This window comes from Phlebotomus papatasi, chromosome 3, assembly GCF_024763615.1.
Source record: "Phlebotomus papatasi isolate M1 chromosome 3, Ppap_2.1, whole genome shotgun sequence".
NCBI lineage: Eukaryota > Metazoa > Arthropoda > Insecta > Diptera > Psychodidae > Phlebotomus > Phlebotomus papatasi.
This window is the reverse complement of record NC_077224.1, coordinates 70,218,616-70,290,704: the sequence shown is the minus strand read 5'-3', so window position 1 is coordinate 70,290,704 and position 72,089 is coordinate 70,218,616. Positions and strand designations below refer to the sequence as shown.

Sequence of the window (72,089 nt, the reverse complement as noted above, 5' to 3'; positions counted from 1 at the left end):
AGGGGGGGAATTATGTAACCCTGTGAAGTGATCACCTGTCAAAATTGATGAACGCTTCACTAAAGTGATCGCAAAAGAGATTCTGTAACTTGCGATAGCTTCACGTGAAGGGATCACTTTTAGGTTATGTGTTTCACTTGTCAATTTTTCGGTGAAGATGATGTTATCACTCGGTGAAGCCAATGAAACTTTTTTTCATACTCAGCTTGAAAAACAGCACTACATCAGTTCTAATACTCAATTCTATTGTTTTCCATCGTTATTTAGTTCAAGAATTGATGAAAATATTAAATTTAATAAAATTTTCAACACACTTCCCCTCTCTGCTTCACGCAAAGTTACAGAATAACTTTTCTAGCAGTCGTGAAGGGAAGCTCGTGAACCTTTCACTAGTGAATCGTTCACTAGTGAAGCGTTCATCGAGTTACAGAATTCCCTCCCAGAGCTCTCGACACTTATCGTGTTTTCCTTAGTGGCTCAACACTTCCTCAACACATGATCAACAAGTTCCGATGCTCACCGGACAGATTGTCCTGAAAAACCTAGCTCAGTTGCACCACCGCCGGCTATCCCTTTAGACAACTATTCGGATTTTGAGAATTCGGAATTTTCGAGTTCAGAATTTTGACTTTCGGGATTTTGGCTTTTAGATTGATACAAAATGAGTTAAAAAACCCATTCCGTATTTTGATCTATTCAGAATTTTGGTTTTCGGGTTTTCGATTTATTGGGGATTTTCTTTTTTCGGGAATTTACCTTTTTATGATTTTGGAGTTTGGAATTTTGGCTTCTCTGGATTTTGGATTTTCAGAAATTTGGCGTTCCGGATTATGGCTTTCAGGATTTTGTCCCCCACCGGTTATAAGACCCCACTGGAACATAAAATCTTTTGGCTGAATAAATTTACTTACTAATTATTATGACTGGTATTCCTTTTAAGTATAAAACTTTTCAATTAATAAAAAAATATAATAATAATAAAATAAATTAAAAAAATAGGCGGTTGAAAATGGTGATGATGATGATGATAATTAATAAATAATTTAGATTACTGATTAGTTTATTTTTAAATTTTTGAATGGTAAGTTTTATAAATATTTGCTGTTTTCTAACTTTTTGCATGAAATCTTTTCCAGTGTGTTTATTGGTGTGTTTACCGCTTAATTACTATTTTGGGTCACGAAAAATAAAAGATCCAATATAGGGACAGGTGGGGCAATTTCAGGTATGCATGACATTCGAAAACTTAAACTTTGGGAGAATTTTCTATCAACTGAAATATTTCAATGAATAGGGAAGGATATGTTTATTCTTTGATCGATACTCATTTTAATAATCCTGCGTCAGTTTCTTCTATATGAGAAATGTATTGTATAATATATTTTGAAATAGTCAATATCCAACAAAAAATAATCCAACACTACCTAAGTTTTATTTAGCAAATGAGAACTAAAAAATCTTTAGCTTTCTGAAATTGTCCCACTCTTTCCTATTCTTTTCCATGGGTTTGAATGGTCCATTTGTTCTTTTTCATCCAAATCCTCTGCTTGAAAGTCCCCAAAGTGTTGGAATTTTAGAAGAATTTTATCTCTTACCTTCTGCAATTCTCGCTATCACGTTGGTTTTAGACGAACATGGAACACAGAAGAACTTTAAAGAATACTCGAGAAAAAAAACAGCGACACAAGCATTTTGGCTGAACTGATAAATAATAAGAAAATAAGGAGAGATCCGAAAGGCTCTGGGAAACAGGAAAAAGACTGCACAGTGAGAGAAATAAAAGAACTGTGAGCGATAACATGTCAACAATAAGGCAACAAAACCAACCCGCTGCGACCTAAACCGCAGCTCAATATATTGTCCTCTTGCTCTCGAATAAATTTATTATAAAATCAAATAACACATTGAGTCTCTTGAATTAAGAAAAAAAAAGAAAGAAAGATATCGAAGGCGAAGTTTTTTGCTCAAATCGTGTACCTTTTTCTTGATATCGATACCATCACTCTTCATTCCTTACCATTCTGCCTCAGAATTTTTGGGTACCATTGGTGAATGCATCCGTGAATGAATGCTACTTGAGAGCTTCATTCTTTAAAAGGGAAATGTATCGAATTTCTACTTATTTTTTGTTCAATGACTCCATTCTCTTTAAATTGCAAAAATGGAAAACAAGACACAGGAGGTCCATTAAATCTGATAGGATTTAGTCTGTGATTCAGTGAGGGATTTGATGCTACAAGTGAAATAAATTCAGGGGATGGAGAATAATAATTTCACGCATCGTTGAAGCGTCACGACGTCGTGACACACCGAGAAGAACATTAATCGAATGAATTTTTGGTATATATTTGCAACATTTCCTTTCCCTCCTCTGATGGATCTATTTTGGGTAAAGAATTTATTAGAGATTTTCTTGATTCATTTCCAATGTTAAATGTACTTTTTCGGTAGTCAACTGAATTCCACGAAAGAAGACTGATCCTTAGAGGCTTGAAGTTTAAAAGAACATCCCAAGAAGCAAAATGGTTGACAACAATTTCTAAAACCAAAATTATTCATTGCCAGAACTTTAGGAAAAAAAAACATTAAATTATTTTCTACATTTTAATTTATATAGTAAGGTGGGCTAATTGGATCGTTTTCCGAAGAGTGCTACTTAAAAGCTTGTTTTTGGATTGATGAAATTATTTTTTACTTCTTCTAAATCCATAGAATTATTCACTGTTTTATTCAGAAACATAATATAAAAAAAATATCAAAAACAATAAAGAAAATTTATAAAATAATGATAATACTGAAATAAGTCAGCGTGCATTAACTGGGTCGCTGGGTCGATTTAAAATACTTTTTTCACAAGGAAAAAACAATAAATGTTGTTAATCAACCAGCTGTCAGCGAAAATATCACTGCTAGAAAATTTTTAGTGAAGAACCCTTCCGGCCAAGATTGAAATGAGTCGATTACAGTCACTTATTTAATGGATAAAAATATTATTTTTGCTTTTTCTCAAACTTGAATAGTTATATTATGTTACTGTAGTGACTATAATAATAATAATAATAATATATTTCTGATTCATGTCCCTGTACAAATATTAGTACAATAGTGGGGCTGTACACGGAAATACGTAAATAAAAATAAAAATATTATTTTAAATAGATTAGTCATAAACGATCCAGATAGCGAAGCGCCCGGATTAGCACGCTTGACTGTAGTACAATTTTATTATGTAAAAAACTAAATACTAAAGTCGCTAAACCTTAAAACCAAGTTCACAAAAGACGATAACTAAGCCGAAATGTTCAAAAACGAAAATGTATGGAGATCAGTAAGATTTGAATGGTTTAAACTTAAAGACTAAATATTCAAAAGCAAAAAATAAAAGGAAAAACACAAATTGTAGCCATCGGATTAAGACGCGGGAAAAATATTAAAATTGGCCAGCAGGTATAAATAGGGGGAGCTTGTGCAGCTTCGCACGGAAAATGATGTCTAGTGGCGATTTTCACACCGTTGCTCTGGTTTGCTCAGCTTCGTACAAAATTTTGACACTTATGTACGCATCATTTTCTCCTGGAACATAACACCGAACACAAAAATTTTCACATCATTGTTTAGATATAACTTTAATCTACTCGGTTTAACCATTTGTAGGAGGTATCAGGCGTTTTAAAGTTAATTTAATGCTATTTTTCTAACACGTGTCTTCGTGAATCTTGAAAAACCATTTTTCACTGAGTTCTGACAGTCAGTTAGGTGTGATTCATTCTGTTAATTAGAAAAAATCAAATTTTTCTCAGCTGCAACATTACGAAGGTGCAAAATTTTCCCATAAATTTGAGCAGCAAATAATTCGAATAGCCAGTAATAATTGGATCCTGAGATATTTATGATAAATATTTTTAATAAAAATCAAATATTCAAGTTTGTACTAAAAAAGCAGTGTTATTGCTCTGTAACTAGGAATAAGAGATATAATTTCATTGAGCATTGATTTAAACCATTTACATTATCTATGCAAACATATACTCAACAGTTCCCAATTTTCCTTTATTGTTTCCTTTCTTCTTTTTATCTTTAGATGTCTTCCAATATCGTCTTGGTTCTGCATTGACAAATGCAACAGTCAACTTTGCCGACATTTATCGTACATCACAGAATCCTCCATATACCATCTAGTATATTTTCCATTTATAGTTTTACACTGCTTACTATCTCTCGCTACAAATGACTAATTTTGACTAGAAAAGTTACTTTACGACCAAAATAGAGAATTGAAACAATTCAATAAGACAAGGGAATTTTATTAATGACCCAACGATCGTTGTCACGTGAAGTCAATTTAGAATCAATTTCTGGGGTTGTCTCTGAACATTAAGAAATTTCAACTATGAATTATGAAAGGTTGAATTAAAGATATAGAGAGACTAGGAAACCACTCTACGGGGTGTAGGCGCCAAATGCAACATATCTTTTCCTCATTTGAATCTTTATTCTCTTTTCATATTTGTAAATATTTTCTTATGTGTCTCTAGATGAATATTAACAGAAAGAATAAATAAACAAAATTCTCAATTAAGCGATGATTCGTTGTATATAAATTTTGAAAATCTAACTAGAAGCTCTAAGGGTGAAAGTTCATCTGAAGTAAGACAAAAAATTGATACAAATAGACTGTTTTATTTTATGTTTCCGTTTTGCAAGATGTGGTGGATTGCCTTTTCCGACCGCACACGCACCCTCCATAAATCTCATAATTCAGAGATGGCATTTTTTCTAGATAAAAGATAGGTAGAAAATCAGAATTATAATTTAATACAAAATTCTTGGACATTTTTTTTTAGAAAGAATGTTTTTTTCTAAAGATTTTTTTAGAAAATGGGTGTTTTATTTCTTCACGAGCTATCAGAGAACTTGAGATACTCGTAATTAGTGCATTCTTATATGATATAAACTTATCAATAATTTTGCAGAAGACCTTTTACCCCCATCTTGAAAGGGAACTTTTAGAGAAGCTTTAAAATTTTGGATATATAAGGAGTTTGATGAAGGCAATTCCTTATTTTATCATTTATTGTTATTCAGCTATAAAGTTTCTGTAAGCAGGGGATAAAAAGGTATAGGGTAAGGGCTCATAATTTTGCCCAGTCTGCTTTTAAGCATCGATGTTCCAAGTTTGAAGTGCGATACTTTCAATACTAATTGACTTTTTTTGTTACTCTCTTTTCAGAAGGGTTGTTTAGAAACTTAACAAGCTATTTATCGTCTTATTTTTACTAAAATTAGTTTAAATACGTTTAAAAATGCATTGATATGTAGAGGTGAATTTGGCTCTTATTTTGGACAACTTGGTTATTAATTTGGACAACTTGGCTGTAAATTTGGACAGATAATCCACCTCAAGAGGATGCCCATTGTTCTTCAATTCATGAACCAATCTTACCAAGTCCTCTTCCTGTTCATATAAGGGAAACGTAGAATGTCACAAGAAGCCCGGAAAATTTCCATATCATTCATTAAAGTGAGTTGACTTCGGTACTCCAAGTACGTGCGGATTCGCTCATTCCTTGGCCTTTCCGGGAGCCTTTCAAGGCATTTCTCGCTACATCTCTTTGGTAGAGATGATGCTCCTTTGCTTCTCCAGACATTTGTCCAACCTAGTCATCACAAAAGCTAAAACTTTACGAAATTTCGTGAGAAAAAAACCCTGTCCAAAATAAGGAGTATCACCTCACTCGTAAATATCTTAAAAAATTTCCCATTTTTCACACGAAAAATATAATTCACAAGGCAAATCTCACTTCAGGTCAAATGTACAAATCATCAGTAACGTGAATCAACACAATTTTCAATGAATATTCAATAATATCACTCAAAAAAAGCGAAGAAACATTGTTAGTCCTTCACCACAGCTAAATAAGACTGAAGTAAACACGAAGTTCTGTCATATTTCTCGTAAGCAATTGCTCACACTGAATTTTCAACAAAGCAATTTTAACTCAAATCATACTCAAAATTTAACGTATTTAGTGTTAAAATCTCCCAAAAAGAACAAATATTTAGATAGAATTCATTATTCATCAAATATTGGAATAAAAATCCATCATTTTAATCAATTTATTTTTAGTGTCCAATTTTATCCACAAAGTGTCCAAAATAAGAAACTGGACATAATTATGAGCCTTTCCCCTAATTAGCAATGAAGCCATGAGTGACAGATCGGCTAATCGGCGCCGATCAGTCTTCATGAGCGGATGATCGGCAGCAGTAGTGAGGTCTTAGTGACAGACATGTTCACCACCTTTTTCCGTCTTAATATTGGTAGTAAGGGGAAGACTTTCAGGCTTTGCACATACTATTTCATCAATAATGCTTATAAAGCTCAAAAAATGAAGTAACTTTTAGTTTTAATGTCCCCCACCGTCTTAGTGTTGGTTACCAAACTCTAAATTTTGAGTAATTTAAAACAATGATAACTTGAAGAATTGGAGACTTTTATCTTGGAAGATTTCGTATTTTGAAAATTTTATTTTTGCGACTCAAGATCCCATACTAGTTTTTAGAAATTCTTAATTTTATAATAAGGTTTAAATTAGAATTTCCACGAGTTTTTGTGCTAAATTATTCTCAAATGTTTACAAATTCCAATTTGAAAATGTACCTGTGTTCTTGTTCTTTGACTTTTAAATTTTTCCAACTCTGATACGATACTATCCCTTCATCCCGCCCTTGCAATTCGTGTGTACTAAATCCTGATGTCTTTTTAGCCGAGGTGATATTTTCCTACAAATACAGAGGGTGAACTCAATGGTCTGTTCCTGATCTCACAGCGAGAAAGAGTAATTTTGAAGATTACATGTAATTTTCTTGCAGAGAAAAGCACAGTTCACCCCCTAACATGTGATGAGTCTTGATGTGGTAATCAAATTTGGATTAAATGGATGCTCTCATCTCTTTCCATGCACCCTAGAATTTTGCCCTTTTTCGAGGGTGCCACTGCTGGTGTCTGTCCGTATAAATTCAGTGGATGGTGTGGGATTTGGAAAATCCAATACATAAATTTAATCCACAAGAGAATGGAGGGTGGCTGATGATGATGCAGTGAGAAGAGAGTTCACCGAGAGCCAAGATCAAAATGTAATTCGAATAAAAACACATAAATTGATGACTGCATCCCTGATTGAAATTGCAAAATGCGAGGGGTTCTCTTGAACTATTCCACATAGAGTCTGATACCATTCATTGTGGATTCAGTGCCATTTATCAGAGGATGTTTATAGTATTTTTTCCAAATCATGTCAGGAGCACATTTACAGTGTTGGAGCAAAAAAAAAATTAAACACAATATCCGTTTCATGTTTTCAAGGATGTTAAGTTCACTCTCTAATGGATGGGAAGTGAGTGTGGGTTGTGATACATGAAGGAAATGTGTTCATATTCCCTTTGGGAAATTACTCTGAGTGCATATTTAGTGAGGAGATAGACTAAGAAAGAGAGGTTCTCATAAAATTGATTCCTTTTTGAGAATTTATCACATTTTTCCTCCAACATTATTTCTTTTTCGATAAGAGGAGCAGCTGTTAATAGCCATCACAAGAATAGATTGAATTTCATTTGGTGGGATATTGTTTGTGAGATACTTTTCATCGAAAATTTATAAAAAAATCAAATACTTCAAATAAGTATTTTAGGCTTTCCATAAGAATGAAAGAATGGTTTGTAAACTGAGAAAAAAATCAATAAGGAATCTTTCTTTCTTCGATGTGCTTATTTATACTCAACGAATAATCCGACAGTTCCTATTCTTCTAGAACTAGGAGGAAGTGGACTAATGCGGTCTTCAGACTACAGGTTTAGCCCAGTTCCTGAATGACTCAAAATTCCAAATGACAACCAATGCTATTGCTTTTTCAGAATTTAATAAGTCATTTGTCCTTAATAATCCAATCCTAAGGTACATTTTTCTAAAAAATCTTGATTGTTGAAAAATTAGAGAGTAGAAAAATTGAAAAAAAGTCATATGACTAAGTCGCAAGTCTGAAGCTCGTATAAGGCTTTTTCTTCTATTTTTTTTTAATGGAATAGGTCCATAAAATGACATGATTTAGCTCTACAAAGAAATTGCAAAGTTTATTTACTTCGTGATAAAACTTAGTTCTATTTTAGAAGGAGTTGAAAAGCTTGATTTTAAGCTGTCCTAATTCAAAGGTGCCACAATTTCTCCAAACAAAGTAATCGAGTTTGACGAAATTAACTTAATCGGTTAAGCATTAAGTTCTTAAATTTTTATTTAAATGATATAATATTTTGAATATAAATTAATTAAAAAACTGATCATTGTAAACAGATAGGGGGAGGCTTGCAGGCTTAGAACACTTCATATTTCTTCCATATTCATTTAATGAATATGACCTATCTATGACATATTTTAGTAGCTAGTTCCAAATATTTACTGAAAGAAATATATCAGATTCATTAAAGGAATATGGGAAGAATATTAAGTATTCGAAGCCAGAGTCTGTGCAAAATCTGAAAGCCTTCCCCAATGCACATCTTTTGTGTATTTAACGTTTTTGAAAGCTTTGTAACGATTTTTTAATTTAAAGACACTTCAGTCTCTTAAGTGTTTTCGAAAATCAAATTCAAAAGAAAATAATTTTTCCTGACTACCTAAAGTTATTTTTTTCTTATGTCTGTGCATTGTTGTAAAATAGGAGATTGAAGGAATTTAGAATATTTTTTGCAAGTCTCTAGCTATTTGCTATGTAGTAAATATTTAAGCTCAAAAATGGCGAATTTTTAAATTTTGAAATTCATAATTGATTTTATTTATTTTTTACACTTACAATTTTTTTTAAGCAAAACCCTTTTGGCAATAACAAGTACAATACTCATACGTAATATTTTTCATTAAAGCGAAAAATATTACTCATTGGTATTGTTAGAAAAATTACTTAAATTTTTGGGCTATTTTTGTCCCTATCGTTCATAGAAGCACAAAATACACCGAATTAGACTCTGTTGGATTTTCCAAGGTTAGATGTAAGACTTATCATTGATTATGTTTCTCAGTTTAATTTTTATTGTTGATTTTCAGTCCGTAAAAAGTGTCTCGTCGTTAAAGGGTTAACGTATCAAAATTCACAAAGATAAGTTTAGTAATATAAAATTCTGGTAGGTCTTATTAAGTAATTTTCGTCTATTGCTTTTATAGTGCTTCAATTACAAAAGATTTTACAAAATCAATAATGAAAGATTACATGAACGTTTCAAAGATATGTTACTTAATTCAAACTTTTTTTTGAATAATTTTTGCGATTTTTTTTATTGATTTTATAATAAAATTTTAGTTAATTTATCCATATTGTGGAAAAAATTCTATTAGCATTGTGTGTTAGACTTACCAACGACTTAAGTCCCAACAAAGCGATTAAGCTTTTTCACACCCATGTCTGTTCCTGGCACATTATAAACGAGACTTCACATTTACTTGCACTCACAAAACATAACTTTTATGCGTTTTTATGTGGATATTTTTATTGCAATGTGCGTGTACTCCATTGAAAATAAAGTTACTTGTAATTTTTCACAACTCACGTGTAATTATACAGAAAATATTATTAATTATCACGAAAACTGACTTAAATCGTGAGATGGCTTCCATCTCAAAAATAATTGTAATTAACAAAAATATTTACATGAACTAAGATATAAATTTTCAAATTATTTCAATTGCAATGTAGTACACGCACAATGCAATAAAAATATCTGTGTAAAAACTCATAAATGCAATGTTTTATGAGTGCCATGAATGCTAAACCTCGCTTGTAGTCTGCCAGGAGCTGACTTTGCTATGAACTGGTTTAGTCATTTCTAGACTTCAGTCGTAAGTGTGGGCAGCATATTAGACTCTCTTTAAATCATTAGATTAGTAATAAGTTTATATTTGTGTAAAAAATGTCGACCGTAGTGGAATGATCAATGAGGACTTTGCATATTCTTCCCATTCACAGTTGGAGTTTTATTATACAATAGTGGCTTGAATAAAACGGCAATTAGAATTCTATTTGCACTGAAAGTCGAATGTTCGAAGAATTCAAACTTAATTTCAAATTGTAAAATTAAATTTTCGCAAAAAAAAATCTTTAAAAAGTATTTACTAAGTACTTATTAACGACTTGTTTTATGCACTAGGACTAAGGTACTATTTCAGAGCATGGACAATGCTTTCAAACAGAAAATTACAAAATATACTTGAAATTCAAACTTTTATTTAATTCTGATTCATTAAGCCGATCTTCGAAATTTAAAATTCTGGCTTAACCCTTTAAGGACGATTGGAACACCGGTGTCCCAATAATTTTTCCTGACTAAGGTAAAGTATCCTCGAGTCGACCGCCTCTCGACTCGACCACCCTGGGTTCCTCAAGTCGACCGGTGGAAATATTTATTCAATTTATTTACATTTACAATAATATTTAGCGAATGGTTTAACATCATAGGGTCAATTATTTCATAATTAATTCAAATCAGTGAAAATATAATAGAAATTGACCATAAAACTCTGAAAAAATCATAAATTGACGGAGTGTTTAAGTAAGTATTTCTTAAAAAAAATTCGCAATTTTACATCATATTATGGCATACTTTTTGATATTCTTGACTTTTTTCTTAAGGAATTATTTAATTTATTACCCTCACAGATTACTTGAGAAATTAAATTTTGAGTCTAATCGCAAGTTGAGGACTTTATCTTTATTACTGTGCAAAGATTTTAGTTCCAGTTAATAGTTAAAGATTAGTTTTATGCATCAAAATTGAAAGTGCATTTCAAATAAATTGTTCCTCAATTCGACCAGTCGACGAATCATAGCAAGTGAAGCTTTTTTCACTTGAATGTTGTTCTATACTTCTGAATGAATTCATAAAAGTGATTTTTCCTATTTATTTTAATGAATAACTAAATTTTAAGTGCTATTTATGATGTGTTGAACAAGTCAAAGTTAAATCCGTGACTTTATAGTTTTGTGGTTTGTTTAATTTAAAAAAAAATGGGTGGTCGAGTAGAGGAACCCCAGGCGATCGAGCAGAGGAGCACTGATATTGAAGTGGTCGAGTAGAGGAACACTTCGTATTTCTGAAACATTTTAATTTTTTTCTAATTTAAAATTATATTATAAATAAATGAACTTCATAATTTGATAGATAAGGAACTATTCTATATTTTTAGGCAAAAACCCTATCAAAAACACAAATTATAACGGTTTTTTCATAAGTTTTTCACAAAGTCTATCCTTGAGTGGTCGACATAGGATACTCTACCTAAAGTTATTTTTTTTCTTATGTTTGTACGTTTTTGCAAAGTATAGAAGGTTGAAATAATCTAGGATATTTTTTGCTAGTCTCCCCAGCTATTTGCTATATAGTAAATTTTTATGCTTAAAAATTTACGAATAATGAAAATTAATTTTAATGATGTTTTATACTTACAATTTTTTTTTATGCAAAACCGTTTTGAAAAAAGAAACTATAATACTCAAAAATAATATTTTTCATTAAAGTGAAAATTATCATTCATCGGTATTTTCAGAAAAATTACTTAAATTTTTAGGCTATTTTTGTTTCTATCGCTCATAGATGTAAAAAATACACCGAATCAGACTCTGTTGGATTTTCTAAAGCTAGATGTAAGACCTTTTACTGATTTTGTACATCGTTTTCATTTTTATTGCTGATTTTCAATCCGCGAAAACTGTCTCGTCGTTAAAGGGTTAATCAGTCATTTTATAATAAGATAAATGAACGGAAAACAAAAGTTACAGTACAAATTGATTTCAATCCTTGATTTATTAGTATTAAATTGAAATAATAAAATTTGTTCCCATAAAATTTGACAGATATGTTATTATAATTCTAAGTTTATTCAAGATCTTGAGGATTATTAAGTTTCCGCCGATTGATACTCTTTTTACAAAGATTTATGAATATTTTCAGACTTTTTCTACTCACGACTCACTAAAATATTTACTTATTCGTCCCCTCTATGTTCTTAATGATTTAAAATTTTATTCAAGGACTCATATGGTTTTATATTATATAACCATATAGTGTATAAACGTAGTCGTTATAAAGTATTTAAAAATTTAAAATTTAACCGTTTGTTCAGCAATACCCGTCTGACCAGGTAAGCGTGGATTATACCCTCAATTAACCCCTATCTTTCATACCTTACTTTTAAGAAGCTCCCATACAAAATACCCCTTACTAAATATATGTGAAGGACACTGTTTTGCGTTCATGGTGGTGAGCAGCGGAACTACGAAAATTATGTTGTCGGCCGTGGTGCTCAGCTGTCAGTGACAAGATGGAATATTTTCCAAAAGATTTTATTTGTTTTTAAAATTCTCGCAAAGATTCTCAGTATTTTTAGTGTTTTGTTATAATAATAATAAATGTGCGTGAGTGCGTTTCGTGTAGAGAAAGTATCGTGGTAACTATAAACAAATTTCCAACCTTCAAATACGTGTTTTTATTTCCTTTCTGGGGTATTTTATGGGAGACAATTTTTTTCAGAATAGTTTTTGCTTTTCTAAAGTGTTAAATCGTTCATCCTGGTTAATTAAAACATATCCCTATCTTTGTAGCTTCTATCACTTGTATAAAATTCGAAGGTGAAATCAGGATGTGAAATTGACAGTTTCATTCCACCGCCATTGATGTACGTGACAAAATCCAGTCCTTTTCGGGCCTACCACTCGGATCTTGCCAATGAGGGCTAAAATAGTGCCTAAAGCTGGGTGTTAATTAATGACTAAACGCTGGGTCCCCCTTACCCTGTGTCAGACGGGTAGTTAACTTCTGTAAGACCTATTCAGGGAACAAGTATAAAAAGTATCAAGTGTAGACCAGTGCAGATACAAGAGATCTTCAAATAACTTTTCCAATAATCCGCACATTGCAATTAAGGCGTTGAAATGTTGGAATAAAGGCAAAGAATTGATACGTTTAATTTTCAAGCAAATAACTGGCAAATGAGTGCCATATTGATCATTAATTGCCCTCCACTTTACCGATAGAATCATGTAATTTCTTACTTATGGATTTTCCAGACGTTCCTCCACCTTCCCTTGTCGCTTAATCTTGCAGTTCAAGAGCACTATTTCACTGCTGCAAACCGTGATTCCCTGACACTGCCTCTTATTTATTCTGCACTACAGCAATTCACGATTTTCTTGCAATTCTCATCCATGCTGTGTGATAATTCACTGCAATATGGGATTTCTTTGGGCTTTACCATGGAAGAGACTTTGTATTTCAATATTAGCGATTTTACGTTGAACACACTTGTTCTTCACTTCTTCATCTTCTCCTCAACACTTTCCTGCTATTCTTTTTTTTTCACCAGAATCCAGCAATACCGCAGAACAAGTGGTGCTGGTTTCTTCCGTTTGTTTATTCTACTTTCAATTATCTTACAACTCTTTCAGCTTTCTCAATCTTCAGAGAAATTTTGGATCTTCCTATCAATAGGCCATCTTTTTGAGTTAGTCACTATCTTGATCCCTAAGGCAAATGTTGGTCTTTTATCTGCGCACAAGACACAACATCTGCCCATGAAATGCTATTACACTCTCTCTTGTCTTTTTTTATGTCACTTATGTGGTGACATAAGTGCGACTTAAACATCATCCCTTAAAGGTTTAATGGGTCCCTTCTTAAGCACCACTCTCCACTTAACAAGAGAGCCTCTCAGCGAATGTTCATTCTCAATGAAATAAATATCAGACCGGCCAGCGTGGAATATTGCAAGAAAATTTTCACGGAAAGCAAACTTTTGCATAATTTATTTCATTTTGTACAATAAAACGACATCATATTTTACTGGTAATTGACATAAATTGAAATAAATTGAAATAAACGACAGCAGTTTTGTACACTCGCACAATAATAAAAACTAAAGTGGTTAGGGTCTCTTGCACTTTGCTATTTTTCATCCATTATGCTTGAAATCATGATCAAATGCAGAACTCTTCGATGGCTTGAAGATTGCATCAGAACGATAAATTGGGCCCCTTCACCTGTTATGAAAATCTTGAGAAAACCATTTTTGTAAGTATTCTTGTTTGAATATTATAGTAGAGTCAAAAGGCTCTCAATGTACTTTGGACAAACTCCTCAATTGTTACAAAATTGTGTTGTGAGTAGCAACTCCCAGGAGGGTTAAATAATGGCTCAGCAGGATTTTACCCCTCAGGCATTTGTCCCATTCTCCTGTTCCTTGTTGAAGATGAGTGGTGCAAATTAGGTAAAGCAATAGGGTGAAGGAAATGCATCAAAATTGTGTCATATTACATTCACCCCACATTTACAATCTCTCAAATAGTCTTTTTTTGGTCCATAAATGTGATGACATAGTACACAATCGTTCAAATCATTTTAAAACATAGAGGTATACATTTGGTTTAGGATAAAATTGAGAGCTTTGCATTTTGAGGGAAGTACTTCATTTTACACTTTGAAATCAATTGGGAATCTGATACAAAAGTCTTTAGATTTAGATCCTTCATTCATCCTAATCAACATTTTTTGGAAGAATTTAGGAAAAATGGTTTTCACTTTCATATTACGAAAAGCACTGCAAATTGAATTAAATTGTAATTGCATGTAAAAAGGGGTGGCAAAGCGTTCCGTTTAGTTGAATTACTTGAATTCGTTGCTTAAATGCTATACCTCAAAAATACTTTCGCAATGTTTCCCGATAACCGATACACAACCGATTTAAACCGATTCATAAATTATTCAAAAGATCGCTCAAAATAGGTAGCGGTTATGAACCGATAAATAGTTATCGGTTATAAATAATTATCGGTTATGAGCCGGTTCATCATCAGTTTAAAGGGGATCTCAGTGGTATAATAGCCAAGATTGTTAGTTCTTGGGCTGATAAATCCCCGACTTGACTCACAAAGTTGTGAGTTCGAGTCTCGTCTGGTGCAAAGATCTGAATGTCTAAAAAAAAATACAAGCATCCACATTGCAGGGAAGGAGCTCCTGGGCGATCAATGATCAGCAGATTCTTCCGACACGGGATATACGATTATATGATGGAATAGCAACAAATATATCCCGATACGATTAATAAATAACCGATCCAAAACTGATTGGAATCGGTTCAGACTTGTCAGAAATTCCAAGACCTTTCGGTTGAGAAATACGCTGTCCAAAGCCTTTTTAACCTTTGACCTTGGAAAACCGTTATTAGGAATGATTCAATAGTATTTTTGAATAAGAACGAGATGTCTTCTTGGGTATTGAAATATTTTAAAAATCGCACAATTCCAAAAAAACAAACAATGAATTTGGAGGGAACGCGAATGGGCGGTGGGAAAATAAATGAGTATATTAACGGTCTGATTTATTTGATTTCGAAAAACTATATTTTTTCATAAGTAAATATGAAAATGTTATGATTGTCGAAGAAAGAATGTCCTTGGATCAAATTTGCAAAAATAGCATTATGGACTTTTATTAAACTTTTTTTTAACGTAGGGGAAAGTGGGACTACCTTGATATACAACTTTTCGCATAGTTTTAAAGGTGGTGGTTTTCAATATTAGATTGACAAAACTATACTGAATCTAATTTAATATACGGTAAGATTCACCGTTAGAAATATACGAAAAGATCGTATTTCATTTACTGCAAAATTTTTCACTATTGTGGTTTTAGGTATTTTCAACAAAGTTATGTAATTTAAAATTGGTGAAAAGTACACAAAATTTATTGTTATTCACACTATAATGCGATACTTTATGTGTGTCAAAGGAATTTGTTCAATTTTTAAACAGAAGATGAGTTTACAATAAAAGGTTGTGTAAAAGTTATTGCCTTTAAAACATAGGGTGAATTGTGGAAAGATGGACACTTAAGAAAAAGTTTAATTTCAAATGCATTTTTAAGACGAATAAATATTTATTATTTTCATTTATTTTGTATCATGAGATTCCTTGTGCAATACTTTAACAGAATCTTAACAGTTTTTATTAGAAATTTCAACCAATTAATTGGAATGTTCTGCCAAATTAAAAAATAACAAATTTTGAAAAGATGGCCAAAATTTTGGAAAGTGGGACAACAACTTTTGGAAAGACGAACAGTGATATTAATGACAAAATATTATTCGAAATATGTAGAAAATCATTTGTTGAGGGTTTTCTGCGTATACTTGCACATTGGATACTTATACTAATCCCTGCTTTATGTCCGGGTAACACTTGAGGAATCCTAATTACCAAGAACTTCCTGAATGTCCAACCAAAAAGAGGTTCTATAAATTTCACAGACCCCTCGCGTTGTCCAGCAGTTGTAGCTTTAAAGCGGATGCAACTTTTTAGCAGATTTGGATACCCAATCCGCTCAGATCCTTTTCTACTTGCTTTGGGAGTTCTGTAGAGGCTCCTCTTTGTCTTTCTTCAGTTGTTTTTGCGATATACTACCCACTCTGTCAGAAAAAGTGGTCTACGGCTGAAAATCTTGGCAGCCTTTTTCAAGGAGATTTTCTCCTTATCAGCTACTAACTGCTGTTTCAACTATTTCTCCGTTTACTTAAGGATCTTTGTCTACCTTGTTAACATGATTTCACTGCACAAAACCACCAAATTCATTAACAAAATCAACTTGTCCAAGATTTCATAAAACTTGTGTTGAATTCAACACGAAATTGAATCACTTTTCTCTCCTTTTTAACTTTAATACTTCATAAATATATATTTTATATTCACCTTTTTAATAGATGTATGTCCTTCGATTTTCACTGCGGACTTAACAATATTTCACAAATTATGCCGAAAAATCAAACAAAATACTTTGATATTTTCCTAGCAACTTTCATTAGAAACAGACAAAATTACAACTACTGTGTGAATTCTTTAAATTAAGAATCTTTAAGAATATTTTAAATTCTACTTGCAAGTCACCCTTTGATTGTTCAATTACGACTTTTGTATTTTTAAATTCCCAAATAATCGCAATATTAGGTTCAAATCTTTTCATCGAAATATTTAATTGAAATTTAATTTAATTTTATTGAAATATTTAATTGATTTATTATCAAGTTTTTAGGGAGGTGTCCCATATTCCACACTGCTTGATCCCACTTTCCAAACTGTCTCGCTTTCCACATTTTACCCTATAATTCAGCCGAGATGCTTTTCACTACCACAAAATCAAATTAAATGTAAATGAAGCATATAATTCTGTCAAACACAGTAAAAACGCTTACAATGATACTAATTGGGATTATAGGGATTTACCGAAAACAACAAGTTGCTATTTCTAACCGTTTGTAACATTTTTATTTAATATTTTGCAAAAAATATCTTTGTAAGTTTTTCAAGTGATTGAAAGCTTTTAAATCTATTTTTCTGATAAATTATGAACCGCAGAGAAAGAGAAGATTTGAAGATTCCGTTTAAGTATGTATGATCCTCAAATTCTGCAACTTTATATGCAAAATAAGAATGGAATCGCGCATAATGGTTCGAAATTTAGCTGTTAAAATTCACCAGGAAATAAACATAAATTCATTTAAACTAGCTTCTCGTTAGTATCTGGAGAATTCGTATTTAGAAAAAAAACTTGTTTTAAATATTTCGTCTGTAAAAGTCAACATCCGTTCGAGGAGTTACTTGTTTCCTATACCTCACTCATGAATCTAAATGGTTTAACTGGCAGTTTTAGAAGTTAGATTAATAGTGCTACTACTTTTCTCATCTTTTCCTCATGTTCTTTTGATAAAATTCACATAAAACGATGGATTTTTTTTTACCTTTTTCTCACAAATTCACCTCACAATCTTAATGTGGGCCATTGGTGTAGTATATTGTTAAATGTCTCGCGAGAGACACTATTTCAGTTAGATAACGAGGCGAAGACACCTTTCTCTCAAACTCTCACACGTTGTCATCATGTTCAACATAAGATAAAATTCAAATGATATCTTCGTGGATGCGAAGAAGTAAATTTATTGTAATTTTTATATGCCTCTTAAATGTGACATGATCATTGATTTTCTTTTTATTTTGGTATTATCAAAGAATTTCTCACATTCTTCTCCCTCTCATCGAATATGTATGAATATTTTTGACAAAATTTAGCTATCATTTGAATGCAATATAATTAATTGGAGTGATGAGTACGTTAATCTATCCTAATGTTTTCATTTAAAATAAAACCATTCTTCTTTCGCCTTGTTACATTTCAACCAAGATTTCAACAAATGTGATGTTATTAAGAGACAGTCCATCCATTAGCGCCTTTGTCAACAAATCGTCCGTTGACTATAAAAAAAATAACGTCTGAGAACTTGGAATAAAATTGTCAACCAAATGCTATTTCAAATGGATCTCACCATATTATTTAATCGTTTTACGTTCTCTCCGTTCCTTTTCGTTTCAATTCAATAATGGGAATGTTTCTATAGGACAAGAACAGTACTAATATAGAATTTTCTTTTATTTTTATGTAACATCTTCAATTAATCTTTAAAGATCTTCCTTTAGAACAGTAAAAAAAAAGACCATGTAGCTTTAGACATTTGCAAAAAGATAACCAACAGCGCTAAAACTTCTTATATCCTGTAAAGTTAAGCTACATAATACTAACTCAATTTAATTAGTCAAACGATGAGGAAGACGATAACTTCTAGGTGACGTGGGTCTAGTTTGAACATTGAGGGCTATATAAAAGAAAAAGATGAGTTCAATCGATGGTATATACATTTTTTAAATTCAACCAAAAAGTTGAAATTTCAAACTTTAAGTGTTGAAAGTTTAACTTTAGAGTAAAGTGGTACAAATTGAACAGGGTTTTTGTCTTGATAAATTTAGTACTTCATTTTTATTTGTATATTTTTAATGCTTTAGTTTTATAATTTGGTTTTTTGTGCTTAAAAACAAATTTTGTACTGTATTTATCAAGAAAAAAGCCATATCCAACTTGTACCGGCGAATTGTCCAACTTATAACACTGTCCAACTTATATGACTTTACCCTATGTAACGATTACTGTAGTAATTAGTTTTTCATTGGACGATAACCTGTAATTATTGTTTTAAGTTAGGGGAATCACTTAAAGAAGTTTTAAATTGTTTTAAGAGTGAAACTACTTTAGGATCAAAGTCTCCTAAACAGACACGGGTTTTCAAACTCGAAGTTAAGGGTTTTTGTGGGCCAAGATGTCCAATAAAACAGCATATTTTCTTGAATTTCTTTAACAAAATAAATATTTAACTCGAGCTCGCATATAAAAGGACATTTAAATTATATTTTTGGAACTTTCGTTTATAAGTTTTAAAAATTAAGCCGTTTTTGATCTGATTTTCGAAGACCTTTTCCGAAAAAACTTATTTTGCGCTAATCACAATTATTCAGAGTAGATTTATCAAAAACCAAAAAAATCAAATACTTCCTATTAGTAGATTAATTAAACATGTAGGGGGAGGTGGGGCTACTTTGAACTGTGGGGCTACATTGTTATACGATTTTTTCGCATATTTCTAGTGGAAACTGGACTTAAACATGATGTAATTTGGTTTGACAAAATAATTGTGGATATAAATAAAATAATTGTAAGAACCAGCTTCATTTAGAAATAGGCGAAGCAGTCGTATAACAATCTAGCTCCATAGCTCAAAGTAGCCGCACCTCCCCCTACTTACACGAAGGTTTTTTTTCTTTGGAAATTTTATATACAAAGCAATTTTAGTGGTTTTTATAAACGTAACGTAACCCTAAGCTTTTTTTCCAAAATTTTTTCTTGATAAGAAATTAGATTATTTAAGCCATATCGCTAAAAAGTTTCAGACATAGAATCGAAGGAATGCCTATTAGAACTTTAAGAACTCGTGTCAGGTCCTATTGGCACCTTTTTTTGTACCTTTTCGTATAAGAATTTGAACACCTGTTCTTATAGAAAAAGTCAAATTAATGAAAAAAACTTTATATATAACTTTCTTTTTATTAGATACATCAAATCAATTTCATTCTTTTAACGAGAATTGCCAATAAGGGTTCCCTATCGAACAGGTGTTCCGTTCGACTTTATATGGCTACCACATAGATACTACCTATTAAATTCTTTAATTTTTTAAAAAACGATTTGGTCTTGAAAATTTGCCAATTCGGATTGTATATTAAGAGTAAAATGATTGATAAGATTTTGAAAATTTACTGCAATTTATTATTGTTTGGAAATTCAAGACCTTTGGGAGCTGTGCCAAGGTGGCTAAGTCTCTAATCTGAAGTCCACTGAGAAAAAACGGGGATGCGATTAACTTTTTTTCCTTATAACTTTAACACTTTTTAGGTGTAAAAATATATCAACATTTTTTAATGTCAATTTTACACCTTTTTAAGGGTAAAATTAAAATGAAAAAGGGTAACTTTAACCCCTAATACGCCTAAAAAGCATAATATTTACACCGATTTCGGATCAATACTGCAGGGTAAAATAAACATTTCCGGAATGTTATTTTAACTTTTTACGGATTTCTCTCAGTGTCTATATAGGGTAAGTGTGCCAAATTTCGGCATAGTTGCATGCAAGCCCCAAAATCTCAAGTTTGATGTGTAATATCTTTAAAAGAAGTTGAGTTTTTTCATTCCTTTTACTTAAGGAGTGTTGCTTAGAACCTTGTAGACAGTTTACCGTCTTTATTTACTTTAAAATCATTCTGAATACATTTTAAAATGAAGAAAAATGTAGACATAGCTTTGGTGCCCTATTTCGGCCACCTTCATTCTCATAGTTTCTTGCCCTTCGGGAATTCTTCCAATGCCTTTTCACGTCAACTCGTTTGTCGAAGCTACATTTTTTGTTATTCTATTGCATTGTATAATCTCTAGAGTACTGTAGAGTAAGACACAGTACTTACTCTGCAGTAATTCGAGGAACAAAAAAGGTGGCCGAAATTGCAAGCTGGCCGGAATTTGGCACACTTACCCTAAGTCATTAGTACGTAGTACGAGTATTTCTTAAAGTTAGATGACTTTTCCACCGCTTTTTGATAAAAATTGAGGATTTCTAAAAGATAGTGATATGTTTGATGTTGGCTATAGCCATAACTTATCCCGCTACCCTATTTTGGCTCTGAATAGGAGCTTTTTTTTGTCAATATTCAAAATATAAGAATTCAAAAAATAAATCAATTATCCAAGTATTGTATTTATCGCACAACTTTTTCAACTTCTGAAAATTGCATGATACCGAAAAGTGCAAAATGTGATCCATTGAAGTTTTCAGGAAATATTTCCAAAGGTAGAAGAATTGAATTTCACAAACGCTAATTAATTCAATAAGAAACTCCGCACAACAATGGGGAATTCTTCTGTTCCAATTCAACCTCTATTAATCATTGTGTTTCTGGTCCTTTTGGGTGCCCTATGACGGATCCGCTAAATAAAAAAGATGCCCTACCATTGTTCCATAAAGAAAGTGTGTGCGGTAAAAAAAAATCGATGGCTGGAAGGCTGGCCCGAAGATCTTATCTCCCCTTGCTATGTGGCGACTTGATATGGCTGTTGACTATTGTGTTAATGCGCCCTCTCTTGTGCCCAGTGCTTCTGTTCCGCTATGCAAATAATGCAGACAGTGCCGCTCTCTCGCTCACACAATCTTGGGGGGCGGAGCCTGATGACAGACACCAACAGACGAGAAGGCTGCAAGAAGAAGCAGGGAACCGGCTCGGGAGTCTCGTTTCCACGACAACGCCGATATGAGACGGCAACAGTTCAGTCTCACGCATCGGCTCGTCAACCACCTGGGCCAGTAGTGCTTCAGAGAGCGCTGAGAAGCGACTTATTTGTCGTGAGTGAGAATCCCAAGTTGGGATGCAGTGTTACTTACTTGACCGGTCTTGTGACAAAGATGCTGTTGGATACTATTGTTAACTGAAGGATACCTAAACCAAATACAGTGAATTGGATAATACTCAAGTTTAGTGATTATTGGGAAGAGGAATGAAAATGCTAGTTCCTTCCGATATGATTGCCGCTCAGTCGAAAATGGTGTATCAGATGAATAAGTACTGCACGGACAGAGTGCAGGTGCGTAAGGCTCAAATCCATAAGACCATTCAGGAAGTGTGCCGAATTGTCCAGGATGTCCTTAAGGAGGTGGAAGTGCAGGAGCCGCGCTTCATATCCTCCCTCAATGACTACAATGGCCGTTATGATGGCTTAGAGGTCATATCACCGACGGAATTTGAAATAATCATATACCTCAATCAAATGGGTGTCCTGAATTTTGTGGATGACGGTACACTTCCGGGATGTGCAGTGCTCAAATTGAGCGACGGCCGCAAGCGATCCATGTCACTCTGGGTGGAATTTATCACAGCTTCGGGCTATTTGTCTGCACGCAAGATTCGTTCTCGCTTCCAGACACTTGTGGCTCAGGCATGCGATAAATGCGCTTATCGGGACATCGTTAAGATGATCGCTGACACGACTGAAGTCAAACTTCGGATCCGTGAGAGGATTATTGTGCAAATAACACCAGCATTCAAATGTGCCGGTCTCTGGCCAAGATCGGCATCACATTGGCCACTACCAGGAATACCCTGGCCACATCCTAACATAGTAGCCGAAGTCAAAACCGAAGGCTTCGATATGCTCTCTAAGGAGTGCATAGCCCTCCAAGGAAAAAATTCTGCAATGGAAGGAGATGCGTGGGTGCTCTGTTTCACGGATGCTGAAAATCGACTGCTTCAAGGTAATTATCCCGTGAATCTGCGAAAAAGTGGTTTCAAAAGTGCAATGTGACAGTGATAACAGAAAAAACTGTTCCTATTTTTCATGAGCAAATTATTAAGTGCTGTATTAAAATTCAGAGATGTCGTTAATTCTCTTATTAATTAGTTATTAAAGTGAAATATGTTTAAAACATTATGTATAATAAATCAACTTGATATACTTGATAAAATTTCATAAAATTCTGGTGTAAATGACATAAATTCAAATTGACAAGTTTTTGCACAGAAAATGCAAATGTTGTTCAAAATAACGGCTCATACAAACGGTTAAATTTCTAATGTTGTTTGGTGCGATTTTGACTAATGCATAATTTTCACGCCTCACGTTAAATTATATTCCAGCTAATAAGCTTCTAATAAATATTCCAATCGCGATCCTATTAGATGCTAATCGGCAGAACTTTAATAAAGTCAGCTCATGGGTGTTACACACATTAGTTTATTTTTCTACAAGCTTTAACCCATTATGACTGGAGCATAGGTTGGCTAGATATATTATTTATTATTAGTTGTTACGCAAGTTTTCTTGACGATACTTTTAGAACTTTTAATAGCTGAGAGATCAAAATCCGGACAAAAATACTTCACACATAATAATCCAAGTAAATCGTGAAATATTTTACCGTAGGGGATAGTGACCATGCTTCGTACTGACTTTATTTTACCTACACAGAAAAAAAATATTTCGTGAAATTGTTTATAAATGTTTCTGAATTCCCATAGCGGACTTACGAAAGGATCGTAAATTGTACGAATGACGAAAATGTTCGTAAAAGTTTGTAATTTTTCCACAAACATTGCTCGTAGAATAACTATTTGACAAGGATTTTTTGCACTTTTGCAAACAATTGTTCGTAAATGTTTGTAAACACACACAAAATGCTTGTAAAATTTTGTCATTTGTTCGTAAATTCTTACCAGACAAAAAAATTATGACCAAATGTTTGTAAAAGAACAAGAAAATGCTCGTCATGTGATTACGTTACGAACAAAATTTGTGAAAATGTACAAACTTTTATGAAGTTTTTAGTAGGTTATACGACTTAAGAGCATTTCATAAGTCCGCTGTAGGAATTCACTAATATTTACGAACGATTTTACGAAATATTTTTTTGTGTAATGCTTTTCAATAAATATCATTCATCGCAAACATATTTTAACACCTAAGGGAAAAATTTAGTCATTAGGGGAGACTGGGGCAAAAAGTCACAAATTGAAAATTTGAAAATTCGATATCTTCCAAGATAAAAGAGATTGCGGCTTAAAATTTTTTTCATAGATGGCCTCCATAGACCTTCAAAGTCGTAAGTTTCTTAGAATTCGAACAAGAAATTCAGAAAATAAAAAATATTGAAATTTTTAGCCCTATTTTTGAAATGTTTTCCTTACAGCAGATATCAATTTTGACCTAGTTGTTTTCCAAAATTGATACACTGGTAAATATTTCCTAAATGATATGGATTCTTTGAATACGAAACCACTATCTATTTTAGAATTTTACAAAGATTATTTTCTCCAGAAATCCTTTTATTAAAAATGACCACTTGGGGTAAAAAGTAACAAAAGGCATGGAGCAAAAAGTAACAAAGACCGAAGCAATTTCTGATGTCTCACGGCGAGAAGAAACGTCATTTCCGCGTCTCACCGCTTTTTGTTTGCATTAGTCAAATGATTAGCAGTCTCTTGTGTGTTTTTTTCTAAAATAGTTTGAAAAGCGCTTTTCTCGTTCAGATAAAGAAAACTGTGTTTTGAAAAGGTGTAGAGGAATAAATTTCCTATGAAAATATGTCACCTAGCTATTTTTTTAAATTTCTGAAAGCCCATAATAAAGCAAATTAAAATGTGATAATATCCCATACCTGATACCATTTGTCCCAGCATTTTTGAGAATGATCAGAAAATTGCCTTTTTGGAAAACAGCTCGATAAATGTATTTCCTTACAAAATAGAGGAAAATGATATTTACAAAGTTGTAGAACAGTAAATTTTCTATAAAACTGCACTAATTAGAAATTTATGGGGCACTAGGGTAGCTTGTAAAAAAATAAAATATCCTTTTTGTGACCTTTTGCCTCAGTTTCCCCTATGCTGTTTGCGATTGTACCTTGGGCAGTTTCCTCTAGTATCTTAGACTGCAATTATGTAAATTAAACCCATTATTGTAAGGTGTTGTTACTGACCAAATTTACTTTTTTCTTCTTATTTATTTTTGGCAAAGCTATTGATAAGAATACACGATTAAAACTTAAACTAACGTAATTAAAAAAAAAAAAAAGATACACGACACAGATTTTCACATTCTCAATAAAATATCAATTTAAAATAAACATTACTAAACAAAAAAAATAAAAGAAGGAAAGTATATAAAAGAAAAAACTGATAATAGTTGCAAATTTTGAAAAAATTCTTTTCAATAAATAATTTACGTAACTCTTCTAGAAGCTGAATTTGTTAGAGAAGTAAATTATATAATTTCACAACATTGTCATTATTTTTTGCGCTTATTGTTAATAAAGAGAAAAAATTAAATGAGACTGAACCAGTCATTGAAAGGCCATAAAAGTAATTATAGGTTTGACTTTTCTGTAATCTCAAGTTTTATATATTCTCTTGTATTAACAAATTTGAAATCACAAGAAACTTTCGAGAAACGAATATCAACAAATGAACTTTCAAGAGGTTGCTTTAAAACTTAAAGATTTCCCATCAATACTGACTGAGATAAAGAATATTGAAATACGATGTACTAAAATTAAATAAATTTGAAAATCTTTTGCAACAAGGGGGATGAGTCCTTAACAATTGAGAATTATCACACGTATAAATTTAGTAAAGAAAAACTCTAATGCCAAAATAATAAATTAAACAACTTTGCGCAATGCAGATTATGTGACTCTTTTGGAATAGTTCCAGCGAACATCAGCTGGTCCACTTAAACTTTTGGCACTATTTATGATATTAACCATTTTCATTTGTCTGCAGAATTTTTCACCCTAGTTTACACCAACATTTACCAATTAAAACTTTGAAATTTCTTATTTTGAAATAATGAAAGATGCTTTATGGCATTTGTGAAAAACTGTAAGAAATTATCATCAAAACGGAGCAATTTTGCTTCAGAATGATCCATTTTAACGAAAATTTATTACGATGTATAGAGGCCTTTACATAGAAAAGAACACTTTTTTGAAGAAAACTAATTGATGATACAAGAAATTCCATTAATAAAAATCCAGTAATAGAAATCCATTATTACACAACGAAAACTCGCAGAGTAAAAAATACTAAAGTTCAGCTATGTATCAAATTTATATCTTATAGAAAAAGTTTGACAGATTGAAATTAATAATTATCTACTGACAAATGAATTTCAATAGTTGAAATTGCCATTCATTAATCGAAATGTTATAGTACAAGCACCATAAAGCTCAATTTCGAGATAAAGGTTATTTTGAAGACTTGATTTCAATTTTTAAGACTTGAAGGTTATCTTTCAATTTTAAGGTTCAATAAGAAAATTCCTATTACATTTCGACATTAAGGTCTTCCAATGTAGAGCCATGTAGAGCCCTTCAAGTTTTCACTTGCATAACTTCAATTCTGGGATAAAGACAACTCAAAAACTTAAGTAAAATATTAAAATTCAAAATTAAAGACTTTTTTTTTCAAAAACGGTTTTCAGACAAAATGTTTAGGCGGTTTAGCCTAGTTTCAGATGGTCTAAAAATCCTAAGTGCTTCTTCATAATCTAACTGTGTTATCACACTTGCATATTAAAATTTTAATATGATTCACATTAATTGTCGCTGGTGAGAGTCCAAATGTGTAATTTGTGTATTTGGATCATTTTATATTCAAAATTTGATCTATTTGTTAATAAAAAGGTCGACTTGGCCCTCAAAATTTAATATAAATTGATTTATAGCATTAATGCGGAAAATTAATGCGATTTTCTCTTTAATTTTTTAATGTGAAAAATATTTATGCTTCAGGTAAATTTAAACTTATTTTTGCAGGCCAAGTCCACTTCTTTATCAACAAATAGAAAAACTCCAAATATTAAGTGACTCAAAGATACATATAACATATTTGGACGCTCACAAGCGACAATTAATGTGAATCACATTAAAATTTTAATGTTCAAGTGTGATAAGGCCGTAACAGTTTACTTCGACTTGTCAGAATACAAGTCGAGAAACTCGATTTTGAACTTAAAAATCCAATTCTAAGTTATATTTTCAAAAAAAAAATCTTGTTCGATGAATAATTAAGGCAATTAACCACAAGGCTAAGCCTTAAGCCTGAAGCCCGTATAAGTTAAAAGCTTGTGATGTATATTTTTCATGCTTTTTCCAAGTAAATAAAGATAATGAAAGAGAATTTGAAAAAGTTTATAGTTTCCATTTCAACATAGTTTTGCGCTCTAACTTAAGGCTTAAAGAATTTGAAATATTTTTAATTTAATATTTTAAATAAAATATAGTTTTGTTAAAAAAACGTTTTTCACTTCAAAATAAAGTGAAATGTTTTTAAAAATACCAAAAAAATCAATTTATTGGCACACGAGGAGCTTGGCATAATTAAAAGGGGTTCCAATGCATCCCAAGCTTTGCGAAGTGCTCGAACTCGTGACTTAGATGTTATCTTTCAAAAATATTTACACAATTTACCGTTTATCGGTTATCGTTCTCAACCGATTTAAACTGATTCTTAAAGCACTCAAAAGATTACCCAAAATAGTTTTAAGAGTTATAAAATTACGTACGAAAATTACTTATCGGTTTATAACCGGTACGGAATTGATTTGTAAATCACTCAAAGTATTGTCCAAAATACATTAAAAGTAATTTACGTGAATTTCGGATAAAAGTTAGTTATAAAATAAAATTAGTTGTAAAAATTAGATCGAATTGAAATTGTGTCAAACTTGTCAGGAATTACAAATTCCAAGACCTTTCCAACGATCCCAAACATGATACTATTCGGTTAAAAAATACACTCTCTGCAGACTCTCTTTGTAATCTTTGACCTTGAATAAGCGTTACGAATGATTCAACGGTATTTTCGTAAAAGGACGAATATTTATCTAAGTGATTTCTAAAATATATCCAAAAATGAAAAAAAAACGCACGTGGCGTTTTCAAGAAATCCTAGCTTTGGAGGTGAGGGAAAGGGATAGGGAAAATGTCAGACTAGTTAACGATTCTTGATTTGACTTACGGAGGTCCGCCAAAAATTTCAAGCCTCTATCTCTAATCGTTTGGCCTCTAGAGTTGGCGACACTTGGACGGATAAACGAGCAAACAGCGTGATGTAAAAGACTTGAAACTTCTTAAGGTAAAGTGCCCTCGCTCGACCGGTAGATTTATTTATTCATTTTATATATATTTGCTATAATACTTTGCATATGATCTAACATTAATAGGTCAATTATTCCATAAATAATACAAACCAGTGGCAAATTCATAGAAATTGACGAAATTAAACATCAAATATTCAAAAATTGACCCATCGGTCGATTTGAGGAACTCGGTCGAGTGAGGGTACTTTACCTTATTTCATCAACCATAATATGACCTCTTATAGAGGGTAAGGAGTCGAAAAACATATATAACGTATAACGCAAAATTAAGGATTATTACTGCTCTCTCTCTCTCTCTGTAGACTTCGAGCAGTAAAAAAAATATCAAACCGTGATCACAACGAACTGATTTTCAATTCTAGATTTTTAATGTTTTGATGATGAGTAGGTAATCCATCAGTAAGAAAAAAAATTTACTCATACTGCTCATACCTAAAAACCTTAAGTGATAAAAAAAAACAATTTTATCTTACTGATCAACCTTTTATTTCTGAAATATAAAAGCATAGGGTGGAATCACCAGTTCTCGCCAGTGCCCCACTTCTTGCCACTTACATTGAAATCGCTATTTTTCGCAATTTATGAAATAAGTGAGTCGCAATTTTTTTGTATTGTTTCTGCTTCTACGCATAGAATCGAAAAATAATAATTATTCGTTTTGGATTCACGATTTTGATCACTTTTTAGAGCAATATTTTAAGCAAGTGCATCGAATCCAACATCTCTTACCAAATGTACTAAGTGTCGTACTAAATTTTCATCAGGCCAAAAATACCTATTTGAGTAAATAATTTGTCTATTGAATATTTAATTGCACTTGTGGAATACATAAAATTTTTATTTAGTCAATTAATATTTCATTTTATATTATTTTTGTATAAAAATGAGGCATGGCGAGAAGTGGTAATATTCTGGAATTGATTTTACCACCTGTCGCCATATCTTTTCAATAGGCGACGCTAACTTCACTTCGTACATTCTCAGTTGTCAAATCTGCATTGTTTACTTTCTGCAAAAGCCCCATAATTTGATTTCTCAAATAAAAGTGAAGAAAAATCGTTTAAAGAGAGTAATAATAAAGTGATCACAAGGAAAGAGAAATGGTCAATGTATTCTTTTCATAGCATTGCCTAAAATAACCGAATGTTGTTCTTTTCAAGTGGGTGGCGAGAAGTGGTTACAAATTTTACAAAACTGGCGAAAAGTGGTAAAAAGTGGCGACGAAATGGTTATTTTTGCATTATTAATAAAAATCAGTGTTTTAAGTAGTCCAGCGTTATGTTCTAGGATTATTGTTTTCACGTATCTAGAGCCAATACATCTAAGTAACTTTGTGTCAAATTTGACTTATCTTGTAACAAGGATTCAAAAGTTATGATTAAATGAATTTAATTTTTTCCTAAACATGGCGATAGCCGGTTATTCCACCCTACCTATTCGTCAAAATCAAAGATTTTATATTCAGAGTTATAACTTAATAATGCTTCATATATCCAAATCTTACTTCAAAAATTTCTTTATTTAAAAAATTACTTTAAAAGGATTTTCCGACTAGTTTGAAAGAGTTTTAAAGGGTTCTAACATTTACATTTTAACTTGAAATTTTAAAGAAATTTGATACTTTTTTATTATTCGAAAATTTTTATTGCAGAATATTGGCCAGACTTTAAACACCAGTTTAAAGTTTCACTTCAGATTTGGGAGGGAAATTTTTTTTATTGTTTATTTGATTTCTTGCCGAGCTGGATGAACTATTCTTCCTCAGAGGATTATAAGCCTCTTTTGATGTGAGAAATTTTCGTTAAAATGGAATATTTTGAAGTAAATCCTTTGCATATTTGCACAGAAATCGCGTAAAAATGCATCGATATCATCAATTTTGGAGTAAATTTCTTAAGATGTTGTTGGTTGCATCGACCGTTGTCGTATCTGCATTTCTTTTGTGTAAGCATTTTAAGCAAGAGGTGACGCGACGTCTGTATCGTAGCTTGACGATCTGTAGAAGCCATAAAGGCTCCTTAATCTAGTTTTATCACTAACAATCATTGCAACACATCAATTATTTCATAAATTTAATAAAAGATGAATATCAATAATTTTGAAGGGTGAAAACCTGTGTTTTTTAAAGTCCCTTATTTAATTGTTTAATATTTTAAATGAAAGTTAGACTATGTTTATGAAAATGAAATATATTTTAATTAGCATTTAAGATCTGTTATGAGATCACATTCCTAATCACAAATTTCAGTACAAATTTTGAATATTTCGATTATAAATATTGTCTCACTTATTTTAACAGGGAGCTGTAGGAGACGCTGCCTCAGTATTTTAAAGACTCTCCGTGATCGCCACTTAGATCTCCCTGGTAATCCAGTAACTTCTTATCACATGAAGACTCTTCTGCTATACGAATGCGAGAAACATCCTAGGGAAATGGAATGGGAAGAAAATGCCCTGGCGGATAGAATCAATGGAATCTTCCTGCAGTTAATCTCCTGTCTTCAGTGCCGACGATGCCCGCACTACTTCCTGCCCAACATGGACTTGTTCAAAGGCAAATCTCCGGGAGCCCTCGAGAATGCCTCGAAGCAAGTTTGGCGCCTCACGAGAATAATGCTCACCAATACTCGGTGTCTCGAGGAACTTTAAATTAAAAAAACAAAAAGAAAAACAGTGACAGTGATGATAATAAAAATATCGTGAAAAATTAAAGTGTGATTCAGTGATAGGAAAGGATAAGGATGCACTGAAGAAGAATACCTGGAGTAAGAATTAGTCACTCGCTTTTCATTGTGTTCTAAAGGAAAGAGGTGTGTGCAAATATGCAAAGATAAAAAAATGCTAATTTTCCGTCGGTATACCAATAACAATATTCATTTTTTATAGAAGCCACAGTCACGAAACATTCCAATCGCATTTTTTTCCATCAAAGTGAGAGAAGATTGATAATTTTCTACTCCTAAAGTAAAATATAAATCATCCAAATGTGGTGAAAAAGTAGAATTTCCTGAATTTCCTTTTGATTTAGTACTCGAGGAATATCCATTAGCAAAATCCTCGGTAATATTCCTTTGTCAATAAATATATAAATCCAGTAAAAATCAAAATGAACCAAGACACGCAAGTTTTACGGACATTAAAAAAAAAAGAAAATCTTAGGATCTTTTAATAGTTGAAAATATCAATGAATCAATGTGTTCTCACACGAGATATTCTATTAATATTTGAGATAATTTGATGAAAAATAGCTCTCTCTTCTGTATAAATTAAAGACTTGCGTAATAGAGGTAATATATCATAAAATTTGTGTAAATATTGCATGATAAAAAGTATGTAGAGTCTCAATAAGTCAGTCTTGATTAAACAATCTCTAACTCCCTCACAGGGTTCTTCAGAAAATTCGCAACCAACTAATCGACAACATGTTCTGCTAAAATATTTTAATTTAAATAACTAGCGATATCAGGATCAACTTTATTGATGCAAAATTTGTTTTTCGAATTATTTTTTGTTGGGTTGGCAGATATTTTCAATATTCGTTAATATTTGCAAAACATTCTTAATATTTCTATAGACATTTTATTTACTAATTGATTGCATATAATTCCTAATGTTTAATTTTATATATTTTAAAAATTTCTATATTAAAAAATATCTGCATAATACTGAAAAAATTAGGGGTATCGCTCATTCAAAATCATATCAAGTCAACTTTTCGATTTTGAGATCTTGACGTGCTTAGAAAAATAAAACTTAATTCATTTTTTAGATATTCATGAGTTTTTCAATAAGACTTACAAAATTAAAACGAAAAAAAAAATTTAAAATTACTCAAAGTAGGAAAGATATTGGCAATTTTTATCCAGAAATTAAGTATCCTCTAATTCCGAAAGAGATAGGATCTTATTTTGATGAAAATGCTTATACGTAAAATTATCTTCTCAATTCAAAAAAAGGCAGCTTAAAATTTTAAGTTAAGTATTCAAAGACAAAATGAAAAATTAAGTTTAAATAAAAGCATTCATCTATTTTAAACTTCCCTACAAATTTTCTATATTTAAAAAAATTTAAAGATCCTCCTGACCAACTTCAAAGAAGAATGACATTATTTCGGTTGTATCAAAAGTTTGTCGTATCTGTTTTTGGTGTAAACGTTGATATAAACCTCGCTTCTTGCATCAAATACTGACACAAAATATGCAGATACGACAATTGTCAATGTACCCGACGATATGCATTTCAGCCTTTAAATTCCAATAAATAAGAGATCTATATTGGAGAATATTAATCAGCATATAACGCTTTAAGGACCAGTATGTCCTTATGATCCAGAAACAATTATTTTCCCGACGATTTAGTTTAGAAGACAAAATAACTTTCAGTAGTCAAAATGAATTGGATCCCTGGTGAACACAAAGTTTCAGACGATCAGAACTGATTTATAAGTTTAATGCTTAAAAACTTATCTTAGAATTGAGGGTTTTCATAATTAAATACTAATCATTATATTAAACTTTTAGTAAGAAGGATAAAAAGCATCATAATTTCATAATAATAACTAATTTTCTTTTATTAAGTTGTCGGAAAAATGTTTCCTCGTGCCTTAAAAACATTTAGGCGCGCTCGCTAAGTTCTGGATTGGTAATTTGAAAGTATCCGACCTTATGTTATATTATGATATAATTTGTGTAACCCGAAAACTCAAAATGAGGTTTTTATCTTTGAGAAATCATCAATTAATATTCTTGATTTTTGAATTTGTTAAGTTATCACAGATAAGATTCCCGCTCTGTACTTTCGAAACGCTTTGAAAGTTCTTTGAAAGTGTGTTCGAAAATACGTCGAATATTCTTTCGAAAGTCCTTGTTACTAGAAGTCAATGGTACTGTTACAATCGTTACAATCACTATTCTTTGCATTAAATACTATAATTTTTTTATGTCTTGCATTGTGGCTATAGGATTTACTCAGGTTCATTGGCAAAAGTACTTTTAATATAATATCATTTAAAACCTTTAAAACAATCTATGTAGGGTATCACAATTCGGTATAATATCAGTTTTGTCTCTTATTGCCTTTACAATTGTGAAAACTTAGGGGAAACTGGGGCACTACCAAACACGGGGTACCACCAAACACTAATTTTTAGTTCTAAACTACTTGGACTATATCGATCATTTCTTCAGTGGACAAGGGATGCTTGCCTATAAATTTCTATAAGTCTTGTCCTCTGAGGTCGAATATCTGATTAAAAAATCGCAGTGTTTGGTGCTACCCCGTGTTTGGTGGTGCCCCAGTTTCCCCTAGAGCTCATATAGAACATTTGGATATACAATTTTCTCCAAAATGTTCGATTTTGACAAAAATTCCTCACATTGTGTAGTGGCCCAAAAAAAAGGTCTAGAGAAAGCTCTACGCATAAGAAGCAATTTTCGTCATAATTAACAAGATAATTAAGCATTTTAATATATTTTTTATTTAAATTACTTGATATGATAAATTTACTGCAAAAGTGGGCATTTTGAAATCGTCAGTAAAAGTGTACATGGATTTCTTCAAAATGCTTCATTTTGACAAAAATATCTCATAAAATTTTACCATTCACAAGCGGAGTTAAGAAATTCGAAAATCATTTTGAAAAGCGAAAAAAAAACGTTTTTACTCAACGATAATTCCGCAAGATGGCTGAAAGACTTCCTGCTCGAATTTCGAAGTGCTCTAGTGTCAAAATGTGTCAGTCTTTACTTTGCTGTGAGAAAAAAACGAAACAACAGCACTTACTATTCCTGTACTATTATTAAATCACTTCAGAATCGATAAGTAACTATTTTTCCAGCTTTTTTAGCGTGATATTTCATAGAATTTCTCTATGTTATAGAAGAATTTTAGTTTGAAAATTCGAAATTATGTTTGAATTTTCGAACGTCAACGACATCTTGATTAAGTAAACCAAATGTGTAGAACAGACATCACAGTAGAACCCCGCTATAGGCCATCGCTCTATAGTCCACAATTTATCGTCCGTTGATTTCAAAACACTGATTTTAAGTTAGGTTATGTTTTTTAGTACGCGACATGCGATGTTGTCATAATTATTTTAATATTTTTGGCAAACTTTATTGAGTAGTTGTGATAATTGTGATCCATAATGAAGAAAGCGAGGACAAGTACCACAATCGCAAAGAAAGTGGAAGCCATCGAGCAATTTCAATACTAAAAGTCGTTGATAATTCAAAAAAATGACATGACTATAATGCGATCCAAGTGTAAAATATGGCCTATAGCGAGGCTCTACTGTATTGACTTAGCCATCAAACAAAAAACATCCCAACAAAATTTACAATTAAATATTGCTGGTTTATTAAAATTTACCTGACAGCACCTAGAATAGAAGCAAACAACCTGTGCAAATAAACATAAAAAAGAAAAACAGTAAAGTTTTCTCAATTTGTCTATTGATTCTTAAAATAAAATATTTCAAAAAATAAATCACTTTTTTATAACCATCTAATTTGGTTTTGATGTTTTAATTTTTTGTTTAGAGTATCAAAAATATTTAATTTAAGTTTGTTGCAAATTTTGTGAAGAACCCTGAAAGAATATAGGATTTAAAAATTTTATCTCTATAATTAAACGTTCGCGCGTATTTATTCTGTGATTAAGAATATTTATATTTGTCTAGTTTCTAGTATTAAATTTTAATTCTTTTTTACAATAAATAAATAAATAAAAAGGATATTGTTGCAATGAAGGTAAAAAATAGTACATATAGCAAAGATTTGAACCTACTATTTGAATTTTTGATAATTTGAATTTTAAAATATTGTAATTTTTTTGTCAAACCTTACCACTCTCATTTTCTGTAAATAAATCTCTTTGTATGTAATAAAATATGAATGATAACTCAAAATGAAGTAAATATACAATTGAAAGCATATAAGAATATTGAAAAACAGAAAATTCTGGTCGTTTTATTATTTTAGCATCGACAAATGGTTTTTAGATTAGGATATCCAATAAATTGCTTAAATGCGATTTCTCAATGCTCGTGAGTGGAGTATAAAAGGAATATATGGCAGAAAAAGACTTCGAGACACATCTACAATAAATAAAAACCTTTTGAGAAATCCTTTCATGTTTTGTGTTTTATCGCTCCAACAATTTATCTGGAAGAAATATTTCGACACACAACTCAAGTCAATATTGGAGCAATTTCTTTTTATTTTTCCACCCACTTTTCGCTTTTTCCACTCCCAGTCCATTTGCAGTCCATTATAATGAAGATTTAATCACTGTTTCTACAGTCATGGGATCATTTATAAATTTCTGTTGTCGCCTTTGTTCGAAAGTTCATAAATATCCAACCGAAATATATGATCTTTCGAGACAAGTTGTCTATCTTTTTATATTTTAAAATTTCATACAGATTTTATTTTGAAATTAATAAACCATTTTTATATAGACAGTTCGGTATAATGACCCATAATGACCTTAAACTTCCCCAATTGGAGACAGACTCATACAATACTTAAGTTTCTAGATTGATTCGCAACATAATTGTGTTAACAGAATAAAGGAAATACGATTGTCCTATAGGTTATATTTAAATTATCATTTATACATATATCCGTAAAAGTTTTCATTACATTAGAAAGATACCCAATAAGCAAGACTTGGTCAGATCGGTAAATAAAGTTCGAAATTCTTGAATATGAGCAATTACGGTCAGGAGTATCCCGAGAAAAACATTTGAAGATCTGTTTTGAAACTTGTCTGTGAAAGTCAAAAAAAAGTTTACTTCTCAGTTCGTCCGCGTGGTGGCTGAAGTTCTTCCAGTTCGAATTTCGAAGTACTTCGAGTATCCACATTGTGTCAGTCTGCATTTCAGTATTTTTAAGATTCTTCTTACAAATATTCAATAACTCCTTTGGAAGCTTTCTAATTTTATATATTTTTCCAAGCTTCTGCAAAAATTTAATTTGCAAATTCGAAATTGATTTTGATTTCTTCGAACATCCACGTCATTTTGTGCAAAGAAATTTCTATCAACCTTTTATCGAACTCCAGCTGTGAGTACATCAAATTCGTCGAGCGTATTTCAATGATCTTTTGGTCAGATTTTCGAATCGATCAAAAAACGCCATTTACTGTCATCCAAGATAAAATCCGATCTTTTTCAATTTACTACAGGCTTATCAAACGGTAACCAAAAAGAGATTTTTCTCAAAATTGACACAAGCTTTTTTAGTTTTAGAGGTAGTCTAAACGATAATCTCGGCCATACATATTTATGACCGTAAAATTCGCAATTTTAATTTTTTAAGTTTAAAGTTCAACCAATTTTGACCTTATGTTTGGTCCCAAGCTAAAGGTCAAACAGTAAAAAATATCGACTTCTGCTCTTCGACGACCCTCACTCACTTCCCTCCGTCCCTTTCAAAACCCAAACTTTTTCAATGATTTTCAGATATGTTTCAAATGTAGCCTTAGACGAGCATTTCACCCATACATATCTATGATCGGAAAATGGCCATTTTATATTTAAAAATGTTCAAAATTTCAAGCGATTTGCGAAAATTGGGATTTTTTTTAAAAAGGTCTTGAAATTTCTTATTCGTTTATATCAGACACAATCAGCAATGAATTTGTGAAGCAATCGTATCATTGTTTTAAATTTCTAGACTAGAATATCTCTTTTTATTCGTGCTTAGGCATGTTACTAATATCAAAAACATTATAACATGCACACTTCTTAAATGATCTTCTGCTTTGGAATTGAGTTAAGATTTGTGAATCAATTTAAGCGGTAATAAACGTTTTACGGTAATGGACGTTTTGGCATCTCTTTTACTGTAAAAAAAATCTTCTGTTCATACTGAAAATGTACTAAAATTTCCTTTACAGAATTCTCAAAAATTAAGCGACAATCGTAGCAAGCTTCCATCGTAAAATAAATTACTAAGATTATCCTAGTATTTTTTCAACTCAAAATAAAATTTGAAAATTATGAAGTGAAAATTATTTCAAATTTCTTTAGTTGAATTCATAAACATTATGATAATCGTAGTAATTTTCTATCACAAAAAAATACTATGGCCAAACATTTTTTTACTGTTAGTTAAATTTTACCTCGATTTTGAAATTAGTCATTTCTGTCAAAACTTAATTGAAATTTAATTAATTTTTTTCTAAATATAATATTATGTGAAACATAAAAGGAGTTATCTTTCACAGTAAAGCACATTACTACGATTATCCAGTGTAACGACTTACGATAGTAACATGATTATAGTAGCAGAAAGTTTATTTTTCAACGGAATATTAAATTTTGTACTGATTATCGTTTGATTTTCCAATTTTTTGATTGAACTACAACGATTATTAATAATAGATTTCAATTAAAAAGTTTCAGCTCATTTTTCTATATTAACTAATTCTAAACGATAATCGTTGTAAAATTTAAATATCAGTTTAAAAAGTAAACTTGTTTCGATAATTGTTGGAAATTATTACTCTTTACTATTGCTGGAAGTATGTTACGATTATCGTGTTACGGGTTACTCTCTTTGGATACAAAAATCATAGTATTTTTTACTATGCGGCGTGATAACATTTCGTAAGAGATGAACCGCAGTACAAATTTTAAGATATTTGATAATATTATCAGATTTTAATTTTAAAATGGAGATGATCGAGCATTACCCTGGTATCATACTTAGTTCTTTTAAAATTTTAATATTTCGCTCCTTGGAAATTACAAGGGGTCAACTATTTTTTTTGGCGATTTTGAGATTTAATTGCACTTAGAAAGAGAATTTAATAAATTATCAGATGATAAAAATCATTAAATTTTGTTATTAGAAAAATTTTTCACAATTTTACTCTTTATAATTGCTTGCTTAATTTTGTTTAAAGTTAAGGGGCACAAAATAGATTTATCGTTCAATTTTTTGTGAAACAAGGGACTATCTCAAGCAAGTTAATCCCTTGTCATTCTAATTTTAGGAAAATTTGTGCATTATTTAGAATGAAAAGGGGCTAACTCATAAAAAAACATATTTTAAAAGGTAAAAATATGTATATTTCGATGTTTATATTAATTATCATAAATAGAAAAAAGAAATAAATTGTTTTTGTTCAGTCTTTGAACTGAGATAATTATTTACACAAAGTTAAATCTTTCATGCTGTCTCCTGAAAAATGGCTGAAAATGAGTTGGCTCCTTGTAATTTCCAAGGAGCGATTTGTAGTTTGATCTATTTATTGACATTAAGGTAGACTTAGCCCACAAAAAAATTGGTTCAAATTGACTTGAAATATAAAAATATGGCTTCACAAAATCAAATTTAAATACACATTTGAACGCATATTAGCGGCAATTTATGTGAATTTAATGATAAGTGTGATAACACAGTTAAATTGAAGCTTTATATGATCATCTAACACAGAAATTCTTTATATTCTTTTACTATACATATATATGTTTTCCACTCTTATTTTCCCCACTTTGCAATTTAACACTCCCATAAACATAATTACTGCCTTGTCATTAGTGGTAAAAAGGCGGAGTGAAATAATTTGCGAAATTAATTCAATTTCTTATGATACAAACAAGAGCCTATAAATCAATTTAATATGAGACAATCTCGTTTCGTGTTTCTTCTCTCTGGGCTAATTTTCCTGTTTGATATGGCGTTAAACTGGGCAATGCGGGAGAATAAAAGATTCTCCATCAGTTTTAAAATGGTTTTTTTTCCTGTAGGCTGCCTGCAATGGTAATTCTTTTCCTAAGTGGTACTCTCTGGAACTTGGACTTCACATTTGGCGCGTTCTTAAGGCATGTCTCTGACATGTGTTTATTGATTACCTCACCAGCATATTAAATAGTTCTTGACTGTTGTGTCGATGTTGATTCATTTGAACTACTCAATTCTCTGCATTGCTTTTCGTGTGAAATATTTTCAGGGCAGTGACAGGGATACTCTTGTCGGCAATTCTTGCAGCTCTTGCAGCTAAACTTTTTTTTGCAAATTTAATGTAGTTTTGAATAAAAATAAAAATGCAATATTGGCAATTTGATAACAAAGACAGACGATTTAATATATCACTTGTATGTTTTTTCTTTAGAAAACCTATACAATTTTCTCACTAGATTTTCAACTCATCTCACTAAGACAAGATCTTTCAGTACATAATAATCTATTACATATTTTAGCACTGTTTCAGTAACATTCTGATACGGGCAAATTCACCACTTGTGACCACCATGTCACCACTTTCCGCCATTTCCAAAATTCCAAGATAAAGAAGTATAAGGGAGTACAAGAGATACAGTGGCGGCCATAATAATAGAATCATCTCCGTAAAGACCACTATTTTACCTTTAGCATTTTTGTTTATTCCAAATCGTTGAAATAATTTTGATATAGAAATGTTCAAATAACTACCTTACGTCAAATAAGTATTGTTTTGGACGCAAGATGTCTCTATTTTTCATAGAATATATCAATAATGAAATTTGGTTTAAACAACACGATAAAACCATTTTCATTTAAATTAAAGAATGTGGTCTATAAATCGAATAAGTTTAAATAAAGCCATATTTAGAAACCATAAATAACAGTTTTCCATTTTTTTGGCCGAACTGAATTACACTTTTGACGTATTCTGTGTAAAATAGAGACCTTTAGCGGCCAAAACAACCCTTATTCTACGATTCTAATAATTTGAAGATTTCTACTTCAGAATTATAATAGGAAATTGGGAAAAATTACAAAAGTTAAAAATATAAGCTTTGGAAAGTGATTCTATTATTTTGGCCGCCACTGTATATTCTCTTTTCAGACAAACGATAATATGCAACGCACAATAAATTTTGTTTTGAGAACATGTTTTTGAAACTTCTTATGGGAGTGAGCGAGGTAACTAGATTTGCATCTTAGATCTCTTTCATTCTCATTAAAATTTGAAAATCATGTCTACAAAATAAAAGTTATTAATAACGCACAGTAAGTTTTGTTTCGAAAATATGTTTTCGAAATTGCCTATTAGTGTGAGAGCGGTGAGCGAGATGACTGGATGTACATTTAACTCAGCCCAGCGTACAATAACTTTTGTTATGTAAAAATGATTTGACATTTGAATGAAAGAGAATGAAATTAAGATCTGGTCATCTCGCTCACTCTCTCACAATAATTTTTCTTTAAAAAAAAAAGTATTTAACATTTAAAGAAAAATGAGTACAATCTAGTTCTAACCACCTGGATCACTCTCATGGATAGTTTCGAAAACATATTTGCAAAACGAAAATGATAGTGATAGTAAATGATAGTTTACCACCTGATAGTCAATACTAATGGATTTACTGCTCTTAGTTTATAATTCATTGACTTTTAAAAATATTGTTCAGAAAATTAAAAAAAAAATATGCTTATTTTTTTAAACATTTTTGCATTCCCTCATTGATATAAATAATATTTTTTATTGTTTGGAGGATAACTTTTACTGATTATTAATAATGATTTTTTTAACAAACCTTTACAAACAAATAATAGAAATAAGTTTTTAGTATTAGTTTTCTATGCATTTAACAAAAAAATTAACAAAGGTTTTTTCTATCAGATTTACTTATCAATTTATCAATCTTTCGTTAATTTTACATGCATTTGATATTCTTTTGATATGACTTATTGTAATTCATGCATTTTGGTTAGCATATCGGTGTTTTGATCAGCAATTGTTGTATCTTTCTGGTCACTTTAATCATCAATGTATAGTCTGTCACAGACTTCTGTGTATTAGGTGAGATTCTTAACAATCTCACCTACTATAATCCTAACAAAATTTCATGTCGTCCGATCGACCTCAAACTTGGCCAAAATGTGTTTCAGCACTTCCTGATCACGAATATATATGTGGCTATTTTACGTTCCCGGCCGGCCGGCCGCTCTTTGGAGCTTAATAGCTCCTAAACTAAAAAAGATATCGACTTGCGGTTTTCGGCAAAGGTTATATATCGGGTGAAAATTGCAACTTGGTGCATTGACCCCCCACCCCCCCACCCCTCCTTCCGCCATTTTGAAGACCCCCCTTTTTTTGTTTTCTCAATAGCTCCGCCCCTATGGCATCGAGCGGGCTTAAAATTTAGTATGTTATAGCTGGGCCTTAGGGCTTTCCATCAATACCAAACTTAAGGTCCCCCGACCCCCCTGACCCGAGCTATAAGGGCCCAAAAAAAATTTCTTAAAATGGCCATAACTCCGGTTCTAATTGTCAGAATTTAAAAAGTGAGGGCTTTTTGGAAAGCTCTCGTGAAATGCCACCTCCCCTTCTAACATCGCAAGTTCATAAAACCACCGCTAGGGGCGCTATTATTAAAAAGAAAATTTTTAAATCTTATAAGTTAAATAACTCAAAAATTCCATTGTGCATCGGGCTGAAATTTTAGTATGTTGTAGCCGTTGATTATACCTATCAAACAAAAAAAACCATAAGTCGATCTAAAACCCCTGACCCGAGCTATAAGGGGTCAAAGTTCGAACATTGACCGGCCTCTATCTCCGGTTCTAACTAACATAGCGACCTAAATTTTACCTTTTTGATTTCGTCTCGATGAGCACTTTCAGATGGAAGTTCAAAAATCCACCACAGATGGCGCTGTGATAGCGTCAAAATTCATCGAAATTCAAAGTCACTTTTCTCAAAAACGGCATTGTGCAAGTTAATGAAATTTTAGTATGTTGTAGTCCAGTCTAGGACGTTTCCAAAATGGTGCGTATGTGCGCTGTGGTTTCAATAGAACCGGAGATATGAGGGGTCAAAGTTCACAAAATTCAAAAAATCATATCTCCGGTTCTATGTGACCGATTTTGATGAATGAGGGCTTAAACGAAAGATCTCACCAAATGCTACAACTTTCTAGAATATTTGAACTTCGTGGGACCAACACCAGGGGCGCCACAGTCGAAAAACCAATTTCAATATCACATAACCTCAATTATCTCGACTGTCGCTGAACCGATTTTGATGATTACTTCGACATAATTGTAGAGGACATTTGTCTCTACATTTCGTCCATACATCATTTTTCGATCAGATTATGCAATCTGTCCGATTTTGTCGTTTAAGTGTGAAAAAATTGATTTTTCCCATAATAACGCTTTGAAATCACTCAGATGCCAATTTGACTGCCTCTACTCCACCAAGACACTTAAAATAGGGTTTTAAATGGAAAGTCTCTCAAAATACAACAATTCTTTGATATAGTTGAAGTTCAACAAATGACTACTTGGGGAACTCTGGATGAAAAAACGAGTTAAGAAACAAAAAACCTCGCTTATCTTGGCTTCTGAGTAATCGATGAGATCATGTTCTATGGAAAAATTATAGAGAACATTCTGGTCTACATTTCACCCATATATTACTTTTGTGCCAGTTCATCCAAATCCTTGATATTTTGGTTTAAATACAAAATTTGTATAATTTCACGAATTTGATTCAAGGTAACTGAATGGCGTCTCCCAACTTCAGCTCCAAATCGAATTTGCATGCACTCCGAGTTAGCTCACGTTAAGAATCTCACCTACATAAGCCGGTTAGGATTATCTGTCCCTTTACATACATATTGTGATAAAAATGTCGGATAGATGAAGAGTAAGTTACGACGATTGTTGATCTAAATGACGATATGTTAAACGCAATTACAAAACAAAGTTACTATGCCTTCAATGGTTGGCAGAGATTTTCTATTTATTCAAATCAATAAATCCATTCAAAATAGATTATTTCATTTTAATGTAAATTTTGGAAATGTCGAAAGGGGTGAATCTACCCTATCATCTATTCCTAATTAGACGTTAGGAAAATTTTTAAATAAATTTACTGAAAGATTCTTTGTTTGAAATAGGACTTTCAAAGATTCTCGAATGCAAAGCTATTAGTTAGCATCTCTCTAAGTAACTTCCAGATCTCTTTAGCTGCATTTTCCATGGAAGTTGGGGATTTCCCTTTGAAAAGATTGAGACTTGGTAGAAAATAGTGCGGACATCGTCGGCACTGTAGACAGGAGATTAACTGCAGTAAGATCCCATTGATTCTATCAGCTAGGCAAGTATCATCCCATTCGTGTTCCTGTGGATGCTTTTCGCATTCATAAAGAAGTAAAGTTTTCATATGATATGATGTTATGGGTTCTCCAGGTAAATCCAAATGCCTGTCCCTCAGTGTTTTGAGGATACTCAAACACTTCTTCCTGCATCCGCCATATAGAAGCCTATTTTCTGCCTCACGAAAGTTCATCACCCAAGCATCCCCTTCCATAGCATTGTTTTTATTCTGAAGTGCTGCGCACTCCTTCGACAATAAATCAAATCCTTCCGTTTTCACTTCGGCCACGATATTTGGATGAGGCCAAGGTATTCCTGGTAGTGGCCAATGTGATGCCGATCTTGGCCAGATGCCTGAACATTTGAATGCCGGGGTAATTTGAACAAAATACCGCTCACGTATCTTTAGCTTCACTTCTGACACATCCGCCATGAGCTTTACGATGTCCCTGTAGCAAGATTTGTCGCATGCCTGAGCCACGAGAGTCTGAAAACGAGAACGGATTTTTCTCGATGACAGATACCCAGAGGCTGTGATGAATTCAACCCAGAGCGACATGGACCGCTTGCGGCCATCACTGAGCTTAAGCACTGCACATCCCGGAAGTGTTCCATCATCCACAAAATTGAAGACACCCATCTGATTAAGATAGAGCACTATTTCGAACTCATACGGCGAGATGACCTCCAAGCCTTCATACCTGCAGAGAAGTAAATCAATAAATTGGTGGAGATGCGCAGAATTTTCTTTTTATCACTCCACTGCAGGAGTGTTTAGGTTAAATGCTTGGGTTTGTACAAGTTCTTTCGTATTTTATATCAGTGCTCCTCTATAAGGCTTAAAAAGAAAAGAAAATGGCGGATTTCATATTTTTCATTTTAGATTCTCTTTTTTTTATTTCTGGCTGATGATTTTATAAATTCTGAAAAATTTAGTATCTTTGGAAAGGCCTTCAAATTCCTCAGAACCTAGACATATCTTTGAGGACAAAAGAAAAGCTCCCTATGTAGAAGTTTTGAATTCAATTTGTTCATCAAACTAGCATTATGGTGCTATTCCAATGAGAATTGAATATTTTCCAGCGTATTACTGTACTCAAGTGCTTCTGACTTTTCATGTGGTGGTTCCTGTCACGACTGTTTAGTGGTTTTAGAACACGGTGAGGACTGAAAAAACAATCGAGACATGAACCACCACAAAGAACAGTTAATAATGCAGAAGCACTTGAGAACAGTATAGTACTCAAAAAAACATTTTCATATTTTTCATTGAAATAGAATCATTATGCAATAAAAAAATTGATGTAAAACAATTAGAAATCGATGAAAATCGTATTAAATTAAATGACAATTGGTCGATTTCTTCGTCCTTAGTAACAGATTTACGTATGAAGAACACAGGAAAGCATTCCTATTAAGAGATAGTGCTCGCAAACAGTTTAATCCACTCCAAAGGTACTCCAAATTAAAATAGAACGATTCTAGTATTGATAGAAAAGTTTTGAAATTCCTTATAATTTTTTTTCGAAAAATACAAAACTTTCAAGTTCTTAAAACAAAACCGAAAATTAAATAAATAATAAAAAAATCGATAAAATTACAAAAAAATCAAAATCTATCAAAAAACAATAAAAATTGAGCAATAGAATGTCGTTTAATATAAATATAATAAAATACCAGAAAAGCTAGGATTATAAAAACCTGTAAAACTAAAACGCTGTGCCTTGTACCACTTTAGAATTTCCAAATGCTTGAAATACAATCTAAAATTCAAATTTGTATTATATATATCATTCTAGTTTGCTACAATCCCAATTTGCAATGAAGGAATCGCACTTTTATAACTTGATTTAGGCTTATCGCTGATTTTATCATTAGGGGAGATTGGGGCAAAAAGTTACAAAAAGGATATTTTATTATTTTATAATCTACCCGAGAGTCCCCGAATTTTCTAATTAGCGCAGTTTTATAGAAAATTTACCGCTCTGCAACTTTGTGAAAGTCATTTTCCTCTATTTTGCAAGGAAATACATTTATCGAGCTGTTTTCTAAAAGATAGTTTTGTGACCATTCACAAAAGTTCTGAGGCAAATAGTACCAGGCATGGGATATTATCACAATTTGATTTGCTTTATAATGGGCTTCTGTAAATTAAAAAAAACCTAGACAACATATTTTCATAGGAAATTTATTCATCTACACCTTTGCAAAACATCGTTTCCTCTAACTGAACGAGAAAAGCTCTTTTTAAGCTAATTTTAGAAAAACAAACAAAAGACTGCAAATCGTTTGACCAATGCAAACAAAAAGCGGCAAGACATAGTAATAATGTTTCTTTTCGCCGTGAGACATCAGAAATTGCTTCAGTTTTTCTTACTTTTTGCTCCTTATGTTTTGTTACTTTTTACCCCAAGTGGTCATTTTTAATAAAAGGAATTCCTGGAGATAAGAATATTTCTAAAATTCTAAATAGATAACGGCTTCATATTCAAAGAATCCAAATCATTTAGGAAATATTCACCAGCAGTGCATCAATTTTGAAAATAAAATAGGTATAAAATGATATCTGCCGTAAGGAAATTATTTCAAAAATAGGGCTAAAAATTTCAATATTTTTTATTTTCTAAATTCCTTGTTCGAATTCTAAGAAACTTACGACATTGAAGAAGGTCAACGGAGGCTATCTGTGGAAAAAATTTTAAGTTGCTCTCTTTTTCATCTTTGATGATATTGAATTTTGAAATTTTCCATTTGTGACTTTTTGCCCCAGTCTCCCCTATATTAAGCAGTCATTTTTTATTTTTAAATTAGTTTTATTTTTGTTTAATAGATTTATTGTGCGATGAAAGAAAAAAATCTTTTCTTTTGTTTCGTTTCCTTCCTTTTATAACCCTTTATACTGAAGTCTTAGATCTTGAGAAATATTTTGACCAATCTCTGATAGGGTCGAAGGAACACCTCTTCGACAGGAAACCCCTATTGACACTTTCCTCAAAATGATGATTTTTTTTTATTTATCTGGTAAAATGCAAGTAATATGATGTTTTTTTCCAGTAATGTAGCTTTTCTTATAAAAAGAGATGTTCAAATTTCATATCCTAAATCGGTACTGAAAGTGTCAATAAGTATGGCGTGATAAATTCTTAAAGTGTCAATAGGTGTCCCTTTCACCCTACATAAAATGAGCTCTTAAAAAAAAACCAAGACATAATAAATAACCAAAAACATTATTTCCACAAAGTTTAACACATTTTTTTATCTTATAAAATAAACAGTGATCAACTACATAACAATCTAATTTATTTTCTTCTCCTCTTATCAAGGTTTTATACTAAACCTATACCAAAAGATTATTTCTAAAGTTTTCGTCAGAATATAAAATAATTATATCCAAAAACTCTTACCCAAAGAAAAGGTAACGAATTATAAACCAAATTATCATTTTAAAGAGACTGATGTTAACAATTGGCAAAAGAAAATCAAAAATAAACTTTCTATTATTCTTGGATTGTCAAAAAGGTATCTATTCTATATATCAGTGTAGTATCTACGAGACTGAATATTAAATATATTAAATTGGGTTTTCAATCATATAGTAAATATATTTTGGGAAGAACTTATCTTATTAAACGTATTGGTAATAATGATTTTTTTTTGATTTTGTACCTTCCATTATACTCAGCTAAGCTGGAAATGAATCTTGGCTCTTGAATTTCCACTTCTCTAAGAATATCCTGGACAATTTTGCAAATCTCAAAAATGGTCTTGCTCAGTTGCACCATCCGACACTGAACTCGCTCCGTGCAGAATTTATTGATTTGATAAACCAATTTTGACTGTGGAGCCACCATATCTGGAGGAACCAACATTTCTGGAGCTTTATCACCGACCAAATTATTATCAACACATGACCACCCTTCCATACACCACTAAATATTTCCCAAAAACTTATTCCTAAACTTTCATTCTTGCACAGATGCGAACACTCTGCACCTTCGCGGATTTCTGCAGGCTCCTGATCAAAATGCGAAAATTTGTGCGCCGGGAATATGTTCGTCACAAACTGCAGAGATTTCAATCGAATTTATGGGCAACGAAGCATCGCGAAGACGGGAAGAGAGTCACTCATTCCGCAACACAACATGGGAATGTTGCCCTGATCCGATGCGAGAGAATACGATTAAGGTGAAAAGAGAAGATTTTCCGATACTCTTCAAGAGCAATATTGGATGTTTCGCAGGAAGACTTACTGTGGAACTTTGCTTCATATCGTGGTCTCCCTCTAACCAAGATGACAAGAGAATATGGGCGGTATCGCCAGGAGATCCGCCTTTCAAACTAGCCATCTCACTTCACCGGCAAAATAAACGACGGGTGCAAATTGAATGCTGAGCGTTGGACTGCGCACTGAGTTCTGGTTCCAGAAGAGAAAATCAATATAGAGGGTCTCGTTGCCTTCCAGGGGGACGTAATTCCTCTAAAATTTATCACATTTGAGGGAGATTTTCAACCCAAATGATAAAACATGGCGCTTTAACTTTTGACTTTTCATTCGCAAGGGTTTAATTTGATTAGTTCTTTCGGTTCCATTCCAGATAAAAATGAAAATTAGTATAATTACAATGGTTTACATAATATTGTTGTTAATCGAACTTGTATTGTAATACAATAAATATAATTATAGGAATTTAGGGATTTAACCTTTATACGTTTTTTCCAATTGGAAAAATGCTGTACAACTCGTGTAAATGTTTTTGAGCCTTGAAGATATCGCTAAACAAATCTTAAGCTCCATTTGATTCAATAAGTCAAAATTCGAATTTATCTCTAAAATAAAATGTAGGGGATATAGGGGCAATATAACCAGCAAATGAATTTTCCCATTTTCTGGGTATAATTTTTAATAAAACAGGATCAATAGGGGAAAGCGCGTTACCTTCGGACGATTTATGCTTCGCACAAATTATTTTTTCCAATGTGTTATAAATGAATTTGGCCCATTATAATAATATATTTTAATAGCTAGTCCAATGCCTCAAATTTTCAGAAAAGAGATATGGATGATATTCATAAGGAACATAGAGAAAAAATTGGATTGTGCGAAGCTTAAGTTGTCCGAAGGTAGCGCGCTTTCCCCTACTGATTTTTTTTAGAGAATTCTGGAATAGATTCATAGGAGTTTGCGTAAGAGAGTATATATTATGAGACGAATTAAGGACATCCCATACTGCCTAATTTAACAACAGTGCTAAGGCATTCTCTTAAGAGTTTAAAAATTTGTACAACTAAATACGATTACTTGTTCTCTTAACCATAATTTTCAACTTTTCAATTTTGTTTTTTATTGTTAAAAGTCAAAGAAAAGCATTGCAACAATTCGCTTTTTTTAATTGTTATTGGAACAGATGTCAAATGGAAAAGCTTAATAACTTCCGGTCTTTACGGACCCCCATAGAAATATTTCTAGTGATGGTTCTTATCTTTTTCGTAGCATCTGGAGCACCTATATTTTTTTTTTGGATGTTTTATGTATGTAAAATTTGTTTTATGTAAATATTACTCCCAAATGACCAAAAAAGTTTGATATCGGTTTTTCAATGCTGAAGTTAAACCAATCTGAAGAGCCTGTTTCTCAATTGATTTGATTAAACCTGGATTTTTTGGAAGGCTTTGAAATCTCCAATTCGATTGCATAAATCTCAATCTGTATTGTATCGGTAAAGTATCCGTAAATAATTTATGTTACGTAAATATTAAAAAAATACAAAGGGTATAATTAATGGGTATTTTGATTAAAAGATCAATAGAATTTGTAGTAAATCCTATTAACTTTAACCCTTTAAGGACGAATGGGACACCGGTCCGGTGTCCTCTTCTTAGAGGACAAAATAACTTTCTATAAACAAAAAAATTGTTTTCGTTTTTGGGACACCGGTGTCCCACTCGTCCTCAAAGGGTTAAGTTTGTTTATTTTTAAACATTTTTTCATCTTATACAGAATATTTGTAAAGTATTGTTTGATTTATCTTTTTAATATATTTTTTAAAAGAAATATAGACAAGGCGTCAGTAAAACCAGAATTTGTCGTAACTTTCTTTTCACAACTTTTCCGAAGACAAAATATTTTTAGTTCAGTTTTATTATTATTAAAAGTAAGCCCTGAATGAGATTTCTTTGAAACAAAAAAATATCAGTAGGGGAGACCGGGGAGGTTTGGGACAGGCGTAGTGTGGGACAAGGCGATTTTTCCATTATTTTTTTTTTTTTTGAAATAAATGGGATTTAACCATTTCTCAATCGTAGGCAATATTAAGATGTACCTTAACTAAAAGAATGAACATCCTCAGTTTTATTGTTTTATTTCTATGAACACTTTTTTAAAAATTAATAAAAATTGTATATTTTGACATCTCAGTTTTCCTCTTTGTATTTTATATCAGCGATATATAATCAAAACTTTTTTATCTCATTAGGTAGCAGTGTAATCTGGGAACATATTTTTATAAAAGTTTTAGAGATTATACGGTCTTGTTTTTTACATAAAGGTTTTAAATACCAAAATTACACGCGGGGATGTTTGGGACACCTGATTGGGGATGAATGGGACGTTGATTTTCGACAAGATTGTAGGTAGCATGCAATTCTTTATAGCCAAAATGGAGAGTAACGTCCACTTTCTACTGGAAATCACCCACATGTGCAAACTTTACCAGTGGATTAGATGTCTCTAACTACAGAGACTATTAAACCATCATTGTTTTGGGAATCAATAATTTCTTCTCCAGAGAGAATATTTGATTTTTGCCTAATCTCGTTAAAAACTATTTTCTCGAGAATTTCTCGAGCAATATCCTCTACAATTCGAACAATTTCTCCATAAAAGGCAAGGCGAGAGCTTATTCAGAGAAATAAGGAAAAAACAGGTACCATGAAGTTGTCGTAAAATCAAACAGGAATCCGTCAATGAGTTTAAAACTAAGTTACAAGAAAATCTACTCGCCTGAGGAGTTTGATGATCATGATTGCAATATTTAGAATAAAAAAGCAAGAAAATGTAGATGAAAAATAATAAGAAAATACTTTAAATAATTGATTGACAATAAATGATTCTACTGTACAAATAAAATTTTTATTAATTTCTAAGTATGAAATAAAAATAAAACGTATTTATTTCTGTTAGAAATATTTTTAATCTAGTATTTAAAATTAAGTAACGTGTTCCAATAATGCAAATTATGCGAGAAAAACGCGTCCCAAACATCCCCTTTTGCATCCCATACTGCCCCACATCGGGGAGGTTTGGGACAAAGCATCAAGTTAAATGTTTTATCTTCTACAAGAAAACTCAGTTGTTTTCCAAGTTCTATCGAGTACTTTTTATAAAGTCAATACCCATAAGTATCCTATAGACCGCATTAAAATGTAATGCATTATCGTGATTTTTAGGAATAGTGTCTCAAAGTCAAAACATGAAAAAGTGTCCCAAACCTCCCCAGTCTCCCCTATCAATTGCAATCCGACTGCGTGTGTCTATAGTCTAATCTCGTTTAGCTTAAATGCAAACGTACTTAAGATTCCTTGTAAACTAAATTTGAGTGTTTAATAAATATAGAATATCTTAAATTATATAAAGAATAATTTTCCTTTAGAGAATTATATCATAAACAAGTTTACTTAGTTTTGGAAGATTCCTTTATTCCAACTTACAAATATTGTTCTATTTGCAAGATATTCTGTAAATTTAGGAATACTTTCATTGACCAATTTCCTATTTCTCTCCAAAAATGTATGAAAACATATTATACAATCCATTGGTATCATTTTAATTATAATATATATTTTTTAATTTTTTTGTCGATTTACGATATAAGATTTTTATTAAAGAAAAATGGGCAAAGTAAAGTGCCCTCGAGTCGACCGGTTCCTCGAATCGACCGGTGGTCAATATTTGAATGTTTTAATCGTGAATTTTTATAAAATTGTCACTGATTCGTATTTGGAATAATTGACCTATTAATGTTAGATCATACGCCAAATATTAGTGCAAATTTAAATAAATTGAATAAATAACTTTACCGGTCGAATTGAGCAACAGGTCGACTTGAGGGCATTTTACCTTAATTGAATGAATTTTGCTTTAATTGATGTCAAATTTTCAAGACGGATGAAATCTTTGAATGTATATATTTGGTAATAATTCATAAATTTCCATTACTTGAAGACTTTAAAGAATATTGTAACCAAATTTAAAATTAGAAGTAACATAAAACCAAAAAGTTTCATTATTACCCTATAAAACTTGGTAACTAGTTCTTTGAGGCTAAGAACTCAAAGAAATAATCATTTAAAATTGAAATATTTTAGTTGGGAATACAATTTTGAAATTAAAGACCTGGGATGTATGATAACTTATTTTCGATACTATTGACTGTCTATTCTGAAAAATATAAACGATAGCAGGACTTCCTGTAACTAATACAGGTATTTATAAACAGTCACATCCTTTTAAGAATGGCACAATGAATGGCTCAGCAATGTGTAAAAAGTCGACATTCACTTAATCTAACCGAAATAGATTTATCGATACTATCGATTCAATAGTGTTGAAAAGTTATCATTTCACCCCAGATTTTTTTCAAAATTGAATATATTTATACCTTGTGTAAAAATTAATAAAATGATATAACATTCAGAATTAAAATATAAATTATTAGCCGTATTTTAACTTTGTAATTATTCATATATTCGTACACGAAATTATGAAATATACTTATAATCGGACACAAAACTAGATACTTTTCATTTCTTAAATCTTATCATTTTTTGTTTTTAATTTGTGAATTACAGTAGAAAAAATAAACACCTTAGATGATTTTTTTTCAAAATTTAGCTTGAAATGGAAAATCAATGCGGAAATTAAATTGTTTTCTTTAATCTTTTATTGCATATTCACTCATTCATAGATGTTTAAGTGAGATAAATTAATTCCCTTTTGTATGCTATCAACCATTAAAATCTGCTTTTCTGCTGCACTCAACGACGGAAGTATGAGTTCAATTATTCAATTAAGACGCCACAAATCTCTTTTCCAACACGTGAATTCGTTTAGGATTTTCTTGCAACTCTGCCTCTCTCGTGACATTTAAATCTATTTTGAGCATATCCCTTCTTGTTTTAGAGAAAAGATTTCAAATAAGTCCACAACGGTGAAGATTCACTTTCATAAATTCCTCTTTGTCATCTAAATGGATAATTTTATGATCATCCCATACAATAAATGTTAATTGAATAATTTTGTGGTATTCACCTATCGCCATACATCTTACCAGAAATATCATTTTGCTCTTAAATAATTTCCCCTTTACTCATTCCTGCATCTTGAACCGCCTTCCAAATAAAGCACGTGGATTAAACTTAAGCCATGGATTTGGGTTTTTATGTCTCCAATGATCTTTTACAGTAATTAAGATCACATCTCAGCTCGTTACTCATTTAGATCAATTGTCTCTTTGGTAGATGAAGAGCATGAAGAGTGGGTCGCTTAATTTCATTAAATTCTAATTCACTTGTGATGACCGGAAATCTGCAAGCACCCTCTCATTGAGAAAACGAGCAGATCCGTGAAATGGAATTAGGCAATCCTTCCACCCCTATTTATTGCAGCGACTGGTCTGTCTCACTGAATTTGTCTCGGAATTATGTACTTCAATCACCCATTTCTATCTCATTATCCCTTTTCCATTACCCCTACAATGAAATTTTCCCTCGAGCATTTTTCCACCCTATTCAGTGAAAATATTTATGCAGAAGCACTGCCCATTGTGTGATTTTCACACAAACATTCAATAAACTGGTGCTTGAAAAACGCGATAGGGCACACACTTCCTGTGGGTACAAATTTTTAAGGATTAGCAATTATTGAAAGAAAAAATGACTTTGGAATGTAGGTAAATTCAGGGGAAAAATTATTTATTTGGCACCAAGAAGGGTTCGAATTATATTATTTTTACACATTAAGTTATACCAAATAATAAATAATTAATAGAAAATTAAATTTGATCAGCATAAAATCGAATTTCAGATTAAAAATTTGATCAATAAAATGACTTCGGCATATTTTTTAGATGAGGAAAACTTCGTGATATTAAAATTCACATCCTTTTCTCTTTCCAACGTTTGACATGTCAAACTTACTCTTTCTCAGATAAAACTAGATTGAATTAAATGGAACTTGGCATAATGTTCTAAAAGAGACGATGAAAAATGCAAAAGAATGGGATAGACAAATGAAAACCCACCGAGAAAGAAGGGGAAGTGAATTTTGATTTCATGGAATTTTCCTGATCTAAAAGGTGTGAAGAAGAATTAAAGATTAATTTAACTAGATTTAATAACATGTAGCTGAAAATTTTAGGTTTTATTCATTAAAATTGTAATAAAAATAGACTCATATACATTATTTTAAATTTTGTTTCTATTGCGTCTGATATATCTGTTGGAACAGAGAAATTTCATGAAATAAAAATTCATATCTCTCGCTTCTTTAAACGTTTTTGGTAATATCTATCTTACTCTTTCGCATATATACTTATTCTGATGAACATTACATTAAATTCAATTTATAGTGCAGTCCAATTGTGAGTGCGAAAATGTGGAAAAGGTAAACGAAATTGTTAAAAAAAAATTGGCCTTGATTTTTAATTTCATGACATTTATCCTGATCTAAAAGAAATGTCAGAAGTATAAAAAAATTCAATTTGGTTAATTCAAAATTCAATTTTGATCAGTAAAAAGTTTAAATCTCTACTAAATGGTTCTACTTTCCAATTTACCTCAAATATTATTTGAAGCAAAGTGGTGAAGATTTTGGTTAATTGCACAGAACAGAATTGACACAAAGGGCTTGACAATGGGTTTCGAAAATTTTATAATGTCGCGACATTACTTGTATAAAAATATAATTAATTTAATATAAATGATAGAAAGAGAATGAGTAAAAGTGTAAAAGCAGGAAAAGTGCATCCTAAAAATTTAAGCATTGTGGCACTAATTACAATTAGGGGGAAGTGAGGCACCTTTGAAATTGGTACCTATTTTTAAATAAAATTGAGCCTTATCGTGATATAATTTAGTTGCACAAACAGATTGAGAATCTAAAATATATCTCGATTAGTCTAAATTTTATTTAAAAATAGGTGAAAAATCCCAATTTCAACGGTGCCCCATTTTCAAAGGTGCTCCGCTTCCCCCTAGGCCTAATTACAATTAGACGTTTTTGTTTTACAAATGTAAGTTCTTAAAAAAGATGTTTTTTTTTTGTATAAGATAATCTATAAAATCTTAGAATTTATTTCACTAACAAAGACTATAATTTACATTTAAATAATGACAATTAAATTCTCTTCAAACGACAATACAGAACAAAAAAATCCAGAGCCTACGGCTAACTTTATGTCAAGAGAATGGGAATCTTTTCGTTCACAAGCCTTTATATGCAAGCATTATTGCTGATTTTTTAAAATCTAATGGATCATCTGTCTCTTACATTTAATTTTAAGGCAAAATTTTCCCATGAATCTTGCCTGACAAGAAATTAAAGGATTTAATTTAAAATATATGGGTAAACCTAGGTCTAAAAGCGGTGGTCGTACTTTTCTGTTAAAGTACACGTAGCAGGTCAGAGTATTGAACATGTTCCACAGTTCATAGAAGTCGTGTTCAACTTCGACTGTATAGTATGATTTGTGGATCTTCGATAATCGAAATGCTTTTTTAGTAGAGTATAAATGGCAAACGAAGTTCTCTCGATATGCGAACGTTTAAATCTTTGTTTACGGATTTTGAACACGTGATAATCGAAAGAATCACACCTTCCAAGTAGCTCATCAGACATCACAGAACGTCTCGGTTAACTTCTTCATCATTTTGTAAGTTTTAGTGCAGACTAGGGGAAAGTACTCTCCCTTCGAACGTTCATGCCTTCGAATAATATGGATTTTCTTTTATTTTTCCTATGACACTTACACATTTCTATTAACTATTAGTTAGCTTGTCATCAATTATTGATAATTATATGATAATCATGTGGAAATCTCTTGGGAAACGTGACAGAAACTCACATTATTCGAAGGGTTGAACGTTCGAAGGGAGAGTACTTTCCCCTATCTTGACGTTTTTGGAACTTGAGTTGCAAGCTTTCAAGATCAGTTTAGCTTATTTCCTGAAAAAAATAACGATTCGGTTATATAAGGACATTTGATTTCAAATTTTTGAAAAATATCTTGAAATTATTTATGTTTATAATTTTGCGACTACTCTGGACTGAGTTAACATTAAACTTAGGGGAAAGTAGGGTTACTTTGAGCTGTGGTGCTGGATTGTTTGTTATACGACTTTTCCGCCTATTTCTAAATGAAACTGGTCCTTACAATTATTTTATTTAGATCCACAATTATTTTGTCTATTCGAATTACATCATATTGAAACCCAGTTTCCTTTAAAAATATCCGAAAAAATCGTATAACAATGTAGCCCTACCTCCTCCTACCTAGACCCGGTCAAATTGACCGGGCTAAAAGCTTTTTAAAATTAACACATATTTAAACGGTATAATGTCGCCAACAGACTTTACGAATTTCTTAAAATATGCATGTAATATATTTTTCAGTGTTTAAATTTTAAGCTTTTCATCTTTTTCAAGAATAGTTTGTTGAGTATCCTACCCTATCGTGGCCTGTTATTTGACCGAGCGCGCCAGGAAAAACGACCAAAAACAGTCGGTAGGTTTAGTGTTAAACTTTTAATCTGAAGATTGTTGTACTCATCAGTCTACATAAGCTATGGTACAATTTTTAAATTGGATGTTTTGGATTTCCATAATGTGATAACTAATCCAATTCTTTAAATCTATGGAACATATACCGGTGTTCATTTATATTAGTCTAGTCTACATCATATTTTTTTACATTGTATTCTGCATTATATTTGAGTATTATCACAACTTTGCGAATAGAGGAAAATTTCATTGAAACATAATTCCTCTTTCTCGAGGCGTGAATTGTTCATTGAATACGGAGTATTTTATTTCATTGATCCAAGAGCCTGATAAGGCACAAATTTCTCCCGCCCTTGCAATTTGCTCATGCAAACGCTCTTTCTCTCCCAGCGCACCCTAGCCCAAACACCTTCTGAAAGATGATCCCACTCGAGAGCTACATTGAATTGCTAATCGCTCCCTCCTCATCATACCTTATTATTCTATTATTTATCATTCGATGACATGAATAGTCCAAACACTCCAACTCACCCCAATTTCCCTTCATCCACCCGTATCCATATTTTCTTATTTTTCATGTTATGAATTATTATGACAATCGTTCCACAATGGCAAATTCGTATTCGTGATGTAAGATAATTTGTTACAGATTTTCCTCCAAAAATAAACTAAAACTTTTTCTCAATGTCTCACACTTTTTTTCCTTGCCCTCAGCTGCGATGTTTTCAGAACTTCCCCAACATTATTGTAGCATGGTTCCTCGTCATTTTCTTCTCTTCCACTTTGTTCACTTGGCACTCATCTTTAATCATCAGCATAATTCTACAAGACTGACAATTGGAGTGCTTTTATGCTTCTTGGGAGAGGAACATTTGGAATTGATTACAAAATCTATTTACCTTAATTATGTGAGAGTTCTGTGACACCAGCATCTGTTAAAATGGTTAAAATGCATGGGATGTCTCCTTTTGGCATGTGTACGAAGAGTAATAAAATATGTTCCTCTTTTGAGCTAACACATTTTTATCTTCACACTAATGGTAATTTAATTTTTGCCATAAAATTTGAACATCTTCATAAAAAGGACAGAGGGAATATGAAACGGTAAGAAATTAAAATATTTGTTACTCAATTTCGTTTCATTATTGATGAAACAGGATTTAGTACAATTTTCCTTAAATTGCATGCTGAAATACAGAAAATGGAATTTAGAAAATGCACTTTTAGCTGTTTCCCATAAAAATTGTTATTTTTGAATGTAATGGCAGTTTTAATAAATTTTAATTAAAAAGAACTTTGCGTATTGCATGAGTAAAATTTGAAATTATGAATATCTCTTTGTGGAATAAATAAAGCTATTTTTCAAGCAGTTTTTTGACTAGGAAGAAAGGGGTACCTTTGAAATAGAAATAGTGTTTTCTCTAATTTTTTAATTAGCCTGGATCTTATCATGATAATAATTTAGCTAAAACAACTATAATTTTGAAGCCGAATTGCATTATGATAAACAAGAAAAGGTCCTATTTCAGAAAAAGAAAAGGTCCTTGGTACGACGTACGACATAAGTCGCCAGCTATTGGGAATTTTGTTTATAGCAACCCATTATGGATGTCATCAGGCAACACTATCGGAAGTCAGTTTACGTCAAGAAGGAAAAAACACATTGTCAGTCAGAATTCAGTCATAGCGTTTTAATTCAGAAATATCTTGTCAATCTATCTAAAGTCCATCTATCTTGAATTAGTTTTTAAATAAATTTAGTTGAAGTTATTTACTGTGCGTTTTGTCATCGAGAATCGGCAAGGCGAGAGAAGGCGGTCCTTTTCGCCAGGATTAAGATATTCTCTCCCTTTTCAGGTACTAGAGAAGCATCTGGGAATTCTCTATTTACTATTTATCTGGAAATTCATGCGCAATATACTACACTGAAAAAAAAACCGGGGTGCGATTAACTTTTTTTCTCATAACTTTAACACTTTTTAGGTGTAAAAATATATCGACATTTTTTAATGTTAATTTTACACCTTTTTAATAGTAAAATTAACATGAAAAAGGGTAACTTTAACCCCTAATACACCTAAAACGCATAATATTTACACCGATTTCGGATCAATACTGCAGGGTAAAATAAACATTTCCGGAATGTTATTTTAACTTTCGGATTTCTCTCAGTCAGTGTACACTTTTGGGTATATCAGGAACATCCGGATATTATCTACAGGAATTGATTTCGGATTTCATGCGTGATATTCTATACTTATAGGTAAGAGATTCTCCTGACCAGTCCTATTTCAAAGCTTCCTGAATTTAAAGGTATACCCCACTTTCCCCTACTGTAACAAATTATGATTTTTTTAATATTTCTTTTAACATCACAACTAACACAACAAGTACTTATTAAGGACTTAATAAGTACTTAATTCAATGTAATGCCTTAATTCAGAGGTGAGCAAGATCCGTTTGAAACTGAACAAACGTAAAATGAAACTTGTACGTCAATGGTCTTGGAAAAACATATTTTGACATTAATTCGGTTTCAAACGGTTCTTGCTCACCCCTGTCTTAATTTTAAGTAATTGTAAAACACGTAACTGCTTACCAAGATGAGACAAAAATTTAGTAACACCCTACTTTGTGTTAGTCGGGGTAAGACATGTTATTTTATAGCAGTGATGAGCTAAAAGAAAAGTCGAAGTGAATTTGGTGGTGCCTGTTGGCATTCTTCGAAATGTCGCGAAAATTCACGTAGAGAAAATAAGAGGTTTTTTAATGTGAAAATTGTTTAATTCCTTAAAGTTAAGTCCTTTTCACAAGAAAATTCTTTTTATAATTTAGTTGATTACAGCTATTTGGGTTAATTGTAAATACTTGTCGATATTACAACAAAAACATTGGGATGAAATTTTAAGCTGAATATTCTTTTGAGCTGTCCCAATATTCAAGATAGGTTTGAGAAAAATCCTTTTGTACAACACTATTTTGGTTAATAAGGAATGCAAAAGTACATATTACAAGAAGGGACACGACCTGCTGATAAGGATAAAATAGAGAAGAAAATATTTTGTGGCATTTTAGAGATTTTCCGCAACCGCAGCGCCGCCATACGTTTGTCAAGTGAGTTATTTGTGTCTCTATCTCTCTCTCTCACAAATCTCTATGAGTTTTTATTTCTGTTATGTCTTTTTGGCGCAAAAATATTTATCATGGCACCTTGAATGAGCGGGATTAGTGTTACCAGTATGTCTATCTGTAATTTCCATATCAACACAAAATTTTTCGATATTAGACGGCTTTTAACGAGCACAGGTCTGTTTTAAAGCCTTTAAATATCCACATAATGATCAAGTTAAAGACTTTTAATGTAGTAATTTTATTTTCATAAAATTGAGAATCCATAACAAATTTTGATCATAGCCGTTGGCAAATGATTTTCCTTAGACTTTTGTCTTCATATTGTATGGGTTCTCTAAAAGATGTCTCTGTGAACAGAAAATAACATCCGAGCATTCATTTCCCCTCCAAAATAGTAAAGTGACAGTCGCACACTTTTCCACACACAGAAAATCACATGAAATTTTAAGGGAATCTCTATTTATATTTACACGATAGATATTCAATGTGATATATCATCCAATGAACGCGTTACTTCATGTAAATTTCGGTGTTATTTCGTACAATTGATATTTTGGTGTTGTGTGGCCGTGATTCCGTGTATACAACTATATTGTGAAATCCTTTGCCCTCCTTTTGCTCTGCTCTCGATTTTCCTCTTCTCGTGGTGAGGAGAAATTCGGTATTAAGGCCTTCTTGCCCATATTTGAGCCCTAAATTTAAAGCAATAAGTCGCTGGCTGGGGGTGCAATCATGAGCCAAGTGAGCGAAATTCACAATAAAACCACGGAGAAGATGAAACAGGAGCAGGTTATTTGTTGAACGTAGTTCAAAACTCCTCCATTAGGACATCCGTATTGATTTCATATTTGCGATTTCTTTTGCAGATTTTTATCCACCTTATTGTTGGTTTTCGTGAGATCTGTATAGTTACTGCTGCCCTTCCACTAATTACCCTCGTGATGTGCTTCATAACAGCCTATATCTTCCAGGCGGATGAAATTCACGAAACCCATTGTCGTGTAAGTTGTCTCCGGAAATTGGAATATTGCAGAAGGTCCTGTAATCTCTGTAATATTCCAATATACCGGATTGTCAAAAAAATGGATAAGAGATTGTAAAGAATCTCAGCTAAGACATTAATTTAACTTGTACGAGTTAAATATCCTGGCCTTAAAAACGTACCCTAGAACTCTACGGTTTAGTGACCTACGTCCACTCTCGTAGTAGGGAATCGTTGGTCTGGTTCTTTATACATCCTCTAATGAGTGGTTTCTGGAGGACCTATGCAGTTGCAGAACAATATTGTAGTGATATTTGTATTCTTAGGATCGACTTATGGGTTAATAGTCAGAAGCAGGGTTGTGCATTTACATAGTAAAAATATTTTTTACATTTTACATGTAAAAAATAATCTTAAATGTGAAAAAGGAAAATTAAACATTTTTGAATCTTTTGAACATTTCCTGTAAGCAATATCAATATTCTTGGGAACACATTCTTGGGAAAACCATGAACAACATTTCGTTTTGAAAATCTATTATAGATTAAAAGTAATTCAACAATTTTGTACACATAAACATACTCTCTGTAGTAAAATAACGATACTTTTTCCAATTAAAAAAAACTTCGTCCTTTCTCCACAGATAGGTATTTCAGAATATTGTCTATATTAAATCCTCAACATCCCGGCGGAACCAAACTACGTATAAACTGTGTAAATACGTTGTACGAATACTCAGTACCATCATGTACGCCCATACTTTTTACTCAGTACTATTTGCACCAAGTGAGACCCGAAGTGTGCTTTTGTGTGTGTCCGTGTGAAGTATTATCTCTTACAGAGTAAATATGTAGTACTACATACATCGTAAACATATAATAAAAACCCTGTATGACAGAAAATGCTGTTGGCAGGCGTGTTGTCAGCTGCTTAGACAACGGGAAATATTTTCAATTGGAATATTCTGTTTACAAATTATGTGTTACAATTATTAGTAATTTCAGTGATTATAATAATATAATAATTATGCGACGCTGTGTAATCTGTAGAAAATAGTGAATATCACTAGTGAGTTGCTGGCAAAGTTGGAACGAACCCAAAACAAATGTGTAATAGCAATATTTCAATTCGGTACTCGTACTAGTTCATTGTTCTTGTACAATCACCTCAAATTGAGTAATGTCACTCAGTTACTAACGTCACAGCAAGTAATTTTTATTTTCAAAGTTTTTAATAATTTTTTGCATTCTAATCAAAAATTTGAAACACTACAACACAGTAAAAATACAAGGAATCTTCATACTCTGCAAAATATCAGACCTAACTCTACAAGATATGGACAAAAATCCATAAAATTTACAGCCATCGGCGCTTACAATAAAATTATTGCAAAATACCCAAGATTAAATAATGTTAAGGATTTACACATTTTCAAAACAATTGTACATTCTGAAATTTTCCCATGATAAGTCATTTTTTTGTACTACACACCTTTGTAATTTTAATTTCGAACTATCTCTATCTACATATTTTATATTGTCTAGTACTACATGTTACTTTCTGTATCCTGGGCATGAACCAAAAAAAACTTCTTATACTTATTCTGCGTGTGTATGTGTGGTGTGTGTGTTGAGAGTTATCTAGATGCAAGTACGTAGTTTATACAGAGTTTTCGTACAACTATGTGCCTCAGTACAGAAGTATGTAGTTTATACATACTGTGTATATGAGTGAACTTGTATTTTTAAATGACCAGTACTCATCAAATACATGAGTAAAAAACAAAAAAAAATGAGTTTAATATTTGATGAATATCCATAAATTTTACATTTCTTACATTTTAACTTTATATGTTAAAAATACAGCACATGTTCAAAACTGTTTTAACTATGTAAAAAATTCGCCGAACCCTGCGGTCAGAAGGTCCGAAGTTGTTCTCTTGATGTCAATAACTGCAATTTTGCGTGATATTGAAGGGACCGACCGTTCAGGTGATATAGCTTTAATGGAAATGACTTACAGTATTTGGCATAATTATACATTACACATTTTGCTTAATCTAAGATCTCTAAGATATTACAAAAATGATGAATTTATGAAATATTGTTTAGGTTATACAGTGTGTATCACTACAGTATCGAGGTTTTTCAACTTTTGAATTTTAATGCCCTCCTGAATCAGTTCTAGCTAGAAGTTTGATATGTTTAGCAAAATTGTAGAATTAAACGAAATCCATTGATTGGCGTTTTAATAAAACAATGGCCGTACGAGAGCTAAGATAAGAAAAAGAGATGAAAGTAAATAAATCCAATTGAATAAATCGATCGATTAGTATGGTGTATAAATCAACAATTTACACTCCCATATTCTCTACAAAGAGATTGTCCATGTGCCAACTTCGTATACCACTTGGCTTGAGAAATAAATGGCATTGCAAAAAGTGCCATCTTCGACATAACTGACCCTGGATGACCACAATTTGATCTGAGTGGGTCAAATGTATAAAGTTTTAAAAACTAATGTGTCAAGCTTTTCAACGTTAGATCACTTGCCTAATTATCTTAAACAGAAGCTAAGATATATAGCCCCTAAGTATGCCTTCAAGGGATAGAATACTTGGATTAAGAAAAAATAAATTACTAATTTATGTATATATAATGTAGGCCCTGAAGAAGGTCTCAACCAAAGGACCGAAACGTCGGGAAAATAAAATAAAGAGAAGAACAAGAACAAGAAGACTGAAATTTCATTCCTGACATCATCTACATCCACACGGTCGAAACAAATTATCGTACTTGGGTTATCCAATATTTTAATCTTCAAAAAAGATTTCAAGAAATTTTTAAGTGGCTGAATCAAATTCAGGATCTTGTCTTGAGTCATCTTGGGATTGACCCCGAACATCTTTCTAAAGTGGAAGCGGATTGAGATTGAGAGTTGTGAGCTGTTGACCTGGGTGTCCTAAGCCCGCGACCTCGATATCAACCGATTTTATAAATGAATGAACAGACCCTACCTCGTACAACACACCATTTCGTTTTAGGGAAGAATCACATTGACAGTTAAATTCTCACCGTATTTCGTCAATTTACGCATTTTCATTGCAATTCTTACGCAAATTCTCGATTACGGTATTACCTTATCTTATACTCGGTGGCACGAGGTGAAAATAATGTAAGATAATTGAAGAAAAAAACGAAAATGTGATAAACGATGAGGAAAAAACTACGAGAAATTAATCGAACAGTTTTTTTGCTCATCGTTTATCATATTTTCGTTTTATTGATTCAATTTCCTTATATTATTTTCACCTAGGGCCACCGAGTATGACTTAAGGTAATACGGTAATTCAGAATTTGCGTAAGAATTGCAGTGAAAATGCGTAAATTAACGAAATACGGTGAGGCTTTGACGGCGACAGTGAGCATTTTACTGTCAATGTGATTCTGCCCTTAATACAAGACATTTACCGCTCTGTAAAAATGTAAGAGCAGAAATATTTTTAAATTACGGAAATCCAATGTAATAGTCTTAGAATAGAACCTCTCCGAAAACCATGACATAGCATAGTTCACATTGGGATCAAAATATAAACGGCTATTAATTGCATATTCCTCTTTCTGCTAGGTCTACAATGTGATTCCATCGATAAGTGCCATCACTGGGGTAAGTCCTCAGCGGTACTTTTGGCGTGCCTGTATTGCCTTTCACATAGGCCCTCGTGTGGCCATAGCTGCCGTCTACCGTAACTACTACAGCAGTATGGTGGCCAGAATTCGCGATCCGAAGATGCAGAAGCGTACGCGGATTCTTGTAACCACCGTCTTTGTTCTAAATCTCATCGAAATCGGGGCCCTGTGTGGCGTAACGTACGTGTCCAATCGCGAAAACTATCCCATCCACGAGAAAGTGTTCATCACCTTCATGATATGCTCTCTGTGCCATATGCTGGCCACCATTCGCCTCAACGAATCCACCGCAAAAGTCACACCCGCCGCTCGAGAATCCGCCGCTTTTTCACTACACTGCAAGAAGATCCTGTTCTTCCTGAGTATCGCCAGCACAGCCGGTCTTGTGCTTTTCTTCCTGAAGCATCGCTTCCTGTGTCATGACATGGCATTCAGCTGGTTTGCTCTCTGTGAGTACATTATTGCTTCTGCCAATATGGGATTTCACTGTACCACCATGCTCGATTTCCCCACCGAGCACTTCATCGTGGCGAAAGGAGCTGAGAGGCTCAAAAATCATCAAGAGTACAAATTTGAATAATGATTTTCCACAGATACCCCCAAGAAAATCCCGCAAAAACAGGCTACCCACATAGGTAGCCGAGCCAACAGAATTTTTTTGGCATCTCAAAGTATTTAGTCATTTTACTAATTTGTAGAAAGGTCTAAACTGAAGAAAAAGTATTTAAAAAAAAAGATTTTTAGAGGAAAATAAGCAAATACTATTATAGAATTTAATAAATTCCACTGAAGAGTCTTTGCCAATGGCTCTTGAACTTAATAATTTTGGAATGAAGAAAAAATTATTAAGCAGTGGATACCTTACAATTTTCAAATACAAAACTAACTTATAGTTGTTTGTAGACGAAATAACATAGTTATGAAGAAGTGAGGGAATCTTTTAGCTCAAATAGGGCTTCTTCCGAACATTTAGACTCCATAGACAGGACGCGCAAAGTGATTTTATTGCATTTTTGTCTTGAACCAAAGAAAACAAATTCATTTATTATTTAGTATATTAAATTTATTGCTATTTTGTCTCCCAATCTAACAGTATTCTTAATACAGTGATCAGAAGTTTTTTGGTTGAGCAGTGTTATTTTATTAATTGTTGCAGGTTATTTAACTTAAATATTTATTCAAATGAGAAGGTTATAAGAGCTTTTGCAATATTTTAACTTTTGATTTACTGAAGCATAGTTTAGTAATAAATAGATTTAACAAAAGTTTTACAGAATAAACTTTAAACCTAATGTACAAGCTGTAATCAAAACTACAAATTTTATTAAGGGGTGAATCAAGGGGCAGATAATATGGTCGGAAACGGTGTACAGATATTGAAGATTTTTCATATAAGTTGTGGAAGTGCTGAAGAAGTAGTACATGGAACTAATTGCACGTATTACTTCCATACTTCTCTAGGACTAAATATGGCGGGAAGTATAGGAAGTGCGTAGGAAGTGGTAGTAGGAGTTCTATATAAAATCATATTTTTCTATGTTTTTTTCTGTACCGTTTTAGACGCTTTTAGTGCGATTTTCTTTTAATAATACTCGTTTAAATATGCTGAAACTTTTTGTGTACTTCTTCTTGTCTTTCTCCTTAATTTAACATTTAACGAACTCTTAGTGCTGCAAACTTCACTTCCCGATCCCGACCCAACCATACCCTAAACTAAAACTTAAAGTCTAAACTCGTACTTGAACTCAAATGATCAAACACTTTTTAAAACATCAAAACCTCAAATCTGAAAATTTAAAACATTTAATTTTTAACTATTTAATCCAAATTATTTATGCTAGCATACTGGATATATGAAGCTCATAGGCAAAAGCTCATATGGCTAAAGCATAGGATATGTTCAATTTTGTCTCTGAGGTCCACATATTGTTTTTTTCTGTTATAGTGGTGATTATGAGAAGTTATGGAATTAGGGTGAAATTAAATTGCCGTACAACTGATTAGATGAGCTTGGCAATCTTGCTCTTTCTTTTTGACTGGCCTATCCCCAATGAAATGTAAAACATATTGTAAAACCGAAACATATAACCAGATTAAGAACATTTCCAATGTTTAGTCCTGGAGGTTGGAATCTACGCTAAGACGGCGGTGGACGCATGGGGAGTGGGAAAGGTCAAGAATGAGATAAAATAAATTTAATTTAATAATTCAATTCAAATTTAAGAAAAAGGCGTTAAAGTCTCAAACTATTTCTTTTACTCATAACTAATTCGTAAACTCATATAACCTAAATGGGTCCCGGTCAAAATCCCGAAAGCCAAAATCCCGAACGCCAAAATCCCGAAAGGGCCAAAATCCCGAAAGCCAAAATCCCGAATTCTTAAAAGTGTTATAGCTACTCCCACGATTGTACCCGCGCTTGCTGGAGGCAAAGGGGAATCTTCTGTGTCTTGGGAAATTATTCTAAACATTTTTCTCCATATAATTTCATTCCTATCAGGATTTTGAACATTCGGGATTTTGGCTTTCGGGATTTTGGCCTTTTCGGGATTTTGGCGTTCGGGATTTTGGCTTTCGGAATTTTGGCTTTCGGGATTTTGGCTGCCACCGGAAAAAAATTCTATGTATCCCCAGGAATAAAGTCACTGTTGCATATTATAATGGCCTATATACTAGACAAATATATGTCCATATTGAAGCAAATTGCCTAAGTTTGTGCAGGAAAAACGGTTAAATATGAGCATAAATTTCTCTAGTGTGTAGGTCATAAGATGAAACGGCTATGTCGACCTATGAGTTCAACAGTAATAACGTAAAAAGGAAGGAGAAGAAGAAGGATAACAGAAATTTGAACTTACTAAAAATGATGGATATTTTTTTAATTTTCCGAAATAAAACGTTTAATTATCTAGGACTCGCCTTTTTTAGGGTTTGATAACACTGCAATTACGACAATCATGTTTTTGTCTTATTCAATCTCCTATTCACTTAGCACAATTAGAAATTTTTGTGCTCAGAAAATAGAAGAACTACAAGAAATGCCGGAATTATTGAATGATTAAGCACTCCCAAGGTATTAGAAGTGAAAATTGTCCAAAAAACTTATAGAAGAATTATTAGCGGTGTAAAGATTTTAAGCTTAAACCATATTATCCCCCTTTTAAATTGTAGTATTATTTAATGAAAAGCCTAAAATATATTATGCCATTTTGGTTGCCTATCTGATCACTCAAAAAAAAGAGATTTTTTTGTATAAAAATTAAAACTATAAAAAATAATAACAAAAGAGATTCCGTTGTACTTTAATCTAAAGTCAATTGATATTATGTGAATGAAAATTAAAAAGGAACTTTTGCATGTAATTTTGCCATAATAAACTGCACTAGTCAGACTAAGTGATAGATAAATTAGATAAATTATTTTTCTAAGTTTTAGTGTTGTTTATCTCAAATTTTATTGATATATTATACCAAAGAATTAAAAGTGACGAGAATCTTCATATTATTTTATATTTAAGAGAATATTTAGTGAAAAAAAAAAACAATTAACATATCTCTTGAAAAACGAAGAAATCTCTCTACGTACTTAACATTAATTACATTGTAGTATACAAAAAAATGTAAATTATTGACACAGACAGTAATTGAATAAATTAGCAATTTCAAATCAATCAAAACACTTTGTTTCCTTTTGCTTAACTTGTGGTGCAGAGGTGTGCAAGAACCGTTGAAACCGAATAAACGTCAAAATATGTTTGTTATGGTAGCGTTTTGACCATTGACGTACGTGTTTCATTTGACGTTAATTCGGTTTCAACGGTTCTTGCACGTCTTGTGGTGGATTGCTGAAGACCTAAATTTTCTATCTGTAAGCATTTTACTTCTATTGCTCTATCTATTGACGACCGAACGGATCATATGGAATCTGTCGTGACGTCAAAAAACCTCAAAAGAACACATTTCGAAAATTCTATTTAAAATAAATATGATCTCTTATAGGGACTTCTAGTGACTCAACAGACGCTGCTGAAATTACAGGAGTTGCAGTGGGGAAAATCTCTAGTAAGGGAATGTAGTCTGCCTTTTTCACTTTTCAATAAATATTTGATAGCTTTCAATGATCATCAAAATGTAATCCTCAAAATCCCGAGTGTATTGGAGCAGCCAATAGCCTTCCGGCTAGAACAAATCAGGAACTCATATAAACATAAGTATTTGTGCAATATTCGTCAGGTCAAATTGAAGTTCCATTTAAATTTCACACAGTCCCTCTCGTTTCAATTGTCCAACAAAATCCCAAACATTCAATTGTATTTTTTTAAGTTTTTGTATCAGACAATAAATTACAGTGAGAGAAATTATTACATATTCGACATAATTCATAAACAAATTTATGTGATATCGAACTCCTACTTAGGTCCAACGAATATCTAAGAAATGCGTTTAACTTTAGATATCTTGTTTTAGCCGGGATGTTTCGAATGACAAGATAATGTCGAAGATTTTGACAACTTTAGGCTACAAATTTTCACGAGAAAAACAGTGCTTCAGAAAAATGTGAAGAGAAGTTATTGTATAATGTCTTTTGACTACATTATGGTTTTAGTCAGTGCAGTAAAAGTGTAAACCTGACAAACACACAACCTGCGAAGGGGTTTTCCATCGTTTTACCTTGGAGATTGGTCATCAACACTAAGACGGCGATGGCCGTAAGGTAATGTGGGTCAGTCACATGTGATTGTCGATGGTAATGAAGAAATAAATACAATACAATACATTAGGCTTCGGGCTAATCACTTATGGTCCGATTAATGTCTTTGCTTCAATTTTATCAGTGAAAAATAAAGATTCAAAGGCAACCTCAATCACGTTCCAAAGCATATCATGCAGGGTGTCTCCGTACAAATCGACATCACATTTTTAATTTTCTCACCAGGAAAAACTGAAAATTTATGGATTTTTAAGGCCTAAATGGGGTAAACTGGTAAGTATAGAATCTGGATGAACAAGAGCATAAGAGGACTTTTTTATACTCATTTTGTTTAAAGATAGACCTTATTCTCCTATATGGGATTTATGAGCTCTAGAGTTGTCATAGAGGTCCTGTGAAACGGGAAAACTGTTTTTTTTATTCTTGAAAATATTTGCACAGGTGTCCTGCTTAATGCATTGTGCATTTTCGTTCTTTTCGTCTTTAAAATTATATAGTGTTTGCCTTAGTAATTGTTCTATAAGCAGAATATTTACCGTGTTTTTTGTGTAACCGTTAATTATCGGGGATGTTCTTAAGAACTATTTTGACTTTCTACAAAAATCAAGTCAAGCGAAGCCAAGGGGTTACTCTTTTCAGGGAACTGGAGCAATACCTGTTAGGGAATCCATGGGGCACCCATGAAACTCACGAGAACTCGGTAAACTCATAGGGAACCCATTTTCCGGGAAATTCATGAGGAACGCATATGGGGAACCCATAAATTTTTCAAGGAACTCGTGGGGAACTAACAGAGAACCTATAGGAAACCTGGGGAACTTATATATTTTTCAAGGAACTTATGCATTTTTCAGCTAATTTGAGGAACCCATACTTTATTTCTAGCAACATACGGGGAATCCGGGGATCCTTTAATTTTTTTTTCTGGAAACTCACGGGGAAGTCGGGGAACTAATGTGGATCCTGGTGAACCCATACATATTTCAGGGAACTCATGAAAAACCTAGGGCACCCATTCATTTTTCAGGAAACCCGTTTAGCCCATATATTTTTCAAAAAAACCCGGTTAGCCCATACATTTTTTCTGGAAAGTCATAGGGAATTTAGGAAACTCATGAGTTTTTCAGGTAACTTGAGGAACCCGGGTTTTAGGGACCCCGGGAAACAAACACATATTTCAGGGAACCTGGGGAATCCATACATTTTTTTAGGGAACTCACGGGGAATCCGGGGAACCCATACATTATTCCTGAAAACTCATGGTAAACCCATACATTTGTCATGGAACCTGGGTAGCCGGGGTAGCCTATACATTTTTCAGGAAATTCGGGTAACCAATACAGATTTAAAAGAACCCAGGAATCCTTACAAGTTTCCAGGAGCTCGGTAAACTCGGGGAACCCATAGATTTTTATTAGGGAACCTACGGGGAACCCATTATCTCGGGCAACCGGCAATCTAACTACACTGATTGCTTATGAGTTGAGTTACCCCTTGAAGGAAGACCAGTTTGAAAATCCCGCGCAATGCTCGCGTGTGTCTGGGATGTCGGAACAGTGTGAAGTGCTGTGAAGATAGGTATGAGTCACGCCTAGCGGGAATGCCAATGAGTTTTGTCGATTGTAGCGCCACAAGCGTCTTATTTGTCGTGCAAATGCCTTTGTCTAAGAATCTAAATAAAATTCCGCAAATTCCATTTGGAGTTATTTTGTTGTGTGATCGTGAAAAGTTTGTGAAAAATTTACCGCGTCGGTGTCAATCGATTGGCTGAGTTGTGGGAAATCGTGACAAATAGCTCAGGACACTGTGGAGAATCTCTCGAACAAGTAAATTGTGAGTGTTTGTGCTGCCCCGGAGGCTTTCTTGTTTGAGGGCGAAAGAGAAGGTGCCCAGAGGAGGCACATAAAGCTAAGCATCTCGAGTCCCACTTCTGGATTATACACCGCTTCTTTTTCTTTTGGTAAGTACCCAACTATCTGTCCAGCTATTTAGTGCCCGGAAAAGCTCCCCCAGAAAGTGAAGAATTCTGATGGGTGCTTTTCTTGGCGTAAAGCTCAATTTAGAAGACAAGGGCTATCGCTAGTGCAACAAATCTCTCGCCGCCTTTAGCTCACCGACTATTTGGTATTATTCAACACGAGCGATTATTTTAATTGTAGGTGATGTCAGTGAAGTTCACACGTCACGGCCGAACAGATCGGCGGTGACAGTATGTGTGCTCAACTGCAGTTAAATGAACATTTCTTGAGTGATAAAAGCGATAATCTCTAATGCCCCCAAGCGCTTTATGCTTATACAGTCTGTGATTCATATTTAAACCAACATTTGAATATGTTCCGATTAGATTTTATGTTGCTCTTTGGAATTGAATGGGACTAAGGCAAAAAATCAAATTTCACCTGAAAATCTTTGAAGTCATTCACAATGTTTTTATATATTTTTTTAATATTTGTTTTTATGATATTTAATAAATTGGTACAGAAGGCATTCTGTTAATGACTGACTGACACACCAAGAAAAACCGGTTCTGGCCGAAGCGTTTCATATTGGGATAAAATATTTTGTTGCTAGGGTACTTTTGGGTAATTCTAAATTATTAAATCAAAGAACTTGGAAATTGAATTTGTTAACTTCAAATTCGAGTTTGCTAATAAATTTCCTAAAGCATTATAGGTTTAATCACGATTTTCGATATTCGTGAGCGTGTAAATGACAGATAAAATGACGTGTAAATGGTATTTTTGAATTTGTCGAGCTACTATCCCGATATCGAAAAATTTAGGATGATTGGAAATGAGCTTTAAATGGGATGCAATCACTCCTATTAGCCACTTTCTTAATTCCACTTACACGATATTCCAAAATATTAAAAAAAAAGTGTGTAAAACAATTTCTTGTGCTATTTATACATAATATAGCAATTGTGCTATAAATAGTCTTGTCTTTTTTAAATAAATTGTCTTTAGAAAATGTGGAGGACAATCAAATCTATAACACAAAAAAAGCTCCCTCAGTTTTCTCCTGATTTTAATATGCTCGTGAACGTTCTTATTTCCGGAATTGAGAAAATTCTTCTTGGCTTCCTTATTATCGCTTATTCGATATTACAGAGGCATACCTATTAAAACTTTGAGTGGAACAGGTTCAACCTATTTAATCTTTTGCACAATATATCAATACTTAAAAATGTGACAGAAAGTCTTTCTTTTGTTCTTTCACTATGTATATGTTTAAATAAAATTTATTTCATATTTTTTTAGTAAAAAAAATAGAGCCTGATAAATCTTCTTCACATACATACAAACGAAATTATTACGTATTCAAATGAGAATGTTTCCCTGTAATTTAAGTGTTGAATGTAAACTGAACAGTTTTGGATAATTTCGTTCTATGCAATTGATATCCGAGTTGTTGCCGAAAAGTATTTTTCTTACTTTAGTTTTTTTAATGACAAATGATGAATAGCCTAGAAAAGCTAGCAATACATTTTGTTGTTCTTTACATGATTTGCGGAATATTATGCAA

The 72,089-nt window shown here is 32.4% G+C and overlaps 3 protein-coding genes across 5 annotated transcripts; 2 read left to right on the top strand and 1 right to left on the bottom strand.

The window, feature by feature from the left end:
• Nucleotides 1–21,773: 21,773 nt before the first annotated feature.
• Nucleotides 21,774–31,325, top strand: LOC129808177 (protein mab-21). Of its 2 annotated transcripts, XR_008752349.1 has the most exons (3): nt 21,780–22,770; nt 30,472–30,982; nt 31,059–31,325. XR_008752349.1 is itself a non-coding variant. In XM_055857943.1 (2 exons), the coding sequence occupies exons 1-2, from the start codon at nt 22,017–22,019 to the stop codon at nt 30,819–30,821; spliced, it is 1,104 nt and encodes a 367-aa protein (XP_055713918.1). In that variant the 5' UTR covers nt 21,774–22,016; the 3' UTR covers nt 30,822–31,325. The 2 variants fall into 2 exon arrangements, 1 of the variants encoding a protein (XP_055713918.1); XM_055857943.1 differs by having other exon boundaries at nt 21,774–22,770; nt 30,472–31,325.
• Nucleotides 31,326–42,902: 11,577 nt separating this feature from the next.
• LOC129808176 (protein mab-21-like) lies at nt 42,903–47,413 on the bottom strand. Its single transcript, XM_055857942.1, has 2 exons — nt 46,943–47,413; nt 42,903–43,977 (listed from the first exon to the last, which is right to left on the bottom strand). The coding sequence occupies exons 1-2, from the start codon at nt 47,197–47,199 to the stop codon at nt 43,083–43,085; spliced, it is 1,152 nt and encodes a 383-aa protein (XP_055713917.1). The 5' UTR covers nt 47,200–47,413; the 3' UTR covers nt 42,903–43,082.
• Nucleotides 47,414–59,570: 12,157 nt separating this feature from the next.
• On the top strand, nt 59,571–67,527 carry LOC129808185 (post-GPI attachment to proteins factor 2-like). Of its 2 annotated transcripts, none has more exons than XM_055857953.1 (3): nt 59,571–59,972; nt 60,050–60,184; nt 63,793–67,527. In XM_055857953.1, exons 1-3 carry the CDS (start codon nt 59,916–59,918, stop codon nt 64,432–64,434), a joined length of 834 nt encoding a protein of 277 aa, XP_055713928.1. In that variant the 5' UTR covers nt 59,571–59,915; the 3' UTR covers nt 64,435–67,527. The 2 variants fall into 2 exon arrangements, with proteins under 2 accessions (XP_055713928.1, XP_055713929.1); XM_055857954.1 differs by having other exon boundaries at nt 59,577–59,702.
• The last annotated feature ends 4,562 nt before the right edge of the window (nt 67,528–72,089 follow it).

What these genes read in the sequence shown, in the direction of transcription:
- LOC129808177 (XM_055857943.1), top strand. Translation starts at nt 22,017, where the DNA reads ATGAAAATGCTAGTTCCTTCCGATATGATTGCCGCTCAGTCGAAAATG. An exon ending in TGAAAATCGACTGCTTCAAG is followed by an intron (nt 22,771 to 30,471) that starts GTAATTATCCCG and finishes TTATTTTAACAG; the next exon opens with GGAGCTGTAGGAGACGCTGC.
- LOC129808176 (XM_055857942.1), bottom strand. Translation starts at nt 47,199, where the DNA reads ATGGAAGGGTGGTCATGTGTTGATAATAATTTGGTCGGTGATAAAGCT. An exon ending in TTAGCTGAGTATAATGGAAG is followed by an intron (nt 43,978 to 46,942) that starts GTACAAAATCAA and finishes ACTTCTCTGCAG; the next exon opens with GTATGAAGGCTTGGAGGTCA.
- LOC129808185 (XM_055857953.1), top strand. Translation starts at nt 59,916, where the DNA reads ATGAGCCAAGTGAGCGAAATTCACAATAAAACCACGGAGAAGATGAAA. An exon ending in AGAAGATGAAACAGGAGCAG is followed by an intron (nt 59,973 to 60,049) that starts GTTATTTGTTGA and finishes TTTCTTTTGCAG; the next exon opens with ATTTTTATCCACCTTATTGT. An exon ending in TTCACGAAACCCATTGTCGT is followed by an intron (nt 60,185 to 63,792) that starts GTAAGTTGTCTC and finishes TCTTTCTGCTAG; the next exon opens with GTCTACAATGTGATTCCATC.